Source organism: Acinonyx jubatus, chromosome C1 (genome assembly GCF_027475565.1).
Source record: "Acinonyx jubatus isolate Ajub_Pintada_27869175 chromosome C1, VMU_Ajub_asm_v1.0, whole genome shotgun sequence".
NCBI classification, from domain to species: Eukaryota; Metazoa; Chordata; class Mammalia; order Carnivora; family Felidae; genus Acinonyx; species Acinonyx jubatus.
In genome coordinates, this window is record NC_069381.1 from 75,668,012 (window position 1) to 75,737,500 (window position 69,489).

The window sequence follows — 69,489 nt, forward strand, 5'->3', positions numbered from 1 at the left end:
CAGTCACACCTATTTATACAAACATACCTGTGCTTGTACTTGGAAAGAAAATTTTGTGTGCACTTCTGAAAACTTAATAATAGCTACATCTAAAGACAGAAATCGTGGGTCTGGGATGGGAGGAAGATTTGTTTTTTATTGCATCCATGTGATTGATTTTTTTTTACCATGTACATGTATTTTTCCATTTAAAAAGCAAACAAAATATTGAAAGGACATTTTAAAAGTTATTTTAAAGTCATGAACCTTTATCTGAACCCTTAGCTACTATTAGAAATAAAATATTCTAATCTAGATTCTCTCTTGACAGTGGGACTTACAAAATTAAAACCCAACAAGTCTAAAACTAAGCTCCTGATGTGGCCACCTCACCCACAACTGCTGCCACAATGAAACACAATTCTGTTCCTACATTTCCTAATCTGACCATTCTTCATCCAGCCTCTCATATCAGAAACCTGGAAGTTGTACAAGACTTTACCTTTCCCCTCGACCCCTATATCCAATCTCCAAATGCAATCAATTCTACCCCCTCGACTGCTCATGAGTCTACACCCAACCAGCCATCCCCTCTGCCTTAATGAACACAAGTTGTCATACTTCCCCCAGATTATTCTAGTGTCCTTTTTACTCACTCTGCAGCCAGTATCTCTTGAATCCATATTCCACGCAATTGCCAAGGTGATTTCTCCATAGCCCCAGTTTGATCAGCCTTCCCCCTGCTGAAAATTCATCAGTAGTTTTTTGTCTTCTTATGGCATAATTGCAATCTGGCCCATGCCTGCCTCGTCTACACCCACCCCCCAACTCTACCCCTTCCCCCTCAACACACAAGCCTGCCTCTTCAAATACTTGCACGCTCCTAATTTCACTATGCAGGCCCCATGTTCTTCCTTCTTCCTGAAGTATTTTTGCCCACTTCTGTACCCAATTGCCATTATTCCTCAGTGTTGTTTTGCTTGGTACCTCAACTGTGATTATGAACCCCTCTATATTTATATGAACCTCTTTTATTTTCCTATCTTCAAATCCAGGCACATAAAGAGCTCTCAGTCAATACCTGCTGAATCAATGAAGAAAGCTAAAAAAAAAAAACAAAAAAACAAAAAACAAAAAACAAAAACCCAGGTATCATTCTTTTATTTTTAACATGTTTGTTTATTTTTGAGACATTGAGAGAGGGACAGCGCACATGAGCAGGGGAGGGGCAGATAGGGCTGGGGACAGAGGATCCAAAGCGGGCTCTGTGCTGACAGCAGCGAGCCCACTGCAGGGCTCAAACTCACAAACCATGAGACTGTGACCTGAGCTGAAGGAGGACACTTAACTGACTGAGCCACCCCAGGCACCCCAACCAGGTATCATTCTAATGCAGGTGATGACAACTTCTCTAGCTTCCTATAAGGTCTTTTCTTGAAAACAGTGATACTTGTCAATGTATCTTCTGATTGTTGTCCACGCCACTTGTTCTTCTAACTCACATATTAAAGATAACTTTAGTGAATAATGTTTTTACACGATGCCTTAACAGTTAAAGCAGCCAAACGACCCACGGAGGGGCATTACCAATGAGATGTGATAAAATCAGTATAAATGGCTCAGGTAAGAAAGGAATGGCTTTCAACCAATTAAAGCTAATATAAATAAACTATAAAATATTAAAGAACAGTTCACAGTCTACCTGTGGTTGGTCCTTTAAACTTGTAGCAATGTGTATAAGGGAAACACTTCAATTCATTTCACCTGGGAAAGATTCTAAATCATAGTAAATAATGTTTGCTACAACAATGGAACCAGGAAAAGAAAACTCAAACTATATAAAGCCCTTACGTGGAATGTAAAACATTCAAAGCTCAACTCATTTTCCTGTTGCCTAAATGTCCTGTAGTTGCAGAAACATTCTCCATCACCTTGACAGTTTTCTTTTGTATACAAATTTTATTTACCTGAATTATTAATGCTGCTTTGTTTGTGCCCATATCTTAATTTTCCTCTCTTCATTCACCTGTCATGAGTGTTGTGATTCACATTTCAGGAGATGATGAGCAAAATATTTCTTTGGGAAACTGGGTAGTGTCACCGATGTTTTTGTACTGGTAAGAGATTATTCTGTTTTCCCAGTTTAAAAAAAAACAGCATTTCTCCTTTTTTTTATAAACTGTCAATCACTGAAATTACACATTTAACTGTATCGAATGGATAAAAGATAGACTTTAAAGTGCGGATTTTGTGTCAGAGGAGAAAAAATAGTACACACAGAATCCAGTGAACAAGCAATTCGCAATATAAAATATGTGTCTTCAGGAAAAATTCCTCAGGCCAAGCATAGCAAACAGCAATTAGTAATGTTCATGAGAGTATTATGTTCATCATACAGCTAAAATGTTCATGTTTTTGCTAGTATCACCTGATGTAATACACAACGTTGAGTCTCAAAACCTATTTTATTTAGCCAGAAGTTTTGCTGAAGCAAAAGTTGTAGACAGAAATACTCAAAGACTGAGATGACAGCAAGACAAAGTAGTCAACTGTCATTGAAAAGGAGGGGGGCGATTAACAGTCTTTCACATTTTCTGTTTAAAAATGTGCTTGTAGTTTATTATTTTACAATCAACTAAACTGTAATAACTGAAGAGGAAGAGAAAGTAAATCAGTCTTCAAGTTGCAAGAGTTCCCTGCAACTTTTTAGGAAGAAAAAGGTCTCACCAGCTCCCAATGAAATTACAAAGATTCAGTTGAGATTTTAGAAGACCATATGTACAAACACCCTATGATTTCAAACAGATAAGCTCATTGGGAGGAAAAAAGTTTTGTCTTTGATTTCTTTTAGAATGATAAAATGAAAGGGACAGTAATACATATTTTAAGCCCTGTGAATTCACAATGGGGCTTTAGAATAAAGAGGTAAAAACCTTTGAACTAACAAAGGTCCATCACCATGCACTTTTTTTTTCACACAAGCGACTTGTGAAGGAAATTATGCTAGATGGAGGGACCAGCTGGCTCTTGCCACTATACCTTTAGCAACATAACCCATTTCCAGACTGTATCAATCCAGCCAGAATGAACCATATCATTGACTTCTGTTGGACCTCTCCTTTTATCGCATAGAGCTGTTTTTTAGTCCAGTGCCCTGTGAAAGCATTCACTCACTGGCTTACATCTGAGTATCTCTTTGTACTGACCCAAAGCCTGAAGTCTACAGACTGCATTAAGTTGATTAAAGTAGTCCCAGAGACTACCTAGGCTTTTATACTTCCCTTAGATTAAAGAAAGGGAAAAAAAAAAAGCCTCTTCTTCTGAGGACATTTCAGTTTTGGTTGGGGAGGTAATTTGGATGAGGTGTTGGGTTTTCTGGAATTTTTTTCTAGTTTCCCTTATTTTTCCTGTAATTTCCAAAGAACTGCACAAAAACACAAAGGCCCTTATATCAGAAAAAGACAGGAGGCTTTTATTACAAATGATTTCTAGTTACTCCTTTGTTCCAAAGACAGCAGTTACAGCTATTGAAACAAGAAGCCATCACTATGTCTTAATGAAGCATTCCTCTTGGGCCCTGGGAAAAGAGCCCTATGTAAGTATTAGTAAGTTCCCTAAATGTAACTGAATGGAAATGGCTCCTTGGTCAAATTCAAAATCTAAAGGAAAAACTGGAGGCCAAAAAGTCAAATAGTCTGCATGTGAACTAATCACAAGCCCACAAAAGAATCAAGAAAATGAAATGGGACACAGCACTATCTGATGTGTATTCTCTAGCATACTGGAAAAGGTAAAGCATAGTGGTTAAGAACATGGGGACAAGAGTTGAACCCCTGGGCTAATTTGAATAGCTTCACCAATTATGTGACCTTGCATAAGTTAATGTCAAAAGCTCAGTTTTCTAAACTGTATAATTGAGGATAATAACAGTATCTACCTTGTTGGGCTATAAAAGAAAAAAGAAAAGACTTTAAGAGAAAAGTTATCCTGAGTATTTAGTGCAATTCTTGGTACATAGTAACACTTTAACAATTTCTATTCCATATGAAATATTTTCTAAAGTTCAATGAGGCAAATTTAGAAGTAACACATAGTATGTTTAAGACACTAGGCTTAGCTCCAAATGATCTGGATTTTAGTGCTGGCTGTGCCATTTATTTGCTATGTAACTACAAGCCAATTTTGAAGCCTCAATATCTTCATCTGTAAAATGAGGGAATTACACTAGATTATAGATTCATGTATCCAATGCCTTCTCAGCACCATCACTCTATATGTTCAAAATTGAATTACTGCTATTTCCCTGAACTCTGTTCCACTGGGCCAAAAAATAACTTTTATTTCTCTTTCCTAGCCCTACATCTGAATAAACTTTTCCATTTCAGTAAACAGCACTGCCGTTTACCTAGTCCTTCAAGAAAAAAACCTTAAAGTCATCCTTGACACCTCTTTTTTTTCCCTATCCCATACCAAACCCAATAGCAAGTCCTATTGGCACCTACCCACAATACATATCCAGAATTTGACTACATCATCTCACATCCACAGCCGTCTTTCTACTCCAGATCACCATCATCTCTGCCATGGATTACTGCAATAGCCTTCTCCCTGTTGGATTGTACCTTTTACAATTATGAAATATTCTTCTTATCACCAATAGTGCTTTTTACCTTAAAGGTCTACTTTGTCTGATATCAGGAAAGCTGAAACAGCTTTCTTTGGTCAGTGTTTTTAAGCTTATCTGTTTCTAGCCTTTTAACCTTTCTATGTCCTCAAATATTTGCATTCTTTATTCTCTGTAAGCAGCATATAGTTAAGTTTTATATTTTCATCCAGTCTTACAATTTGTCTCTTACATGGAGGCATTACAACTTATACCACAGCAATACAAGAGATTATAAGAGCTACTATGTACAACTTAATGCCAAAAAATTAGACAACCCAAAAGAAATGGAAAAAATTCTAGAAACACACAACTTAGCAAGACTGAATGAAGAATAACTAGAAAATCTGAATAAACCAATTACTAGTAAGGAGACTGAATCAGCAATCAAAAACTCCCAACACAGAAAAACCAGAACAAAAAGGCTTCACCAGTGATTTTTACCAAACATTTGAAAAGTTAACACCAAGCCTTCTTAAATTCTTCCAAAAAATCAAAGAGGAGAGAAACTCATGAACTCATTTTATAAGGCAAGATTCATCCTTATACCAAAATCAGAAAGGATAAAACTAGAAAAGAAAACTACAGGCCAATATCCTTAATAAATACAGATGCAAAAATTCTCAAAAACAAATTCTCAATAAAATGCTAGCAAACTGAATTCAGTAGCACATTAAAAGGATCATTCACCATGACCAAGTACGATTTACACCTGAGATGCAAGGATGGCTCAACATATGGAAATCAGTCAATGTGATACATCCCATTAATAGAATGAAAAAGAATCATATGATCATCTCAATAGACACAGAAAAAACACCTGACAAAATTCAACATCCATTCATGATTTAAAAAAAAAAAAAAAAAAAAAAAAAACTCTTAACAAATTAGACATAGCAGGAACACATCCCAACATAATAAGGATATGTAACAAGCCCATAGCTAACATCATACTAAATAGTGAAAAGATGAAAGCTTTTCCTCTACGATCAAGAACAAGACAAGGGTACCCCCTCTGACCACTCCTATTCAACACAGTACTGGAAATCCTACATAGATTTGCAGACAACATGATTTTATACATAGAAAATCCTAAAGACTCAACCAAAAAACTGTTGGATACAATCAGTAAAGTCAGTAAAATTGTAGGATACAGAATAAACATACAAAATCAGTACCATTTCTATACACTAACAAAATTTCTGAAAAAGATAAATCGATCTCATTTACAATAGCATCAAAAAAATAAAATACTTAGGAATAAATGTAACTAAGGATGTGAAAGAGCTCTATTCTAAAAATTATAAGACATTGGTAAAAGAAATTGAAGAAGACACAAGTAAATGGAAAAGTATCCGTGTTCATAAATTGGAAGTATTAGTATTATTAAAATGTCACTACTATCAAAAGCCATCCATAGAGTCAATGTAATCCCTATCAAGATTCCAAAGGCATTTTTTTTAACAGAAGTAGAAAAAACACTCCTAAAATTTGGAACCACAAAATAAACCACAACAAATTGGTACAGCCAGTATGGAAAACAATATGGAGAATCTTCAAAAAATTAGGAATAGAACTACCATAAAATCCAGCAATTCCACTTCTGAGAAACAGAAGGTATCATAATTCCTGATTTCAAGCTATACTATAAAGCTGTAGTACTCAAAACAGTATAGTACTGGCATAAAAACAAATAGGCCAATAGAGCAGAATCAAAAGCCCATAAATAAACCTAAGCATGTATGGCAAACTTATATTTGCTACCAGAAACACGAATACTCAATGGAGAAAAGACAGTCTCTACAATAAATTGTCACAATGGGATAATTAGATATTCATGTATAAAAGAATAAAAATGGATCCATTTATTACACACAAAAATTAACTCAAAATAGATTAAATAATTAAATGTAAGATCTGAAACCATGAAATTCCTAAAAGAAAACATAGGAATAAAGATCCTTGACATGAGTCATGGCAGTGATCTTTTTGGATATGACACCTATCTGATGAAAGGTTAACATCTAAAACATAAATAAGTTGTACAACTCAATAGAAAAAAAAAACCACAAAAACAAAAACAGAAACAGAAACAAATAACCCAATTAAAAAATGGACAAAGGACCTGAATAGACAGTTCTGCAAAGAAGATACAAGAAAAGCCATTAGGTACATGAAAAGATGATCAACATCACTAGTCCTACAAATTAAGATACACATTAAATACAAATTAAAACCACAATGAGATATCACCTCACACCTGTTAGAATGGCCATCATGAAAAAAATAAGAGATAACAAATGAATGGCATGAATATGGAGAAAAGGTGGATTACTATTGGTGGGATTACAAATTGGTACAGCCAGTATGGAAAACAATATGGAGAATCCTCAAAAAATTAGGAACAGAACCACCGTACAAGCCAGCAATTCCACTTCTGAGAATATATCCAAAGGAAACATTAACTCAAAAAGATACCTGCACCCCTATATTTATAGCAGCATTATTTGCAATAGCCAAGACATGAAAACAATTAAAGTGTCCATCAGTGAATGAATATGGAATATTATTCAACCATAAAAAATAGGAAAACCTACCATTTGTGACAACATGGATGAAACTTGAAGGCATTTTGCTAAGTGAAATAAATCAGACAAAGACAAATTCTGCATGATCCAATATGTAGAATCTAAAAACAAACAAACAAAACAAACACAAACCAAGCTCATAGAAAAAGTTATCAGACTTGTGGTTACCAGAGGCAGGGGGTGGGAAGAAGGGGAATTGGAGGAAGATAGCCAAAAGGTACAAACTTCCAGTTATGAGATAAATAAGCACTAGGGATGTAACGCACAACATGATGACTATAGCTAACAGTGATGTATGATATGCAGGAAAGTTGTTAAAAGAGTAAATACTAAGAATTCTTACCACAAGAAGAAAAAATTTCCCCTTTATTCTTTTCCTCTTTCTTTTCTTTTTATTCTATTAATTTGAGAAGATGAATGTCAGCTGAACCTACTGTGGTAAGCATTTCACAATATACGTATTGTATATTGTACCATCATATTGTACATCTTCAGTTTATACAGTGATGTGTGTCAATTATTTCTCAATAAAACTGGGGGTAGGGTAAAGATGCTATTCCATTGCCTTCTGATTTCCATGGTCTAAGTCAAGAAGTCAGCTGTAAGTCTTGTTGATGTTCCTTTGAAAGTAATCTTTCTCTGGCTTAATTTTTTTTTTAAACATTTATCAATGTTTTTGTGTCTTAAATGTTTATTTGTTTATTTTTGAGAGAGAGAGAGTAAACAGGAGAGGGGAAGAGGGAGAGAGAGAATCTCAAGCACACTCTGTGCTGTCAGTGCAGAGTTGATGTGGGGCTTGAACTCACGAACCATAAGATCATAACCTGAACCAAAATCAAGAGTCAGATGCTTAACCAACTGAACCACCCAGGCACCCCTTTCTCTGGCCTAATTTAAGACTTTCTCTCATTTTTAATTTTTTTTATGTTTTATTTTATATTTATGAGAGAGAGACAGAGGATGAGCAGGAGAGGAAAAGAGAGCGGAGACAGAATCTGAAGCAGGCTCCAGGCTCTGAGCTGTCAGCACAGAGCCCGATGTGGGGCTTGAATTCACAGGCAGTGAGATCATGACCTGAGCTAAAGTCAGACGCCCAACCGACTGAGCCACCCAGACACCCCACTACTCATTAGGTTTTAAGCAGTTTTATATATGAGATTCCAGATACTGTTTTCATTGTATTTATACTACTTAAATCTGTGGATTGATACTTATAATAGTTTTGGAAAACTGGTAGTCATTAACTCTTCACATTAACTCTCCAAATATCACTTATACTCTAATCTCTCCTCATTTCCTTCTGGGACTTCTGTTACGTGTCCTTTTCAGAATGTCCCTTTTGCACTTACCTGTTTTTGTATTATTTTTCTCTCTGTGCTTTTGTGTGGGTATTTTCTATTGGCTTGTTTTCCAATTCCAAAAAAACCATAGAGTCTCCAGAAAACCTTTTTTTATTTCAGCAATAGCAAGGGCAGCTATTGCGAGAATCAATCTTTTCAAGCCAACCCAAGATTGAGCTGGACTAGGGCTGTGATGAAGTTTTGGGAAAACCCAATCTAGTTCTCTCGATCCTGCTCCTAAGGCATGATTTCCCAGGACTTTTAATTATACCCTTGGGACGACTTTGATTTACCAAATCTGAAAGTCTGAGATAGATTCAGTTCTTCTCTTCAGAGGTTTACCCCTTAGCTCTTTAGCTTTCTACTCCACACAGCTTCAAATGGGGCAAATGTCTTCAAAGAAAGATGAGATAATGTGTCGGAGATTCCTTAAATCTCCCCTTTTGTTATTTTAGGCTCAAAAAAGCCCAAATTTCTGCTGGTTTCTCTGCCTCCCAGGAATGGTCTCTTGCCAAAAGCCAGGTCTGGATTTTAAAACTCTAGATGCACTCAGATTTAGTAAGTATCTCAGATTAAAAAGTACCTGTAGATCAATTCACCACTCTTTCTAGAGAATTCATCCCTTGCCTACTTTCCTTTTAATCCTCCTCCCCTGGAATGCTCTTTGTTTCCTGAGCATCACAAGACTATGAGATATTTCACTCTACTTTTTGGAAGCTTTCAAACTAGCTCCTTAATCTCCTGTAAAGCTTCAAAACTCAGCAAATGTCTTATAGGGAAAACTGGCCATGCATCTGACATCTCTCCAGTCTTGAATTTTGTCACTCTAGCTTCACACAACCACTAAAACCTTTATTTTCCCAGAAGTAGGTTCAGCCTGGGACAAATTCTGATCCTTAGGCCATGCCTACAATCATCACCTGCCCTCAGAGGGGGATAATCATCAGCTTCTCTCTCTGAAACTGTAGTCTAACTTGTCCTCCCATATCTCTTGGGCACTTTTTATATCATCAGTTTTAAAATTCACCCAGTTTTTCATAATTGTTTTCAACAGGAACACCGCCTTGCCACAATCTATAGCATCATGCTCAAAAGGAGAAATCTACACAAATCTCCTAAAAGTCTTTGCTGCTTCCATTCTGGCCACAGTGTAAGCTATTTGCCACACAGAAACCAGGATGATCCTTTTAAATCATAAATCAGATCATGTCACTCCCACTGCACTTATAATAAAATCCAAACTCCTTATCATGTCTTCAAGGACCTATATGTTCCTGTCCTGATACCTTCCTAACCTCATCTCTTAGCTTTCTTCTCCTTGTTCACTGCACTCTAGCAGAGTGAACAGAACATGACTACTGGATACATATTGTGGGTAACTGCTCCAGGCCTTCTAGTTATTCCTCAAGCACACTTACTGGAAATCCATTCCTGTCCCCATCCCACTCTATCCCATTACATACTCTGTATAAGACCAGGGACATTGTCTACCTTGTTCCATACTTTACTCCCAGCACCTAAAATAGTGTCTGGCCATATTATAGATATTAGATAAATATTTACTTAATAATTGAATGAATAAAATCAAAGCCAGTTCGGCTGAAATGTGGCTGGGGCTCTGAAGCCCTAACAATTACCTCATCTTTACTGATGATGATAACCTAGTTAATTTAGAATTGACCACATATTTTTCATAAAATTTTAATTAAACTCTTAGAGGAATACTGAAACATATACAAAGCAACATGGGGTTCCAAGTATCACAGTTTAGAAATGAAATGGATCACTAAGATTCCTTCCAGTTCTAATAGTCTAGCCAAAAATAACATATTAGGGGGAAAATGACAACTGAATGTCCTAAAAGATCTGTTTCACTGATACTGTTTTTTTTTTTCTGGCAAGAAAGATACATGCCCTTAAATGCCATAATAATCAAGAAAAATTATGTCCTTACTTTACAGCTCCAACTTATTTTCTAGTGAAACCTTTTTGATTCAGTGTCAGGTTTTAGAAACCCAACTGAAATTAGTTCTAGGCTTCTTTCTGAACAAAAAGGACACTTTTCTCCAGAATGCATTAGAATCTATAAAATTAGATATGCTTGTGGCAATTTCACACGTGTGGCTTAAGTTTTTGCAGGTTTGCAGTTTGGGTCCTTAAGAGCTTAGGCACAGAGTTATATAAGTTTCATCTGTGGGTAAGAAGGAAAAATAAAATAAAATAAAATGTTCCCATTGACCTATGCTCTACTTTCCCTGCAGATAAAAAGGGACTTCTGTTTATGGAACTTCACAAAAGTAATGACTACATGACGTCCAAAGAACTCTAGTCCCTGGAAAGAAGTGCATTTCATCAAATTAGGTCATTGGTAATCATTCACACAGACCTGGTATTTTCTTCTCACCTCCATGAAAAATATCAGTTTGTTCTTTGTGTGTGTGCGACTTCCCATTATTCCTCAGGACAAGATTTCCCTGAAGTACCAGTTTAGAAGACACAAGGGCTGTTAGGTACACCTTTGGTACCTATCCCTTTTCACTGCAATACATATCTTTCATGATTTTATTGACCAAAGTAGGGCATGATTTGGTTTATTTGCTTAAATAAAATAACATAGAAAGGATGAGTCATTATAAAGATAAAACTTAATCAAGCTAAAACTTAAAATGAGAAATAATTACCTCAGACTATGGAAAAATTATTTGGGGACAACCTAATTCCATAACCAGAAGGTAAATTATGGGTGAGATAATGAAAAAAATTTTGGTGTTTAGTCTTAGCTCATCTTATTAGCATCATCAAATATTATGGTAACACCAATCACAGCCCACAACTAATACTGTATATCTAAAAAAAAAAAATCAAGGTAATTTGAGATTTACACAAGTTCTACTGACTTTTTACAGTTAACCTTGATGCATTTTTAACTCTCAAGTACTCATGTAATATATAAGTAATCACCTATATATATATATATATATATATATATATATATATATATATAGCAAAACACCTGAGAATTTTTCATGACTAACATAGTTAGACTTCTCAGAGACAAAGATGATTTCTCTTCAAATTAGCCTTTAGGATTCAGATACTTAAAATGCTTCTTACTTCTGGGATCAAAATTGAAAACACTTTGACTCTAGATTTTTAGGAACATGGTAACCAAATTAATAAAAACTATTACTTCTCACTTCTAAGGGCTAGCCTATAAATCAGAAGTTTCAAATGGTGACCAGGAGAGACCAAATTCAACACACAGATAAGTTTTATTTGATCTACACAGTGATTTTTTTAATTTGAATTCATTATCAACATTTAAAAGTCAGGAAATTTCACTTTAAAAATCCAGGTATCAAGCTTTTCTTGAGAAAGACCATATAGGCTGGGCTCTGCACAGAGAATCAACCAAAGTAGTAACTGAGGCTGACATGCAACACATACGTATTTGTTGTGTATTTCTGTATCCACAAAATGAAGGAGTGCCTTTATCTAATTTGTAAAAAGGTGCTACACAGTCTGGAATGATACTGACTCCAGGCCTTCATTCCCACATGGCAGCAATTACCTGCTGCCTGACAAAGAATGTAAGTTTGAATTTACTCCAGTCCCCACCACTCCCTATTACCCACCTGCTTCACTATGTTTGGGGATCTGCCTGGTTTCTATATAGACATTTCAGTTTACAACTTTTGGTCATCGTAAAAAGGAAATGATATTTTTGATTTATTCATCTAAATAATGTAAGTTTAGATTCATGTTGCAGAGGTAGGGTGTTCAGCTCCTGATAACAATACAGATACTCAGTAATCAGGCTTTACAATGAGATAGATCTGGATATCTGTCTAACATTGGAAAGTTATAGGAACTTTCATGTATCAATTCCTTTATCTGGGAAATTAGTCTAATATTACCTATTTTGTGAGTTTGCAGAAGGCTAAATGAGATTACATGTAATATAATGCTTAGTGTATATTAAGTACTTTTTTAAAGTGTGATTTCATGTTAAATGCTGGAATGACACCCTCTCTCTGGCCCTGAAGAAAAGGGCCTTGCGAGTTATTTCTGGAATCTTAAATTTCATGAATATTTGTTCAAATTTATTAGACTATAAAGCATAAAGCATGAAGGCAGGGATCATGTCTACCTTTCATTATTTTCTCCCCAACACTGGCACATAGTAAGAACTTTAAACTTGCTAGTAGGGTAAATAGAAAATGAAATGACTTTCCAGGCTGCACTGGGAGTTGGGAAAAGAGCAAACTCCTTCTCACTCCCTAATCCATGGCATACTTTTCCAACATGAATCGGGAGATACAATTAAAATAGTATTCAATGTCAAATGAAAGGCAAATGAAATATGCAGGTGAACAGTGTAAACAAAATTAAACATTTGTCTTGGGTTGACGTAGATTTTCCTGGTCAATTAAACTGTATGATATCATGATACATTAAAGCAAAAACAGGAAGGGTCCAACCACCCCCACCATTTAAGATGCACAAGGAGGCTATTAATAAAAGCATTAACTCAGGTCATGTGATCCAGAAACCCAATGAAAGAGCTACCAACTGTCACTTTTCAAGTGGCCCCAGGAAGAATAGGGTAACAGATGACTAAAAGATATATTTAAAGATAAGAATTTTGGAGCCTAATGCACTCTTTATAAAAGAATGGGCCAAGGGCAGAGTTCAATGACTTTTGAACACTGTCTCCTCTTTAAAATAAAACAAAAACAACAAGTTGGTGTGCCCAGAAGACTAAGCTACTCAATTGTCCTCTGTGGACAGAAATACACTGAGACTTTGCCAGGGTTTCCTCAATGAAAAAAATAATAATAAAGTAGTTGACACCTTCTAGTTAGCCAGCTTGAATCTAAAATGTAAAGGCAAGTGAGATTTGTTTTTTTAACCCTTTCTTTGAAAGCATGCAAACTGGTATGATATACTTTAGTTATCCAGGACCCTCATTTTTATATTAGTGCAACTAGAAAAGGGATGCTACCTCCATGTGTGCAATGTAGCACAAAGGTATGATCACTGAGGCATACAACCAGAATGTGTCAGTTCAGAGGGGAAAAAATCTCCCATCTCTGACAAAATATTTTACACTAAAATATATAGCTATTCCATTGCAAGACTTACTAAGTGATATACCCAGGGGAGAACGTGCTTCATGTTGCAATAATAATAAGGTCTGGTTTGTACAAGGAATGGTTTGATCTACCTTCTTTTTAAAGGATAATGAAATTTTTTAGCTGTTCAAAAACTGGGTAATTTGTGATCATATATTCCCTAATATGGAAGGTTCTAGTGGCTTCACTTTAATCACCTAGGTCTTATGCCGTTGGAAAAAAATATATTAGATGTTGCTTTGATACATAAATGCTTTGTTTTTTAAAAAAGAAAAGAGATTTTTCTATTTCTACTAGTGAAAAGGCTATGAGCAGAGCTGCCATTCGTTGACTCCTGTTATTTGAGTAGGTGCCTGTAAAGGGCCAGGTGGTGTTTATGCAGATGACTGAGCAAGTTACAATGTGTTCTTCCTTTTGGATAAAACATTAGTGTATCAGATGTGACAAATCAGATGTTCATCTTCCGCACTTCTGCATTATTTTACATTGAGAATTAGATGATGTGCTGGCTTAGCTTTTTGCTTTTCTTTTTTTCTTGAGAATGAGTTCATAAATAAAGTTCTCTCTACACCCTGCATAATCACAGTCTCACAGAATAACTAACTGGCTAGGTAATATGATAATTACAGCCATATCTATCTTGCATTGTACAAGAGAAAAAGCACGTGTTCTGGGTAACAAAAAGCACACCACTCATATCCTCTAAGAGCTATTTAATATGTTACCCATCCTTATACTCTCACTGTCAAAGAAAAACATGATCTTCTCATTCTGACATCGTGGGGTGAGCCACCTGAGGAAATTAGCATCCTAGAAATGGATGCTAGCATCCATGTCCACCTAGGAAGTTAGCATCTTCTGAGCACCAACATGCAAGGCTCAAAACTGTTCTCCACTTGTACAAAGCAAATGCCTACTTCCAATCCAAAGGGATACCTTTGGTAGGTTACATAGAATTTTTAAATCAGACTTTAAAAGAGCCCCCAAATCATTTTTAAATGAACTGACAACACTCCCATCTGTAGAGACAGCATTGCCCCCACTTAGTATCACCATGCTTTCAAACCCCTCCAACTCCCCCTGGCTACTCTCCACACTACCATTTTGTCCAAGAAAAGACAGCCAGAGAATCCCCATGAAGACAGATTTCCAAAAAGAACAAATGAAAGCTTGCATTGTTTTGTGTACTCGAAATCTTTATTTTGAGAGCTCCTGTGAAGAATTAGAATAGCACTCAGTGTGGCTAGGGAGAAATTAATAGATTAAGGTAAGTGAATAGCTTAAGAACTCTTAAAGTTTTATTAATGCTCTTAATTCATGCATTCACTCACCAAATATTTATTGAGCTTCTATCATATGCAGTTCAAGATAAGGCCTTTTTAACCAGGGGACAATGACAGAGGAGTTATAAGCATATAAGAAAAACACATATATACTAAAGAAATTTCAGAGGGTAAGTGGCATCACAGAAGAATTTATAGAAAAGATGTTTTTTGCTGAACCCTGGAGGATGGATAGGCTCTAAGACATGAAGAGTAGCTGGAAAGAAAGAAGGATAGGAGGAAGCCCTCATAATTCCACACCTCTAATAACGTATGACTACCACGCCACCACTATTAATAATAATTTTATTATTTATGTGCAATAAGTACTATTAGCATTCTCATTTTACAAATAGAAAGGGAAGAGAGATTCACTAACTTGCCCAAAGTCACTACAAGAATGTGGAAAAACGGGGCGCCTGGGTGACTCAGTCAGTTAAGCGTCCAGCTTTGGCTCAAGTCATGATCTCATGGTCTGTGAGTTTGAGCCCTGCGTTGGGTTCTGGGCTGACAGCTCAGAGCCTAGAGCCTGCTTCTGATTCTGTGTCTCCTCTCTCTGCCCCTCCCCCGCTCATACTCTGTCTCTCTCTCTCAAAAATAAACATTAAAAAATTAAAAAAAAAAAAAAAGAATGTGGAAGAACTGAATTCTAAGCAAAACAGTCTGGACTCCAGAGCCCATGCTTATGACTATGCTCTATTACCACAGAATGAGCCACGCTGTGGACCTTCCTGAGGCTCACATGGCTGTTGGCAGAAGTCAATTCCTTGTATTGCAGGACTGAGGTCCACCTTTCTTGCTGGCTGTCAGCTGGGGGACAGACTTAGCTCCCAGAGACCCTGCAGTTCCTTGCCATGGGGCCCCCTCACAATATAATAGCTTACTTCTCTCCAGCCCAGGAGAATCTCTCTCCAGAGTGCTAAAACAGAGTCCATTATAATCAAGGAAGTGATTATCCCATCACCTCTGCCATATAATGCAACCGAATTAAGGAAGTGACTTTGTCATCATAAAAACAGACCCCATTCATGCTCAAGAGAAGGAGATTATTTATGCAAAGCATGTATACCAGGGAATCTTGAGGGCCATCTTAGAATTCTATCTGCTGCAGTGTGTTCCCAGAAGCACATCCTGGGACAAGGATTGATATGAAAGTTATTTATGAAGAAGCTTTCCAAGAAAAAACAGCAAAGGAATGGGGAAGTGGGCAAAAATGTTAAGGGAGCCGAACAGGATGCCATTACTCAGCAAAGTCTCATGAGGGATAACCTTAACTCAATTCCACCAGTGGGTTGCACCGTTTAGGTTACAACTAAGGGCTGTCCAGATCCAGAGTGAGGGACCTGGAGTATTATAACCCCGTCCCAACTGGCCATTGGTTTGGGGGCTATCTGCCAAGGATGTAAATTCCTAGACTTTTTGGGCATTTGCAGGCAAACTATACACTCACAGCCTAAAAGCAGCTTTCTGGCAAAACAATGCAGGTGCTGGCTGTCAGGAGTGAAAGCCTCTGGGAGTCAACATGAACAAAATGGCAAAGGGATCTGAAGAAATAGTAGGGGAATGTTAAAATCATCTGTTACATGAACTTTTGATAAACGACTTTTAAGTATCAAAACTACATCATTGTGTTGTAAAAGAAATTACACGAATGTAATAAATTGTTTAATGAAATTGTGTAGACTTCTGGTTTTGTCAAAATAATAAGCTAAGTTAATATGGATACCCCCCCCACATACATACAATATAATACAGAAATGCAGAATAAATCTGAAAAGCTGAAAATGATTCTTTAAACCTCTGTATGAAGCCTTGAACACACTCTCAACCTGAACATGCACAAAATCTACCAGAATCAGCACAGCAAAGGCTTTGAGGACTGAACCTCTGTAGACCACCAAGGAAGGTGCACAAACTGTGAAAACCAGAATAGCGCTGCAGAGTCTTTGAAAACTAAACTGACATCTAAGCCCACAGAAACCAAGTCAGGACTTGAAATATAAGTCTCATGGTGTTAACTGCTTGCTTTTTAAAAAAAAGAGAAGCAGCAGCAGCCGACCCCATTCTCCAGATTTTAACTGAGCCCCGAATCTCAAAACACAGTATTCAAAATGGCCAACATACAGTCCAAAATTATTCAACATGCAAAGAACTAGGAAAATCTAAACAACTGAAAGAAAGAGGCAATCAACACACACCAACACTAAGATGACCACAAATATTGGAATTATCAAACAAAAAAAAGCTATGGCAGTTATTATAGCCAGGCCACATGGAGAAAGGGCAAACAACTACCTAGAAACAAATGGAATTTAGGCATTTTCAGGAAAGAAATAGAAGCTACACAATAAGTACTAAGTGAAAATTCTAAAACTGAAAAATACCATAACAGATTTTTTTTAACTCAATAGACAGATCTCAGTAGTAGTACAGAGATAAGAGAGCCAGTAAACTTGAAGACAGATCAGTAGAAATTATCCAATCAGAATAACAAGGGGCGAAGGTTCAATAAGAAACAAAGCTTCATATTGGAACAATATCACAAGGTCTACTACTCATCCTCCTGGAGTCCCAGAAGGAGGGAAAAGAAAATGGTACCGACAAGTATATAAATAATGGCTGAAGATGCCCCAAATTTGGTGAAAGACATACATTTACAGATCCAAGAATCTCAGTAAACCAAAGAGGATGCATTTAAAGAAAACCATGCCAAGACATATAATTAAAATACTAAAAGCTTTACCCAATTCTGCTTTCCTCACCCTTCACAGGTATGTCTCCTGAAAACACCCCACCACAAACCTCCACATATAAATACCAGAGTCTCAGAGCCTGCTTTCTGGGGAATCCCACCTGTGATATAGCAAAATTAAGTCTACCTCTAGAGAGGCAGAGGAGAGGATGGAATTTGAGACATGAATAGGAGAAAGTTTACAAGCTTAACCTGGGTATCTAGTATATTATTTTACTTTTTGTATGTTTGAAATAGTTTACAATTTCGAAAAACATATGTATGTCTCCAGCAGACATTGTGATACATATCACAGTAATTTAAGCCAATTATTTCTGCCAGTCACATAGTAACTTCTAGAAAATCCACAGTATGCAATGTAGTTAATAATCTGGACCAAGGGTGGGGCAAAACCTTTAAATATTGAGATGTCAAGTGAAATTATCTACATGTACTTAGCTAATTTTTTCTGAAAGTCGCTTGTAAAAAATATTTTTAAAGTCTAGAGAGAAAAATAACTCTGCAATAAAAACAAATATTCTATTCTTACAAGACCAAAATGATAGACTTTTCTAACAGAATTTCCTTTCATTAGGTTTTTTTTTTAATATATGAAATTTATTGTCAAATTGGTTTCCATACAACACCCAGTGCTCATCCCAAAAGGTGCCCTCCTCAATACCCATCACCCACCCTCCCCTCCCTCCCCCTTTCATTAGGTTTTTAATAGCAATTTGAAAGAAAGACGGTATCAAAAAGAGGTTTAGGCTGCCACTGACATCTCGGGTCCTGGCAATGTACACCCCTTGGGCCACACCAGTAGGCCAGCCTGTCCAGCCTTTACCATGCTGGTCAAAAAAGGCACCAAGTGCATCAAATACCTGATTTTTGGATTTAACTTCATTTTTCTGGCTTGCCAGGATTGTATTCCTTGCCATTGGACTTAGCTCTGAATCGACTTTGAGGCCAAGAGCATCTTGGAGCTGGAAATAATCATTCCACTTCTACACTGGAGTATATATTCTGATTGCAGCTGGTGCCCTCAGGATGCTGGTGCGGTTTCTCGGCTGCTAGGCTGCTGTGCAGGAGCCCCAGTGCATGCTGGGATTATTCTTTGGCTTCCTCTTGGTGACATTTGCCATTGAAATAGCTGCAGCCAGCTGGGATATTCCCACAAAGATGAGGTGATTAAGTCCAGGAGTTTTACAAGGATACCTACACCAAGCTGAAAACCAAGGACAAGCCCCAGCGGGATGCTAAAAGCCATCCACTCTGCATTGGACTACTGTGGTTTGGCTGGAGGAGTGGAACAATTTATCTCCGACATCTGCCCCCAAAAGGATTTACTCTCCAACATCCCAATGAAGCACTGCTCTGAGGCCATCAAAGAGGTCTTTGACAACAAATCCCACATCATCAGTGCATGGGCTTTGGGATTGCTGTGGTGATAATATCTGGAAGTCTTCAGTATGACCCTGTGCTGTGCTATCCACAGGAGCCGAGAGAGAATCTACAGTCAGATTGTGCCCCTGAAAAGCAAAGTTTACCCCTGGAGGTGGGTGATTATTTCCTTGGGTGTTTTTTTTCCCCTGGGAGTCAGGGGGGGGATGCACTAACTTTAGTATTAATTCTGCATTTCTAAACCAAAAAAAAAATTATCCTACGTTTGTCTTTTTGATGCTTTGTTCAACACTGGTATTCACAGTAGCTTTGGTTTGTATTTTTTGGTTATTTGGTTTTGCTTATGTTAAGCAGAAATCCTGAAATGAAAGGTATCATATTTGCTATACTGTAGACAAAAGATATTGTACACAGAGAATTTTTTTACCTTAAATAGATTTTAAAATGTCTATCACATTTAATCAAGTTGTAACTTATGTTGAAGAAAATTTCATACATAATAAAAGATTATATGACAATTCAAAAGTTTATATTGCACTCTTCTTATATTATTTCATGTTATCAATAAAATGTCTTTAGTTATGAATCCTCACGTTCCATGGCCACAACATGAAAATGAGCCATAGTTTCACCCTTTCGCTACTTTACATATTAGTCCTTGGAACTGTTCAAATAATCAAAAAACTGGTAGGGAAAACTGCTATCTTGAAACTTTACAGAAGTGAAAAAGCTGTTGGCCCTATGAATCATCAGGCGATAAATTCACCTTCTGCCTCCTCACCCTACTCACACATTCCAAAACTAGCTGAGGACATTGGAAAGAGCCTGCTTAGTAAGAAATCTTTCTCTCTTTCTAATTGTGCACATGCATGCACACGAGCACACACACACATACACACATGTGGCTTCAAGTTCACAAGCCTGCCAGCAGAGTGGGTGTGGAGAAGGGAAAGGATCTCTAAAAGCCATATATATATGTTCCAAAAAAAAAAAACCAAAAATCAAAACTGCCCACAAGGACTGAACTTCCAGGAGTACAGATATATGAAGGACAGAGTAAGCAAAATTCTGTGTTTGCAGAATAGATTAAACATCAAAAAGAAAAGAAGAGACCAAAAAGATATTCTCCTTAGAGTAAAATCTTTTGTTTAGTTATTTTTAATGCTTTCCCACAGAGAATAGAAGATGAAACCAGGGAGCCCAATCTTATCTCAGAGAGCATTAAAGGGCATAAGAAAGAGGACTCAAGAGTTATTCAATGGACGAAAGATTGAAGAGCTTTGGTGGTATTTTTTTCCAGAGGACGACTTACACTACAGGAGCCTGAGGGAAAGAGTAAGAAGTCTTGGATAAAGGCTAAGACTGGTAAGAAAGTCTTGAGCTAAAAAAGAGGAATGGCCTTGTGGTAGTCAGCCAGAGGCAGTTTCAAGGGTTGCCATCTGCTTCTTGGTACTAGAGCTCTATCAGTGCTTGTTTCTAATCCTATGTCGGAAAAACAAGGCAATGTCACCAGATGAGATTCAGACTATCCAAGGAAACCAGACATCGTAGGTCTGTCAGCACTGGGTAAGTGACCACAATGTAAAGCATACTCTATCCAGATCTGCATGTCTTTATTAAGAAAACAAATTCCAAGTCTCTTGATTTCAAGTCTCCTATACAGGAGAAAAGACATCTGTGTGGGGTAGCAGATGATTTTTAAAAACCATAAGCTGATGTCTCCCATTAACTACTGCTGTGTAACATGTAAGAGTTAAGTACTTGAGGGAAGTAGAAGAAAGCAAGGATGGAAGAGATTCAGATGATGACCAGAATCAGAAAAAAGAACAATGGGAAACTATTTCCCAGAGGAGGGAAGTTTCACACATTTCTTATAAGTAATAGGTGTCATGGTTCCACAGAGAAGAGGAAGAGGAAGATAAAACAGACAAAAAATATTGTCACCTTCTAGAGTTCCAAGGCAGAAATGAGAAGAGTGTGCTTGAGGTTTTCCTGAAGCATTTACTAAGATGTATTCAAAACAAAACAAAACAAAATGCAATCAAAATGGAAAGCAGTTAGAGATTTAGCACAGATAGTTTTCCTTTGGCGAATGAATAAGAGACCTGAAAAGGGGCATGACTACAGCTTCACGGGGAATTGCAGAGAATGGGTTAAAACTGTCAAGAACTATGAAGAGTCTGAGATTTTAATCTACTTGCAAGCCTACAAGTGAGCCTGCAGAAGTCATGAGCTCCTGCATCAGAGACAAAGGTCCTACTTTTTCATGGCACAACCAGCCACCTGCACATCAGTTTTGTTTTGGTTACCCCTACTCCCCAAATGCCACAGGGGTGATACAGAAGGGCTGGTGGATCCCGCACATACAGTAGGTTTGCATCACAGCTGAGGAATACTGAACTGAGGAAACCCAAATCTTCTATAATGAGCAGCAAGCAAGTCTGTCTGATCTTTGCTCCAATAGAAGGTATCATTTTATTATACTGGACAGTAAGCAAACCTGCATACTTTAAAAGATCATCCAGAACAAAAAGGCAGTTGGTCTTTCTGCTCACAAGATATTAAAAAATGCAAGAGACCTACAGAGAGTGGTCTCTGTACAAGTAGAGGATGGGAAGACCCTCAAAATGCATGCATAGGAAGTCAAGATGTCAGAGATGAAGGACTATAACAGAGCAGGAAATATAATAAGTGAGGAGAAAAGAATACAGCTTCTTTGCAGAAGAATCAGCAAAAATGTATTATGATCTAAAGGTCTGAATCTTTGGAACGGGTGTTGAAAGGAAAGAAGTAGGAAAGAAAGGATCCAACAAAACTACTCTGTATTGGTTAACTATTGCTACATAGTAAATTACCTCAAAACATAATGACTCACAATAATAAACACCTATTATCTCACACAGTTTCATGGGTCAGGAATCTGGGGGCAGCTTAGCTGGCTGGTTCTGGTTCAGAGTCAGTCATGAGGTTGCAGTCTAGAGGTTGGCTAAGGCTACAGTCACCTGAAGGCTTCACTGGGGCTGGCCGATCTGTTTCCACACTGATGATTCATTCACATGCCTGGCAAGTTAGCACTGGCTGTGGTCAAGAAGCCTCAGTGCCTACCCCTCCCCAAGGAGCACATCATAACATGCAAGCCAGCTTCCCCAAGAGTGAGTGATCCAAGAGAAATCAAGAAAGAAGTCACAATGCTTTTTATGATTTAGTCTCAGAAGACACTAATATTCTGATATTCTAGTCATTAGAAGCAAGTCACTAAGTCCAACTCACACTCAAGAGGAAGAGAATTGAGCTCACATCTTAAAGAGTACAGTAACAAAGACTTTATGGATACATTTTAAAACCACCACACACTCCAAGTGTATGTACTTGACACAATGAAGGAGCATATTATTAGTAAGCAATATATGATGTCGCCACTAGTAAGACTGTAATTGAAGCAGACAGGTCCCAGAGTAGGGTGTGGGTAGGTGGGCTGCTTTTGGTGTGTTTAAGATAATATTCTAGAGAGGCAAAATTTCTAATTTGTTTCTTGGTTACAGTGTATATTTTCTCAGGGCGCCTAGGTGGCTCAGTCAGTTAAGCATCTGACCGGTTCAGGCCATGATCTTGTGGTTTGTGGGTTTAAGCCCCGCATTGGGCTCTGTGCTGACAGCTCAGAGTCTGGAGACTGCTTCAGATTCTGGGTCTCCCTCCCCTTCCCCCCATTCAAAAATAAGTATTAAAAATTAATGTATATTTTCTCTTTCTTATCTCTTTTCCCTATCACTAGTACATAGTTCTTTGTACATAGATAATTGCAGATTTTTTTTTGTTTTATTTTGATTCAGCTATAATGCAAGTTGATGTTCCCATAGCAATTTTTAAAAAGCAAGCACTGCTATCCAGGCAGAGGGGAAAAATTGATCCAGATGCTGAGGAGAAAATTGTGTTGATCTCTAACAGAAATTTATTATACTGAGGTTACAATCCATTCCTTTCAGAGTCACAGGGTTCTTGTGGTCAGGTTGAAGAGCCAAAACCCTCTAATCTATGGCAGAACTCAATTTCCTCCATGGATTTATCACTTCCTAATGTTTTGGCTTATTGCTTAATAGTGCCCTGATGATGAGATCTGTATGTATGCAGACAACTCTGTCAGTGCATCAGTGAGACTATAGTCAAGAACACCAGGTGGAATCCTATGACAATATCCCGGATATGAAATAATAAAGGCCTGAATGCAGGCAGTCATATTGAAAATAAAATAGAAGGGTAGGTTTCGAGAGAGTCCTGAGAGAGGATACTCAGAGCTTGGCAACCACTTTGAAGTAGGAGATGAGGGAAAGGAAAAGTAGAGGAAAACTCAGATATGTCTGGTTAGTCCTGGATGGCCCAGGGCTTTGGCAGTTTTAGCCGTGAAAGTGTTGTGTCCTGGGAAACCCCTCAGTCCCAGGCACAGGTACATTTGAATGCCCTGTGATAGGAATACCATTAACTTAAATACACAATACAGGAGAAGGAATGCTTTTGCCGTGGAAAATAAATTCTGTATGGTCACAGTGAATTTAAGACAAGTGCAGAGGACACAAGGAAAAAAAAACAGAAATGCCTTTTTAGAGCCCAGTGAGAGGCTGGAGCTGGACATGGACAACTGTCAGGCATTCCATTAGAACTGATGTCAGTTCTCAGGGGATGAGAATCTCCTAGGGAGGCTTCTATAGTAAAAGGAAAAGGAGGGTGAGAAGAGGACTCAGGTTTGGGGCAGGGAAAGTGAAGGATGTGCATGCTCGTGAAGAAAGAGAACTCATCAAAGAAACTGAGAGGAAAGTGGGGAAAATAAGAGATGGTGATGGTCACAGAAACCAAGGAAAGAGGGAATTTTTTTACAAGATCCAAATGAAGGGCAAAAATGTCAAATGGTGTAGAGAAGAATCCACTGGGTCCTGGAAATTGGGTCTATTTCCTGTGGTGATGGGAAGGGACGCAGACATTAGAGAGCAGTGCTAAGACTGTAAGGATCGCACCTGGGACCGGATAGCCCAGGGCGTCACATCCAACAAATACATGCCCATTGGAGCCCCTGAGAACTGAGAGAGCAAAACCATGCACCATCACTTCCCACTCACTCTCTATTCCCAGGACCTGAGAAAACACTCAACCTTTACTGACAGCTTTATTTTAAAAACAACTCATATTTCTTGAAAACCTAGTATGTATCAGGCACTTGATATGCCTTATCTCATTTAATCCTACAGCAACTCAATCAGGAACTTATGAATATACATTATTTTGCTCCTCTTCAAGTTCTCTCCATTAAAAAAATATATATATATATGTAATGGCAAAAACTGAATACTTTTCTACAATGCGCCCTGTTCCAAGAACATCCCCCTAGTCTTTGAGATTGTTCAGTATCTCTGAATCCTGAGTCTCCATTGTCTGCTTTGATTCCCAAGAATTAAATGAAATTGTTTTTCTTAAAAAAATTGTTCAAGGGCGCCTGGGTAGCTCAGTCAGTTAAGCATTCGACTCTTGATTTTGACTCAGGTCATGATCTCATGGTTCATGAGATCAAGACCCACGTCAGTCTCTGTGATTCTCTCTCTTCCTCCCTCTCTCTCAAAATAAACAAACATTTTTTAAAAATAAAAATAATTTTTAAGATACCTTTGAATTCTCTTATAATTTTCTGAGGCAAATAACCCCACCCACTTTATGCTAGCTACCAGGTTAAGAAAGGCTACACTTCCATGTTTTCTAGAAGCATACTTAAACTGAATATGGGCATTCAAATACCCATAGCTCTGCAATATCATACTCACAACCTCTGCAATTAAATGGTTTGCTAATTGTTTTTGTTGGTAACTTCCATTTACCTACTAAATTATCAACTTCTGGATGTCTGAAACCAAACATCATATTCTTCTCATTCCCTGCAATACCTTATAAATTATTGGGCACCACAGGCATTTATTAATATTTGATGGTTGAGTAGTAATACTCAAATGCAAAATAGTGACCAGAACACACATGCACCCTCTCTGTGATAGTCTTCCTGATGTTTCTGGGCTGGGACACCAATATTTAACCATGTTAGTTTGAGCTCTTCTCACCAAATCAGTTCATTAGTCATAGAATTAATTTATACACTGGGGTGCCTGGGTGGCTCAGTCTGTTGAGCATCCAACTTCAGCTCAGGTCATGATCTCGTGGTTCATGAGTTCGAGCACTGAGTCAGGCTCTGTGCTGACAGCTCAGAGCCTGGAGCCTGCTTCAGATTCTGTGTCTCCCTCTCTCTCTGCCCGTCCCCTGCTCACACTCTGTCTCTCTCCCAAAAATAAATAAACATTAAAAAAAATTTCTTAACAAGAATTAAGTTATATACTGGTGGAAAATGGAAGCACACATAAACAAAAATGTACCATACGTGGTAATGGTCATAAAAGATAAAATGAATAAATACCCATAATATGAACTGGTATCATCTCAAAAACTTTACTGTTAAAGATTAATATAAACTTTATTTATGTTTACAGTTATAAAAGCTTCTGTATACATTTTCCCTATGATACTGGTCATAGAAATAATACCATATTCCCAAGTCAAGAAAAACTAAAACTCTCAAAGCTAGAACATATATAAGCAACTAATGAAACAGACTCCATTTTTCCCTCTATTACTGAAATTGAAAAAACTCCAGAGTTATCAATTTTTCTGTAAGACATGCAGGTCTAGGCTTGTATAACTACAATTTCTGCTAACTGGCCACAGGCTAGTATTTTCACACCTTTTTTGTACTAAATGGTTAGAACTGATCACTCCACCGGAAGCTATCACTGAGACATCTTCATTTAAAAATCTTAATATATGCAGCAATAAGATTGAATTTTTACAATTTTTCCTGTTTTTTCGCATTTCAGTAAACTCTTACAAGTATGCTGTCCATTTTTCCCTTTTGTACAATTATGCACACATAAATACCTATTAAAATGACTGAATAAAATTTTATTCAATTTGTCACATAGAATCAGTACGTTTCTCGTCTGGACAATTCTTTGGATAATCAATCACCCGATTTTTTTTGTTAAGTGCTTCAGCTTGCTCACCTAACTTGGTAAAAAACCAGTTTGCTAAAAATAAAAGAGAAAGAAAAAAAGAAAAAACAAGTAAGGGAAGGGGGGGGAGGAGGGCGGGGGAGGGAGGGAGTAAAACACCAAGCTTTGCTAATAAATAGTTCTCAGAAATATCAGCTCCCAATTTACTACTTGTACACAATGGGCCAGTTGGAACTTGCATGGTGATCCAATTTGCCACAGCTCTTGTTTTTAGTCTTTGTGGAGAAGCTGTGTGAGCACAGTGGGGGCCGCTCCCCCGCATCCCCTGAGTCAATCAGTGGGCTTTTGTTTCCTGCTGGTCAAAAATATCAGGTGGCTTTGAGAGTCTAATTATCAATGAAAAATTAAATTCAATACAGAAATGTAGCCACAATACCCCTCTCCTCACCCTTCCTGCGCCCTCCCCACCCCAGGCATGTGATGGAGTATCACGTTATTCCTTAGGATTCCAAAAAGACAGCAAGGAAAAGAGGCTCCAGCCTGGGGAAGCAAGCAGAAGAGTAAGTGATTTATTTTAGCTTTCTCCTTTTTTGGTGGAGGACGGTTCTAATTACCATGGACATTCTGGAAATGAGAAGTGGGAGGGAGTTTCCTCTTAGAATTGCTAGGCCACATGTATCTCAACATTGCTTCATAAAATTTTCTGGCCACAGTTTCTAGCAGAAATTGAATAAACAGAAATTAAAGAATATATACGTTATTTCAGATAACTCTAATTTACTTGATAATCCAAGTATGCTCTTTCCTGATGCAGGGAAGGAGTTTACTGTTTATTAAAGAATATTCTTACCTCTTCTAAATTATCAACTTCTGAATTTCAGAATATTTTCTGAATTTCTGAATATCAACAACCTCTTCTGAATTTATTCCACTCAGTTTGGGAAACACAAAGTTGAAAAAAGCAAGCCTGTAACACTTTTAATTCAAGCTTCAAAGGTCAACATAGATACAGGTTCCTCACTTCATATTCTAAGTTAGCATAGAATTTGAGCCCACCAAATCCAAGTATGGTACAGCTTTAGTTTTGTGCACATATATTTTCTTTTAATCCTCTCATCTTAAAAAAAAAAAAAGTACTTTATTGATAGGTGATCAGTTAAGGTTATAGTTAAAATCCTACTCAAAATATACACTCTGACCAATCTTTCCTTTAAGATACTCCCCTGCCAAAATGAAACATTAAAGTTAAAGCCATTTGAAACAACCCTTTTCAAGGTGCTAAAATATTTCAATTGTAATGTCATCGTACATTATTTTCAAATCCCACAATAAGTATTATGGTTGATTCACAAATACCATTGAAGTGTGAAGTGTTGTTCCATATGAGGAACTATTAAGAGATGGTATCAATCTTGGGTTAAATATCTCTGGAGATTATTTAATAAGACAACACACCTTTCTCTATGAGCCCAAAAAGTATAAAACGCCTTGAATATATCATTAGGTAAGTTTGGACTAGAAATTGCCACAGTGCTCCAAACTTCTTAAGATACCAGTTATATAATTGTCTGAATCTGTTTTCAGGATCACAAAGGCCCAATAACCAAATTACAGTTAAATCTGTCCAAGGACATTGTGGGAACTTGATCGTAAATATAATCATTGAAGAAACAAGAGGGGAATACTATTAAATCCATTACTATAACACGTGGATGTATACATTTTAATTTTTCATATTTTAAACAAAACTTCCCATTTTTGCAAATATAAGTACTCAAAACAGAGAAGATAAATCCTTTTTGGTCTTTTAAGACTCTAACACTACTTGGAATAGGGAGACATTTTCTATATACTGAGGAATGTGTTATTGCTATTCATTTGAAACTTATTTTAAATGATCATATATAACTGAAGAATAGTCTATCTGTGAACATGGCATTATTAATAGAGCAGAACAGTTGTTTGGTGTTCTTTAGCTTTTATACATTTATCTGAGTTTTGCTATTTTATCTTAATACCTAAGACACAACATATATGCACATAGCAGTGTACCACATCAGAAACACAAACATGGACAAGGGTCATTCTTTACAAATGAACACAAGGTAAAATTCTAACCATTAAAAACAATCAACACTCAGATATAATATAAGCAGAAGATTATTTTTTCAATCTGCTTCAAACCTATAACAACCAAAGACATCTCAAAGATTGTTGAGGCACCTGGGTGACTCAGTCAGCTAAGCAGCTGACTTCGGCTCAGGTCATGATCTCATGGTTTGTGAGTTGGAGCCCTGCATCGGGCTCTCTGCTGTCAGCACAGAGCCTACTTCGGATCCTCTATCGCCCTCTCTGTGTCCCTCCCCTGCTTGCCCTCTCTTTCTCTCTTTTTCTCTAAAATCAGTAAACATTTCTTTTAATCTTAAAAAAAAAAAAAAGATTGTGTTTCTGTCTTGATACATTTTTGTTGAGCTTGGCTTAACTAAATGGGTACAAATAACCTTTTCTCATGTCATTCATTCTCTCAGACTCTACGGAATAAAATCAACTTTATCATTAAACTTTCTTGGCTGCATAGAATATTATCCTTTTCCTTTTAATGGATTCTTCATTGACTTCCTGGAGTTTTTTTCTTTAAGTAAAAATACGATTTTACTTAAAACTGAAAAGTATTATAATATTACATATCTATTAGTATAAATGGCATGCATTACATTAAGACAAAACTTAACCAACATAAATGAGGATCTCTCTTTTTTCTTTTTTTAATGTTTATTTATTTTTGAAGGAGAGAGAGACCGAGTGTGAGCGGGGGAGCAGGCAGAGAGAGAGAGAGAGATACAGAATCTGAAGCAGGCTCCAGGCTATGAGCTGTCAGCACAGAGCCCGATGCGGGGCTCGAACCCACAAACCGCGAGATCATGACCTGAGCCGAAGTCAGACGCTCAACCAACTGAGCCACACAGGCGCCCCAGTGAGGATCTCTTTAAGTGAGATATAAGGTAGGGGTAAGCACTTTATGCAAATTCATCTCAGGTTTTCTAGTCTTCCTGACACCCAGAATCTTCTAAAAAAAAGAAGCTGCATAGGCTATTTAAAGTTGCATCATGCGTCTTAAATGATAAATTATTAAAGGACTTAATGGACAATGCATTAGAAAGAAAACAGGGAAATTACAGAATAATTTAATGTTGCAAAGAAACAGAACAACTTGCAGGACATTAAACACTCTATTTTGACGTGGAATGCCTGAAGCTAAAGCAATTAAAGCCGCAAAATACTGCTGGCTGACATGATGTGTCTGTAAATTTGTCATTCATTGGCAAAGGTTTGTACCAATCACTAGGAATGTTCACAGTAAAATGATCCATGTACCATAAAATGCTTTCAGTGAAGTCCTCTAAAAATGTAGTCTTGTCTCATTTCAGGTATCTGATCCTTTATGCACTGTAAATTTTTGGTTTAATGAAAGAATATTCTATGGAAATGACCTTACAATTGAGGATTAGTTCCTGACATACTACTTACATCTATGTTTATTTCATAAAGGAGAGAGGTCGTTTTTGACACACCCCACAGCAGGAAAAGAAAATACAAGCTGGAACTTGACATTATATTGAATTTGGTTATGTTTTTCCCTCTATCTCCCAAAGAAGGCCTATATCAAACTCTAGAAACAGCGTCTAACAGGGCCATACTGAATTCTAGCCAGTGACCTGATTTATCCCAGCTTAGAAATAGTGGTATTCTCCCACAGGAGGTAGGAGACAAAACACACAGTAATCCCTGAAAGGTACTGTTGCTATGGAAGAGAAGGGGATGCCTGCTGAGACTGAAAGTCACAGACTATCTGGGCAGTTGAAAAAATGTAGGCCCATCCTCGACTGCCAAAGCCTGAAGACTCTCTTTGCCAAGACTCCCTGGTCATTTGGCATCGCAGAGAAACACTGGACAGAACCCCAGCAGAAGATATAAGGAGACCAGACACAGTTTCATATTCATCTATCAGTGCTCTCCAATTATCCTTTCAAATTAGATGAACCAGTAATAAACTAGGAGCTAAGACAGCGTTTTAATAAATACCAAAAATTACTTCATGATAAAATACAGTCAAAATAGTTGGTGAATGCCAACTCTTACATTTCTTAGACATTTCACCAATAAATTTTATTTAATTTTCCCAAAGTCTATGAATGGGAGACATCTTTCTCTTTCTCACTCCATATATACATATACATGCATGTATATAAAATTTTATATATTCATACCATATACTTATATTGCATACATACACATACATAAATGTATTGTATATATATATAATATTTTTTAGAAAGAAGCTAGCTCATAAGATTTCACAGCTCCAATTTCTCTTTCTAAAATCTTATATTCGAGCCTTTCTTTGCTGCTATAGAAAAGAAATAGGGGATTAATATGTTTTGGAGAAAAATACTCATAAACCACAGGCTCCATTTCATAAATAAGAAACTGTACAGGAGATTCTGATCTGCCAAACATTTAATATTTTACGCATTAACATTGTGTTGGAAATCTCAACCACACTTCAATATTATGCCTAAATTAAACAAGTTAGAAATTTAAATTTATATATGCAGATACTAAAAAGAAAAAAAAAATCCTGATTCTAGAGTTTAATCCTGACAGCCTCATACATAATTTGCAAGACAAGAATGTTAGTTTGCAGGAGCTCAATAAACCTTTATTGAGCATCTCTGACAGGCACTAAGGGAATTTTTTTAATGTGCATTGTATGTCCTCAAAAGGCTTAGTCTAAGGAGAAAGACAAGTAATCAAATATACAAAATAACAGCAGAAGTACTAAATGGAGGCTAAAATGAATTTTAAAAAGAAGAAAGAGTAGAAAGAGCAGGAGGAGAAAGGAAACAAAGAAAGCAGAGAAAAGACACTGACATAGAGAAGGCAAAGGGTAGAATGACTCCAGAAATTGGCTCAAGTCCCATCCCGTGTATTTGTGCAGGAATCTATCCGGCTCTGCCCCTTGCTGTCCACAACCAACACTTTCACAGTGGTTGAGGAGTATGTAAGTCTCACCGAGGTATGCACCATGTGCACACTAATAAGTATTAGGATCTACTTCTTTCCTAGAGTTATAACTTAGAAAAGGGATAGATAGTCTTGAAGTTTATATTCCAGCAAGACAATTTCTAAGTTGAAAAGGTGATAACACGTTTTGATGTTTCACAAACAGTAAGTATGAATCGTAGCGATGTTAGATAGCGTGAGTCGATTTGAGCACCCTAAGAAATAAAATAATTCTAAAATAATCTCCAACTTTGAACAGCAATAACCATAGGTTTTTCCTTAATTTGGAAACTTAAAAAATATTCTAATGTTGTTTTTCCTAAGCCTTAATACAGTAGGAGGGAGTTGAAATGTGGTCTTCTTTGTTGTAGACATGTTGTATCTATGATGTGCAGTATTAATCCCATTTGTACCATAAAAAGTATGATCCACTTGAGCATTGGTCTCTTGTGAATTATGAATCATTGTAGTACTCTGAGGATAGTTGTCATGTGTCTAAAGTTCCTATTTGTTTCTTCAATCTTTTCTTCAAATACCTTGGTACTGAAAGCATCTAGGAAATTTGAAGCCCCATATGAAATACATTAATGAATTCTTCCCACATATTCTTCAGTCTTTCCATAAGAACCAGAAGATCCCCAAATGAAATAATACTAGTTCCATTTTATACCTCAGAAGGAAAGGCTACTTATTCCAGTCTTATTCCTTCGGTAAGTAGCTAAAATACCCAATTAATAGGGTTTAACCGTCAGACAGAATTTGTTTTCAGAATAATGAAAATGTGTTGTCATTACATTTTTATTCCCTTGTGTGTGTTTTTTGAGATGTGATTCATTATAACTTATTTTAGCTGTTCTGTTTTCTAATTCTTCATATTTTCACATCTTTTCCAACAAAATAATAATACATAAGTAATACCTGACAAGATTTTACAGATTATTCTCTATTGCTATGCTTTTGTTCTCCAAGCATCTTAAAATATGGGTGCAGTAAAATCCAAAGAGAAACTATACGTGAGCTTTCTTACATGAAAAAGCATCCTTTTTCTCTCTTCTCCTGCCACACGCATTTCAGATTCCAGTTAACAGTGCATTAAGCAATACAGAATAGTAATTTTGAGCCCAAACACCATGCCAAATACTTCCAGTGCAAAATAGTTGCTAAACGTAGCTTCATTTTGAAAGTCACTGTTTTCATTAACAGTGTCTTCCAACAGCCTTGTTTCAATAGTACTACTATTAACCATGAAATTTAGCTGCTTCTGTTTACTCTTTGAATTATATGTATTAAATTGCCAACTCAATTTATTTTCCCGGTTGTCATTACCCTGTTAAGAGTATTGTTAATAAGCTAAAGGTCTCTCTATTCCTTTTCTTAGCTTATGTAGCTGCCTGAATTTACTTACCAATACAATTTAGAATATAGGATCCAATGGAAAGTGGAGTCAATTCCTGACATGGGCCTTCACTCCTATCCCTATTAAAGAGGCTCACTGTTAGAAAAGAGTTGGGAAAGGAGTATGCTGTGCATTTCTCTACTTGCTACACATGATCAGCAACAAGTAAGTCTAGTGAGTCAAATAACTACTTTGGAGCTATGAAAAAAATGGAAGTTGAATAAAAAGTAGGCCAGTGGTACACTTAGTTCAAGAATAAGCTGATGTCCTATAGCTGGTACAATTTTATCAGTGCTGTCTTCTTATTGACATCTACAAGCTGTTAGCCAAAAACCACCTGAAAATTAAAATTAGATTTTTTTAGGGGCGCCTGGGTTGTTCAGTCGGTTAAGTGTCCAACTTCGGCTCAGGTCATGATCTCGTGGTCCATGAGTTTGAGCCCTTCATCGGGATCTGTGCTGACAGCTCAGAGCCTGGAGCCTGTTTCAGATTCTGTGTCTCCCTCTCTCTCTGACCCTCCCCCCGTTCATGCTCTGTCTCTCTCTGTCTCAAAAATAAATGAACTTTAAAAAAATTTTTTAATAAAAAAAATTACATCTTTTTAAATTTTGCACTATATCACCAACAGTCAACAGTGTTAACAAATACTCATTGTGCCCCTATGGTTATGCTAGGTACTTGAAACACAATGAAAGATCAGATATGCTTCTTCCCTTCAAGAAATATATATCAACTTGCAAACATCTCTTGGATAGAATATTTTTAATTAATTGGTGACTTCACATTCAATTATATAAACTTTTTTTGGTTCCTACTTTAGCATAGGCCTTGACCTAAGGATTGGAGACAAAAAGACATAAATAACACATACTGAGGATAACATTAGATGTTAATTCACTAGTTATGATCAGGAAGTATGTACAGATTAATGTTCTTGATAACCATCCAGAATTTTGAAACCAGTGCTTAGAGAGAGATGTGATGGCACTTTTCTTTAATTAGAGACTTTGAGTGTTGTGTTTCATTATTCCCTTACCAATCCACAAGGAATATTTCATATCTTGCTAAGGAAAACTACCATTAAGAACTTTCTTTTTTTTTTTTTAAGTTTATTTATTTATTTTGAGAGAGACAGAGACAGTGCAAGTTGGGGAGGGGCAGAGAGGGAGGGAGAGAGAGAATTCCAAGCAGGATCCATGCTATCAGCACAGAACCCGATGTGGGGCTTGAACCCATAAAACTATGAGATCATGACCTGAGTTGAAACCAAGAGTCAGACGCTTAACTGACTAAGCCACCCAGGCACCCCTACCATTAAGAACTTTCAAAGGTAAAGACCAATATCTCTCATCCTAGAATGCAACTGGAAAGTAAACTTTAAGGGTAAAGCTATCAGCTGGAAAATTAGTTGAGATAAGTGTTTATGTACATACTGTGTATTTATAGTAGGATGAAACCTTTCCTTAACGAGGAAGTATGCAAAGTTTTACAACACTGGTGTTAAGTTGTAGGGGATTCCTAAAATGTTGCAACAGATACAACTCAGCCAATTTTTAAAAAACATGAAATTGATAAGGCAGTGAAACAGATTCTCACCCATGTCACATAATGGGTTCTCTTAAACAGATTCACTTTCATATAATTATAGAAGGGCCAATCTTAGTAGACCGCAAGCCAATCACAGTCCTTCTCTCTCTAGGGAATATAGAATAAAGCTGCCAAAAGCCAAAAGTTGAGTTTTCTATAGATGTGGCCAAGTTGCCATGTAAGCAGTGGGAGTGCATGTCTTTCCTAAAACTAACATCACAAATATATGTGGTTAAGATACCTCAAAAATCTGCTCTATGCATAATGCCCCACACCATATATACTCTTAGAACAATCTTGAGAAACTCTAACACTCACTCCACTGCTATCTTAGACTACAGTCACTCCAAGAGGCTCCTAGTGAAAGATAACATTTGTCCAAAAAAGAATTTTTTTGAAGTATGATATATGTTATATTTCCAGCTTTCATCCAAATAAAAGTGTCATTCTATCCTTTGAGTGATGAGGAACTATACAGTCACGAAATTCTTTCTGCCCATGGAGCAAGTTAAGCCAGAAAAAGGGCGGGCCGGGGGATGGGAAGAAGGTTAATAAATATGGACTGAGGGACAAGACTAAACATTGTTTTTCTAGGTCAATTGTTCTAAGTTTGTTTTTAAAGGCCTATCCGCATTGCTTTGAAGAACACCATCTGACTCTCAGTATATTCCAAACACAGAACAAGAATTTTGATTATATCAGGGTCTAACTATATAACAACAGAAAATATGCAAACCAATTGAATTAAGCTTTCTTTTAAAATGTTAAATTTTCAATTTAAGGGGATATATTAAAGACATATTTCTGTGTCTTTTCTAAACACTCCTTATTCATATCACCAATGCATTAAGAATTATTATGACTCTTATAGACCATATAGAAATCATTCTATAATGAATACAATCCCTCATCTCCAAAACCAATTTTTTTTTCAAGTAAGCTTTACCCCCAACATGGAACTTGAATTCATGATCCCAAGATCAAGAACCACATGCTCGACTGAGTGAGCCATTCAGCCAAGCACCACCCCACAATATTTCTTTAAATGCATATTTTTAACACAAGCATCTTGGACTGGAAAACTGACTACAGAGAAAGAGGGGTTTTTGTTTGTCTTGTTTTGTTTTAACATCATAGCATTTTGACTCGTAAAGCCTAAGGTATTATCTTTTTGTGATGCCGATATGGGGAAGTAAAGAAACATTTACATTATGGGCTCTGTGCTACAATGAAAGATATGTACTCTAGACTACAAAACAGAAGAACCATGATTTGATCTTCCCCATAACTAAGCATGTTAGAGAGAGTGCCTCAAAATGGGTTTTAATTATGTTTTGTTCCATAAAGTATTTTGAGTCAACAGAGTGATAAACTGATATTTCACATTACCCATGTAACTCCAAATAGAGTTTTCAAATCTGAACTCCATGTAGAAATCAACCGCAAAGCATTTCAACATTTTCAAACACTTAAAAGTGCCACAAAATTTTCGTGGACGTTGAAATCTTTTCTATCCATCACAGATTTGTATAGATATTTATACAGGAGAATAAGGCTAAGTGCAGATATGCAAATCAGTGCAAGTTGGCCTATATAGATAAAGAGATGCTTGTGTTTGCATATGGATATTCATGAAAATTAGGGGGGAAAACGTCAAAACTAAATAAATATTTAATATGTCAGCACCTGTCATATAGTTTTTTGTGTGTGTGCTTTACTACTATTGACTAGCAGTAGTCCTGCTACTCTAACCAACTTCATTAAAGAATAAAAGAAAAGTAATAAGTCATTTCACACTCTGTCTGACCATTATACAATAATAGCAAGATTTCATGCAAGGGTACAACATTATGCCCATCTGCAATCACAGTCTCTTTGCAAAAATCTCAATTCACACTTCACATGCAGCTAACCTTGTTACCATCCCTTCCTAAATCCATCAGTGTTGCAGCTGCACGTCTTCACAGCCCAACATCTTAAAATTCATCACTTTGGCACCTTAGCATCACTATAGGTCAAGATAAAGAATCCAACCAAGAATAATTAAAGGGCACCCAGATGTTTAGTTTACTTATCTCAAGCCTTTCCTTTAACATATGTGAATTGTCTATGTGTACTATTTCTTTCATATTTTTAAGATATGTGCAATGTGATTATTTTAAGGGTATGAGACCTGGTACAATACATTTCAGACTTTTTTTTTTTTTACAAGTATAGTTCTTTGTAGTTGAAATTTGAACAAGAGGCGTGATAATGAGTAGGTTGAGGGAAGGAAAGGTGTTATCTCATTAAGGTAATTACTAAGACATCCCCACCATTATATCGGTTTGAAAATGTGGCAATTAAAGCGCCCTACATGGGCTCCTGGAGACAAGAGAACAAGACAGTTCTCTTGGAACTTCTATGTTACGGTTAATGTGTGTCATGTAAATGAAAGGGTAGACTACTGCTATTTCCTTCTTTTCCTTAAGGCCCACCCCCACCCTCAAATTTCTTTGTGGGTTATGTTTCTTTTTTCTTTTTTCTTTAACCTGAATTTAGTTCTGATGAAAAGTGCCAGATTGACAGTCCTAGAAGGCAAAGCCTTCTATTTACCCACAGAATAGTTGGAGCACAGAAAACAGTAGGGCAAGATAGGCAGGCAACATGCTACCAACCTAAATCAGAAGAGACCTAACCTCTTCCTCCCTCTTCAGCCAGGCAAGTCTCCTTCCGTGATAAGAAGGATGCCAAATTCATACCCAAAGTCAGGGAATCTCAAAACACATATAAAAAAATGGTGAGTGGTGTTCTTAGCTTACTTTGCCACAACATATACAGGCTAACTCAAGTTGCTTTCAATTCACTAAGGCTGAATTTGCACTATTCACTGTAACCACTACCTTTGGTCAGGGGTAATCCATTTCCCCTTTTGAGATGATCATCTTGCTATTTCATTGCTTCCACTACCCTAAACAAGATAAATAATAAATGTGATACAGCAAATAACATATAGGACCTGATCTCCAAGATCTTGCTTTCATGCTCATTCAAGCATTATTTATCTCAAATTAAGGAAAGCAATTTGAACATCCAGCTATTGAAGAAGAGTTGACTGGATTATGACATACTTATGGAAGAGAATACATATATCAAGTATGATACTTACAAAAAGTTTAAAATAATACAGAGAAACACTTGTACTACGTGGGAAAAACATAAATGATATCCCAGATGAAATAGATCACAGCTATATAAAAATTCACGGCAAAAATCTACAAATAACAAATCAAATATTAGTAGTGGCTTTCTTTGAGTGATAAAAGATGGACTTTTTCTCTTCTCTTGACTCTTCAGTATTTTATAATTTTTTACAGTGAACATGCATTACTTTTTCAATAGGAAAGTTATTTTAATAATCTTTACAAAACATCCCAAGTTTCTTTTGCAGTAGGATTCGACCACATAAATTTAACTCCATTAAAATTGAAAGTCAAGAAGCATCTGAAAACGCTGTAATCTTGTAGTATCTCTTTCCTTAACCTTTATCTTCACAGAAAAAAAGTGGGAGAAGGGGTAGGGGTGGAAAGAAAAGAAACTAACCATAGAAAGAACTAAAGCTTAGTATAGGTATTAAACTAGATGACCTTTGAGATTCCTTCCAACCTTAGGTTTCCATCAAGATCAGTTCTGCTTAAAATCCAATTACCTATTAATGTGGATGTTGGAAAAGATCTTTTTGCCAAGTTTCTGAACAGAACCAAGTTAAAGTCATGCTCCCCCTACGGGACTAAATCATTCATAGGATTAAAAAAAAAAAAAAAAGCAACGCCCTGAAATGCCAGGGAGGTATGAAACACCACTGTTAATAAGAAACGTTTTGAATAGTTGGGTTTTTTTTTTTTAAGTCCTGTTCCAAAACAGTAATATGCAATAAATTTACAAGCTTAATTCAACTTTTCAGCATTGACATCCTTCAATAGCAATGCTTGGTCCATCACCTTCGCCCCTTAAAAACATCCCAGACATATAAAATGGCAAAGCAAAAATCAGAGGATAAAAGCTGAGTGAGAATGGCGGGCAGAATAGACTCTACGAACCTACGCCTTTTTAAAAGTCTCCAGGCAGGCCAGGGCTTTCCGCTCTGGAATTCACTCACCTGACGCTCCTCACCAGATTCCTGGCCAGCATGTCTATTACCAATTCCTGAAATGAAAGTAGTCGTTATTGCTTTACTAAACAGGGTGGGAAAGTCTTGGTGTTTATATAAATTCTAATCGAATCCTACCCTAATAAATATCTTCGTGGGAGGACTTTCCACAAGTGAAACTAACTGTACCTTCTTTGGGGATAATTGGGCCACAGGACGCATGGTAACATGTGCAGAGCTGCATAATGTCAACCCTTAGGCACCGTCAGGGGCGAAAGGTTTAAACCAAAAATGGTAACAAGAGAGAAGGTGACGAAAGAAATAACAAGCTTGGGCCGGGTCTCTGCAGCCAGGCCGACCTGGGAAAACACCCGGGGACTGAATGACTAGCAAAGAGTAAGCAGAGTCAAAGGAAACCCGGCAACCCAAGTGATTGGGAAGCTGCTTTCTTTCCTGCACTCTGAGTGGACACGGGTGGGAGGGGGAGGGCAGCATAAGACTGACACGTGATGGGAATGGGTGGAGCTATCTCCAGCTGCAAACAATTGGTTCTTGATAATAGGCTATAACATAAATCTAGAGAATAACGTGGAGGATTCCAAAATACGGATTGCCAGAAATTTCTAAAGCAATCCGGAAAAGAAGAAAGACAAAATTAAACATCCCATGCCTGCATTTATTCATTTGGGCTTAATGTGACTTTCTGGTTAAATCTATTGATGCATAGCAATGAAAGATTATGTGACAATTATACATTTATTTACATATGAGTATATTTCATGTAATCCCACAATGTGATCACTCAAGTCTCGTGAGGAAGTAGGAGTCTCTTTGAAATCCTCTTAATTGAAACGATTTGGTAAGCTTCCATTACTAGAACAGTTTGTGGGGAGGGGGTACTTGGGTGGCTCAGTCAGTTAAGCCTGGGACTTCGGCTCAGGTCATGATCACAGTCTGTGGGTTCAAGCCCCATGTTAGGCTCTGTGCTGACAGCTCAGAGCCTAGAGCCTGCTTCTAATTTTGTATCTCCCTCTTTCTCCGCTCCTCCCCTGCTCATGCTCTATCTCTCTTTCAAAAATAATAAACATTAAAAATAAAACAAAATAGAATAGTTTGTAGGAAATGGAACAGGTGAATAACAATGTGAGGTTTTGTTTGGTTTGGTTTGGTTTGGTTCTGTTTTCAGTGGACAACTCTCTTTGTTGATATCTAGGCTAGGATTTTCCTGCCCAATGACCTGCAGATGCCCAGCTTGGGGAAGTAGGAGGTGAAGCAAGAGGAAGTTGGGCAATCAGCTCCTTCAGTCTATTAGCAAACATCATTTGATCTTTCAGAAATTATGACATGCCAATTTTCTCAAATTAGAACTATTAGAAAATCAAAATCTTTGAATTAGATTATTAGAAAGTGATTTAGGGACACCTGGGAGACTCAGTTGGTTAAGCATCCGACTCTTGATTTCAGCTCAGCTCTTGATCTCCGTGCCATGAGTTCACGCTCCACGCTGGGTGTGGAGCCTACTTGAAAAAAAGAAAAGAAAAGAGTGATTTCATAGCAGTTCACACAACCAGAAACCTCTCCACAGAAAAAAAGACCTACTGTGATCTGTTCACCTGGAAGACTTCCACTTTCACATCAAGCTTGGCCTCCCTTCAGCAGGAAGTAGCTCTGACTTCCATAGCCTTTTCCTAACACTATCAGCAAATTGGCTTTTAAATTATGAAATAATTTTGATCTAAAATGGAACCAGAGGATCTAAAATGGGAAATCTCATTCAAGTGCCCACAGGAAAATAAACTTAAGGACTGAGAGACTGATTTCCCGTAAATGCCTGATCTACAGAAAGCTGGTAATGTTGGGATTATCTTTCAAGACAGGGAGCTGGTCAGGAGCTACCTCATATCAACCTCAGAGAAAAATTTACTTATGGTTTCCAGAGACATGAACAAAAAATAACCCAGGTTGGGTTGATCTTAAAGAATAACCTGAGTTGAGCTTTATTTGTATGACCGGACTGATTTTGTCTGCTCAGGGAATTTTCAAAGCTGGTTTCTGTTTGTTTTTTACTTTAACAGATTCTAACTGAACTCTCCCCCCTTTACATTTCCTGCCCATTTATACAGCCTGCCCCAGACCCTCAGCACGCTCACCTGTAGCTTGGTACAGTTTGCAAGTCCTGAATTCCAATTACTCTGCTACACCCAAATAAACTCATCTTTTTGACAATTTTGAGCTTGACTCAGTTTACCTCATTTTTCAGTTGACATTCCTTGACATCAGGAGTAGGATCCAAAGGAGTCAACCCTCAAAGAACAACCCTTGGAATCCAGCGAGGTACCCACAAGGAGTCCCTTACATTTATTGCCTCTGCGGGTCATTGTCTCCTTTCAATTTAGTGAACTCTTTTCTTGGATTCCAAGCTCCTTGCCTTTGGTTGAGCTCTCTGACTTTATTCGGGATCTGTTTAAAAGCTTTGTCCCTTTTGGTAAATACTCGTTCGTTGTGTTATTAGAAGCACACTAGAATTTCAGTATAGTTTCTTTGGAATTCTTAAGAGCAAAACAATTTTTTCAACATGATATTAGTGGGCATGGGTTGAGCAAATAAATTATACTAGAGTGGTTGCCACCTCGTTTCAAAGACTTTGGTCTCGGAAGCAACAGACTCCCCTGAAACGATAAGGTGGTCAGGGACAGGCCAGGTTGACATTAGTTTGCCTGCCAAATGCAACACAATTTCCATGCAACAAGGGGACACCTGGTCATGGGTCAGACAGCTAGCGCAAAGGCCATCTGCCAGGGGAGAAAAAAAGGGTATCCCGTGAAAAGCACATCATAAAACAAAACACAACTCCCAACCCTGAAGCTCCCAACCCTGAAAGCATACCCATCAGGCTATTTAAGAGTATTGTTTTCTGTTGCTCTCAAGGAAACCTCTGAGACACAGGATCCCAGTCATCTAAATGCACTAAGGGTGGCCCTCCTTCAGGGACCCTGGATGGTTTTATGTGAAAAAATTATGGCCTCTCCTCATGCGCATTTTTAACTAAATTGACCAATCTTACTAAAGGTAATTTAGAACTTCAGTGCCTATTATGGGGAACTTTCAATCTCCCCAAACTTGCTTTTTTCCAGACTAAATTAGAAGACTGCAGGAATAGAATTAAACAATCGGAATGGGATAGCTATTTTAATTGGTACCTGGAGGCTTCTGAATGTATTCAGGATTCGAAAATTGCCTCTTTACAAAATACTATTTCTAAGTAACTGAAGCAAATAAACTACTGGAAGACAATTTACGAAAAAATCTGAAGCCTCTTCCTTGGCAACACTGGCCCAGGCCCCAGGTTGTTCCACCTCTTCTAGATTCACCTCTGTCTTCTTCTAACCCTTTCCTTTATCTGAACTCCCCTTCTTCTCTATTGCTGAAACGTTACCAACCAAGCCTGTTAAAACTCTCCCTTTTAAAATTAGGTCTTCTGAGGATCCAGCTAAACCATTAATTTCTTATGTCCCATGCACCAAATCTGAACTTAGAGCTATATATAGTAAAATATTTTCCCAAGGTAACTGAGGATCCTCATAGACTTGCAGAAAAATTCAACATTGTAATTCAAACTTATCAACCTCACTTCTATCTTTGTCAATTAGTCCATGTGTTTGTTGGAGAAAGTCAAGCCCAGCATTGGATGAAAACTGCCAATGTGGAAAGTCCTGAACAATCTTTAGAATTCCAAGTAACTCAGCCACCACCTCTTTTATACAACTAAGCTCATGGCATAGCCAAATGGCTGCATCTTGCCATCCCAAGGGCTCTCCCTAAACCAGTAGACTGGGGCAAAATTCAGGCATGCATCCAAAAGCCTGCCAAATCTGTTCATGATTGCTACAGCAGACTCCACGTTTATTTTAAATTCTGGAGTCCCTAGAGGTGTTGACTCAGGGTGGCCTTTAATTCAATGTTTATAAATGGCTTAAACAGAGATCTATCCGTTAGTCAACAGAACCTGTGTAGACTGGGAAACAATGTATACCCCTGATCTTGTCAATCTGGCTCATCAGTTAGCCTGCATCCTAGAAGATGAATCGAAAACAAAGGCAAATCCAAACCAACAGCAAATAAAATTTTAAATTTCCAATTTCAAAAGATGGAATCTCACAAACTCTCCCTATGAAACTCTGTCATTATTCACACAAACAAACAAACAACAACAAAAACCCTGGCCTTTGGAGAAAGGATTGCTACAAATAAAAAAGCTCTAGACAACTACAGCCTTCCATGAGCCTGGGGCCAGACTCATCCCAATGATGGGACTCTGAAGAAACACAATGACTGTTCATTCTACCATTCAATAGGCTGGGGGAACTACTCTCCAGATTGGGAACCAACCCCTTACAATATTAATCAACACAGGAGCTATTCTACCAGTGGTCAACCCCTCTAAAATTAAACAGGTCTTCCCTCAGAGTAATACATTTACTCAAATCGTGGGGATCTCAAGTAAACCACAGTCTGTCCCTATTTCTAAACCTATACCTCTTTGTTTGGGACCTTTGCAAGATAAACATCCATTTCTCCTCAATGAATCTGCTCCTGACCACTTATTAGGATAAGATTTCTTTCTCTTGAAAATGAGAAATAACTTTTGAGTTCAAATCTCCTGAACCAAAATCCCTTGAGCCTAATTCCCAATAAATTCCAAACCCTTTTTCTTTCTCATGTACTTTACAAACCAGTAAAGATCAAATTTCAGACTCACTTCCATTATTAGATTTAGTGTCCCCTACTCTATGGGCAAAGTCCTCTACAGACATAGGTAGAATTCATAGTGCCCCCCTCCCCCTTAAGATCCAAACTGACCCCTCAAAACCTCTCCCCCAAATTAGCCAATACCCTATGAACAAGGAAGCTTCACATAAAAACCTATCATAGAAGGCTAAAAGGCACAGGGATTTATTATTCCTTGTGCCAGCCTTTTTAATATCCTTATTTTACCTGTAAGAAAACCTAATAGTCAAGAATAGAGATTTGTCCAAGATCTCTGAGCAATACATAATAACATTGTTATTCCCTGCCATTTTGTAATCCCTAATCCCCATACATTATTGGCATCCATCCCTACCAAAAGCAAAATTTTCACTGTAATCCACTTATGCTGTGCATTCTTTAGTATTCTAATCAATAGGGCTAGCCAATCAATATCTTTTTGGTTTTACTTGGGAAGGATAAGAGTATACCTGGACAGTACTGAATACTAAAAGTCCTCTATACTTCTCACAAATTTTAAAAGCTGACTTAGACAAAATAAAATTTTCTGGAGATTCCACCTTACTATAATATGTAGACTATTTACTTCTCTGCTCACCTTCTAAGGTCTCCTCACAGGAAGACAATATTTACCTGTTAAAACTCTTACCTCTAAGGGAAACAAAGTCTCAAAGAAAAAGTTGCAATTTGTTCAAACTCAAGCCAGATATTTAGGACATGTAATCTCAAAACAAGGGTTACATCTAGGCCATGGTAGACCTCATGGCAACTCGAGCTTCCCAAAACCTAAAACCAAATGTCAGTTACAGAGCCTTCTTGAGCTAGTTATTGTTGCAATCGGATTCCAAACTTCTTAATGGCCTAGCCCCTATGTGTCTTATTAAAAACTACTAAACCTGACCCTATTACCTAGGAAAACAAAGCTGAATTGGCTTTCAAAACCTTGAAAGAAATCTTAATAAATCTACCTGTCCTTGGATATCAAAACTATCAACTACCCTTTTTTTTCCTTTTTGTATTTGAAAAAGAGGTAAATACCCCCAGAGTACTTACCCAAAAAAATGGAGGCTACCACACCAAACTCTAGGTTACTACAGCCAACATTAGATCCCACAACCCCACACTCCATGCCTTAGAGCTGTCACTTCTGGGAAAGGCCACTGAAGAAATAGTTATAGGATCCTCCGTGACAGCCTTTTAGCTCATGCTATCAAAGCTCTCTAGAACTCAAGCCACACCCAACACTTTGCATTAAGCCATCTTTTATAAAATTTTCTTGCTAACCTCCCCTCATATCACTCTTGTTTGTTGTATCAATCTCAACCCTGCCGCTCCTCTTCCTTATTTCCTGAGTTAAGTCCCTATGACTATTTGACTTTGACAGATCACTAACCTCTCCTGATAACTTATAAGAAACCTCCTTGGCAAATGTTGATTTCTCATGGTTTACTGATAGCTCTTACCTGATAAATGAAAATGGTAAATAGTGTGCTAGATGTGCATTATCAACACCTTTTGAGGTCATTGAGGCCGCACACTTACCTTTGGCTGTTTCAGCCCGACAAGCTGAATTACATGCTCTTACTCAAGCATGTACTCTAGCTAAGGGTAAATCTACAAACATCTATACTAACGGTTAATATACTTTCAGACTAGCCCATTATTTTGGAATGTTATGGAAACAACAAAGTTTCCTTCCTTCCAGCAAAGACAAAATTAAAAATTGTCCTTGTGGGGCGCCTGGGTGGCTCAGTCGGTTGAACGTCCAACTTCAGCTCAGGTCATGATCTCACAGCTCCTGAGTTCGAGCCCCACGTCAGGCTCTGTGCTGACAGTTCAGAGCCTGGAGGCTGCTTCAAATTCTGTGCCTCCCTCTCTCTCTGCCCCCAACCCACTCACATTCTGTCTCTGTCTCTCTCAAAAATAAATGAACATTAAAAATTGTCCTTGTGTCCGAAATTTATTAGATACTATACTCCTGCCAGCAGTTCTGGCTATTATTAAAGGCCCTGGGCATTCTAAGTCTGACTCTCTGGAAGCCAAAGGAAACCACTCACAGATGTCTTTGCAAAAAATGCTGCTTACAGGATCCATAGAGCAAACCTCTATCACGGTCCAGAAAACTACCTCCTCTGGTGGCAACCTAAGAGATATACAACAATTAGCCCCTAAAAAAATAAAAAATAAAAATAAATTGAGATGTAAAGGCTATTGGTATCATGAAGAAAAGAAATTCTGGTTTCTGACAACCAGTCCTGCCAGAAAATCTAAAATTTCCATTATTAACTATCATACATGAATTAAATCATTGGTCAACTGATAAAATGATAATGTTCATGAATCAATAATGGTGGGAAACATCTGCAAGGCACAAAAAAAAGTTTTTATCTTTCTTGTTCCACCTGTCCTAAATTTAACCCAAGGAAACTCATCCATACTGCCCCTAGACATTTTAGTTTACCCAGTGGACCATTTGAGGCTTGACAAACAGATATCATACAACTGCCCCCATCTCATGGATATAAGGGCATTCCAGTAATGGTTTGCATGGTTTCACACTGGACTGAAGGTTTCCCATGTAGACAGGTGACTCTTCTGCAGCTAAAATCCTATTGGAAAAGATTATTTCCCCCTTGGTCTTCATAGTAATGGGGAAATTCATTTTACTGGCCAAATACTTCAACAAGCCTGTGCTGTCTGGTCAATTCTGCAACACTTTCATTGTGTTTGTTGTCCTCAACACTCAGGACTGGTCTAACATACAAATGGAATTATTGACTCAGCTAAATTAGTGGAAACCATCCAAATACCTTGGGCAAAAGCATTGCTGTTGATCCTTCTAAATCTTAGACCTGCTTTCTTTTGGATGCATAAACTTTCACATTTTAAAATAATTACAGGATAGCCAGTGCACTTAGTCCCTGCTTCTTTTAACCCAAAACTAACAAAAAGGTGTATACGTTAATTTTGCAAACACCCAATGAAGTCCATAGAAAATAATCATGCTCTGGTAGAACAGTCTTTCCATGGAGTGCTCTCGGGAGATGAAGACATCAAACATCATACCTTTAGTCTGGAGATTTTGTCTATTGGAAAAGACATCGCTAAAAAGACTCTCTTCAACCTTGCTGAAAATGTCCCTACCGGGTATTAATTAATCTCTGTGCAGCCAGACCTCAAGGAATAGATATCTGGGATTCATACACCACATCTAAAGAAATACCCCAAATCTGAATGAAGCTGTACACCAACTGGTGATCTGAAACTGAAAATTTGTAGGAACTGAAGCAGATGGCATCTGAAGTAGACAGCTTACTCAAGATATCCGTGTCAGGCCTATATAACTTTCTTGTTTGTTTGTTTTTAATTACTCTGTTTTGTTAAATCAGATCATTCAGGCTTTTAATTGTTCTTTCCTTAGTTTTTGTGCCAGGCCAAGTATTACTCATGATGAACCTGAACTGGTGGCCTGGCCACTATCTTTATCTTTGCTGTCTTTAGATAACAAAACCAATCTGGTAAAGGGGCACGCTCAGTCAGTTAAGCGTCCAACTTCAGCTCAGGTCATGATCTTGCAGGTTGTGAGTTTGAGCCCTGCATAGGGCTCTGTTCTGACAGCTCAGAGCCTGGAGCCTGCTTCTGATTCTTTGTCTCTCTCTGTCTCTGCCCCTCCCCCACTCATGCTCTGTCTCTTTCTCTCTGTCTCTCTGTGTCTCAAAAAATAAATAAGCATTTAAAAAAGTTTTAAATAATAAAATAATAAGAAAAGAAAAGAAGAAAAGAAAAGAAAAGGAAACCAATCTGGTAAAAAATGTAAGATTTTCCTTTGGTACCTTCTAGAAGACTGGTACCAAATACTATGGCTTTCCATTGTGTGCTACCCACTCATAAAGGGTTATCTCTCACTCAGGTCTGGACTCTTACACAGAATTTTTCTTTATGTTTCACAAACAGTGACAGAAATGGCAAAATTCTAGGATATCTCCCATTAAATATTTGTGACTATACTATTTTATATGATCCAAATCAACATGAACTCCCTCCCTATTTGGCATCCAGAAGACTATATCATCTCCATTAATATATCTCAACGGTGGGGCAATGAAAGCCATAATAATGCCAGAAAATGGGAAGCTAATGTGTTCTCATTCAGTGGTATTTCACTGGGAGTTAACCAAGAATCTGATGAATGGTGGAAACTTACTTTTTCCCTAGATATCTTCCAGATCTCCAGCAAAACCTTACTTATGCTAGATCAGTTCACTTGTGTCTTCAAATCTACTTTCTTCTACTTCTATAGATATTTAAGATGCTTACATAACCATTCCCATAGTGCTCATAAACCAGATTGTCAAGAACTTTATATAAATGATCATATTTCTGATCATGAGATTCCCTCTTTCATTCCAGGAATAAGAATCTGGGCAAAGAGAACCAATTAAGCCTTAGTCTTAGAATACACTGGGTATTTCTTTTTGTGCGGAAGAAACATATATTCTATACTTCTCCTTAATTGGAAAGGAGGTTGTAGGATCATTACCCTCACCCCTAATGTCAAAATTAGAAAAACTCTTCCCTCTACTACTTATATACCTACTCTGAGGTCTTTCTCCTGTCAAGCTAAAAGGACATGTTGGAACTGGGAATGTTATAATTTGCGGTGGCTGCCTACCTATAACCCTACAGTAGACAGAAAGGGTTTGGGGCATGCTTTCGCCAGAGCTCTTTTTCCTTAGACTGGGAGTAGCAGACCTTGAAAAAGCAATTCACAATCTTTTCTATAGTCATGTCTACCACTTTCAATGCTTCTGTTCAAGCTTTTGAATATCAACAAACCCAAACAGACAGCCTTGAAAGTAATCCTATGAAACCACAGGGCCCTAAACCTCCTCACTGCCCCACAGGGGGAAGCTGCACCTTACTTGGAGAAGAATGCTGTTTTTATGTCAATAAGTCAGGGAAAATAACGCAAGAACTAAAAATAACAAAAGACAATATCAAGCTGTTAGCAGAAGTTGGCCAAGCTCCCAGAACCTGGGACATTTTCAATCTATTTAACATAGGCAATTGGGGAAAATGGTTGAGAGGTGCATTTCAATCAATAGCTATCAGTGGGCTTTTGGTCCTCAGTTTAATCTTTTTTATCAAATTTCTACTATTTTGTATTAGTACAAATGCCTTCTTCCCAAATGTATATACTAATTTTTTTTTCCTTTCAAAGGCTTTTCCTGAAACTCAACTGACCACAGAAACTAAATGGTCCACTTTAGAGGGATATAACTGAAATTCTTAATTTTCAATCATCTTGTTGCTCAAATGAGCCCAGAGAAATTCCATATCATTTCCCTCCTCCCTGAGACAAGACTCCTGAGGATGGCCTTTCTCTGCTTCATGGTAAATGACACCTGGCGGTCCTCCTCGGCTTCACAGGACATACAATGCAATCCACCTTTGACAAAAATTAACAAGCAACACCTGAATGACATAACTGATCAATGGTGCTTTCTATTAAAGATCTTGATCAAAAGGGGGAAATGTAACAGAATTTCAAACTAAAATGGAACCAGAGGATATAAAATGTAAAATCTCACACGTGTGCCCTCAGGAAAACAATATTTAGGGACTGAGAGACTGATTTCCCATAATTTCCTGATTTATAAAAGCTGATAATGTTGGAATTTTCTTAAGTTGATAGAGAGTTGGTCAGGAGTTACTTCATATCAACCTTGGGGAAGTTGGGGTTATGGTTTCCAGAGACATGAACAAGAAATGACCCAGGTCTGGTTGATCTTACAAAATAAGCTGAATTGAGCTTTATTTGTATGACTGGACTGGTTTTGTCTGCTCAGGGAATTTTCAAAGCTGGTCTCCATTTGTTTTTTATTTTAACAGATTCTAACTGAACTCTCCTCTCTTTACATTCTCTACCCATAAATATAGCCTGCCCCAAACCCTCAATAAGCTTGCCTGTAGCTTGCTACAGTTATCATGTCCCAAACTGAAATTCCTCTGCTACTCCCAAACTAATCTGTTTGACGATTTTGAGCTTGCCTCTTTTTTTTTTTTTTTTTTTTTTTTTTAGGTCGACAGAATGTAGACTAGTTTTCCATCGTGGGTACTGTGCAGCATAGGAGTGGGGAATCAAGGTACCACCAATGCCTAATTTCTCTCTCCTAAGGCGGCATTATAAATACATATTACTCTATAGATAACTTTCCCTCCCATTTCAGGTAAAGATGCGCACCCTGTAACACTTCTTCCTACAGCCCCCAGGCTCTTTGGGGGGCTCCCCAGGGGTGCCGGAACCTACAAAATGTAAGTAAGCCGCGCCACTGCAAGTCTCTATCCGCTCTAAATTCCATTTAGCAATTCCATCCCTCTAACTGTAATGGGGAGGGGGCAGGTAATCAACAAAGAGGAGTTGGCTTCAAGAACTGAGGGAAAATCTGAAGGAGGCAGTCGTTTGCAGCCACGAGGCCCCTTGAGGGGAGGGGGAAAGGAAAGGGGATACAGAAATGAGCTCCCACCTGGGCAAAGATTTACATGATTACCGGAAAAGGAGAAGTCTTTATAATCTCTCCCGAGTCCACCGAGATGTGAGAGAAGGGCCCTGCTCTGTAGGCCCAGCCCAAGCACGGATCGTGAAAGCATCTGGACTCCTGCCCCTGCTCTATAGGGTCCCTGTCCTAATGCACGCATTCCTCCCTGAAACACGGTCGGTAACCGGGCGCGGGGACTTGTGGCCGCGGGGCTGTCCTGGGGCAGAGGAGCGCAGAATCTCGGCTGGGGGGCGCACGCTGGGAGATCCCGCGCGGAGCCCTAGCGCGGCCGCGGACCTTGGGAACCTCCGCTCAAACCGCGGGCTGCAATGTGTGTGTGAATCGTTAGAAGGCGGGAGGACCGCCACATCTAGGGCCTCTGCAGTAAAGAATCGAGTCTGGCGGCCAGATATAGGGGCGGGTGGGGGCGGGAATCCATCAGCTCCACAAAGTAACAAAGCCCTTTTATCGTAAATCAAGTTCAACCTCGCGCTGTGGAAGGTCCTCTTCTTTTGGTGGAGCTCCCGCGGAGGCAACCCGCTGTCCTGGACCGGATAGTAGCGGAAGCGAGGAGACTCTCACCCGGGAGGAGGACCGGGGTGAGAGCGCGGTGGAGATCCGGGCTTTCGCTCCACCCTCCCGGCTGGGCAGCCGCCTCGGGAACGCTTCTCTCGGGCTTCCGTCCGCCGAGGCGGCGGTTCGCGGAGCAGTCAGGGCAGCGCGAGCGAAGGAAGTAAAAAGTGCCATTTAGAGCTATTCCACTGGCGACCTCGCTGCGGCCGCGGCGCAAGGGCTTCGAAGCAACAGACCTGAGGCCCCACTCCTCCCCAGTCGGCTTCCACTAAGAACTTATTAAATAGGGACGGTTTAGAGTTGATCTGTCACTGAGCACTACTTACCCCGAGATCTTTGGGTTTTTGAATTACTTTATTGATCTGAAGATTTTCTTCTTTGGAATGTGACCCTGTTTGGACTTAGAGCTAATCAGGAAACGCTGCCAGGAGGGCTCTTTGTAATCACCTCGCGGACCTCCCCCGCTGGTGCCGTCGACCCTTCCCCGGCGCGCCCCTTGCGGTCGCCTAGGCTTTGCAGGGAACCCATCAGCCCCCGGCTCTCCGCTCCACCGCGCGCCCTGGGAGCTGTCTGTGGTGCTAGGAGAGAGAACTCAGGAAAGGGAGGCCCGGGGAAAGAGACCAGGAGACAGAGAGGAAAGAAACTGAGAATGCAGTTTCTTGTTGGCCAAGACGGTCCGCCCCGTAACATTCGGACTGATAGAGACCTTCAAATTTCAGCCGGAAGGAGGGGAGGAACAAAGTCCCTTCTGGGTCACCGCACCGCCCTGAGGCAGCTGACCTGCTTTTCCAATGCAAGGGCCAGTGACACCTCCCTTTCTCTGAAAGCGCACACCCTCAACTCTACACACGAACCCCCCACTCGGCCCTGGGGGTGTTCAGCCTGCCAGAAGTAAGAAGGAAGGGGCACTGGGCCCTGGCCATGCTCCAGGGAAACAATCAAGTGGTAGAGAGGAAGGCTGGAACTAGCCAAGAAAGTAGGACAAGACAAAGACCTAGTGGGAAACTCAAGGAGCCCAGAAGCACTTTCCAGGGTCCATGAGGTAAACCCTGGGAAAGCCCCTACTTATCCCTCTGCCCGCACCTCTCTAGCCAACAGCCAAGGCAACAGCCAGCTTTCCCTCACTAAGGATTCCGAGCTACGGAGGAAACATCAATCCCCTTGGAGGCTCCACCCTGCCCTTGCCCATTCCCACCAGTGGAGAAAAGTCAATCTCTTTCCAAGCCTGTTGACTTCAAGCCGTGCCTGGCTCTTTAGAAAACTAAGCAGCTCTCTTCCAGTGTATTTTTGTAACCACATGGCTTAACAGGAACTAAAGTTTCCCTAGCCCTGGGGAGAGCTTTTCCAAATATTTTTAGAAAGTTAAAAAATGTAACAAAACAAACTACTCACAAGCTGCAGTTTAAAGCGGGGAGGTGGGATTCAGCAGACTCCTGGGGAAGGGCTGCCTTGGTAGGAGTCAGAAGGCAGGGAGAAAGGAGGAGGGAAGTCTTGGTTTGAGGGTAAGTGGGTTTTATTTGCAACAGAGGAAATCCGCTGTCTAATTTGCCATGTGTGGGCTTTCATTTTAAGGGGTGGAGCAAAAATAAACTGATACAAGGTGTAGGTATATTTGCTGGAGGCTAGAGACAGGCTGCAATCGTTACTTTACAACTCACTGAAAATTGCTGGCTTGGACTAAACTGGCTGGCTGCTGGCCGGGGAGTTAACTTTTTACTTCACCTGACTACAGATTTCTGCTAGGTTTGCTGTGGTCCCAGAGCGGATATTGGAGTGGGCAAATCTAAGGGGGTCATTGTGGGTGTGTAAACATCTCTCTGAAACAAGTTCTTTTTCCTGGGTTTCTGGAGGAAGCAAAGATTGCCACTGCAATTCCCTGATTTACCAGTCCCCACCTTAATCAAAGCGCAATCCAAATAAAATCCAACCGTGGAGTGCCCTTCAGACACCAAGTGAAGCTAAGGAAAAAGAAAAGGAACACAGCTCCCAGGGACAGCTGTCCTCTGGGCTTCCATAACTGACTCCAGATCTCCCATGAGAAAAGACCTTTGCCTGTTATCTTTGTTCCTGCTTTTCAGAAAACCTAGGGTTGCACTCCTCATTTCTTAGCCAATCCCCATCTTTGCTGGACAAGCACAGAGGAACAGAGGACCCCTTTTGAGGAAAAGGATGGGTTTGCATTTGACTTTTAAGCCATAGTTTGGGGACATTTAGATAGAAGGGCACCTGATTAAGTGCCCTTGGCAGTGCTGCAGCAGAAAGAAAAGAATGAAAAGAAGAAATCCAGCACTCAGTTTTCTTCCTGAAACAACACCCATCCCTAATATCCAGTTTGCCAACTTTTATGCGACAGGAAATAACTAAAACAAATTTAGAGGGGAACTGACACTTTTAGCTCCCCAGTTTAGGGGATTGAAGAAAACATGACTCTGATGAAAAGCAAATTTAGGAGGACTCTGGGGGATCCAGAGTAATGGCTAACAGCAGTGGAATATAAGGCTAATTAAGAAAACTTGGTCTGTATAGACATAGCGCTTCCCCCTGCATTGTCCACCTATGGAGTCCAAGTTCAGCCTTGAGAGCGAAGGGGCAACAGGCAGGCTCCTCCGCAGAGTGGCTGGTGAACTGCGGGCTGACTGCTGGTAGCAGATGGGTGCTGTGGCATTGCTTGTATTTGTAAGTTTGTTTATGTGTTTTTCCCAACTGGACCTGAGGTCATTCTTCATAGGGAATGTGTGATGTGTGAACTCCAGTGACTTCCAGGTCCCTCTTGTGCCCGAAGCTGACTGGCCCCGGGGCCAGTGCAGACAAAAGCTGTAGTACACCCCCCCCCACCCCCAGACGTGGAGAGTGCCCTTTTAGCCCAGGCAGACTATTTTTGAGGCATTTAAACTTGACTGTAAAACCCACCAGCAGCTAAGATGGAACAAGGAGAGTCTGCTAGAGTGCCCAGGCACTGGGCATTCCCCACTGGACACAGTGGTGCCCAGTTTCCAGCCCAACCCAGCTATCTTGAGTGTGCCCCCAGCTCAGCAGGAAGAAAATGAGAAGGGCCAGTCCAGACCCTTTTGTTAGAATCAAACAAGACCAAGACCACTTTTGAAGCAAATTGATGAGCTAGATAGAAATCTGCAAACCACTCCCTAATTAGCCAAAGACTGATCAAGGCGCCTGAGGCAATTTCCTCCTGGATTTCACCCCTTTCTTCCCTTCTTCCTTCCCACCCCTCCCCAATCCACACTCCCATAGCACTCCACTTTTTAAAAAATGTTTTTAACTCTACTAAGGTTCAACATCAGAGAAAGTTGGAGGATGGGTCTGGATGTGTTCTGGCTGTGTGTCCCTTTGACACGGGACCAGGGCAGGAGTGAAGCTAGAGATATGAGAATACCCACCTGGGGGATCTAACTCTGGCTCTCAGGAAATGCCCTTGGGGCTGCAGAAGGTGGGAGCAGCCCTAGAACTGAACCCCTGTTTTGTTGTTCCCTTAGTCTTGAGTGCTGAGCCTGGTGGGGAGCCAGTCTGGTGGGGTGCACCTGCAGCCCTCGCAGAGATGCTACAAGTATTTACACATCCGTTCACACACGCTCCCAGAGACCTCCATCCTCTGGGCAGGGCCCCTCATTTTGTGGTCCCAACCCATCCATGGGTGCGGATAAAAAGCTTGGCAAGCCTGTCGTGGTCAGACTTGGATTCCTGCTCCAAGGCATCCCGGCACAACAAACTCACTAGGACAAGAGGCTCGGCGCGCGGCGCGGAGGTGGGGGCTGGATGCCCGCTGGGGAACGAGAACGCAAGGATCAAAGCCGCAACGAGGGTTTGTTAGCCGGGCCTCTCGAGTCCCCCGGGCGTCCTAATTGCGCGCCCTGCAGCCGCCCGCTCGCAGGCTGTCCCGCCGCGTGGGCGCCGGGCTGCGGGCTGCAGAACAGCTGCGAGGCCCGAGGAGCGTCCACCCGCCCGCTGCCCAGCGCTGGGGACCATTGCCCCGGGAAGAGCCTAGGAGAAGGAGGAGGAGGGGCCGACAGACCGCGGCTGCCCGGCAGTCTGGGAGCGGGGGAAGTTGGCCGCCCCACTCAGCCAGCACCAGCGGCCTACAAGCGGAGACTTTTCCTCCTCCGCCTCCCGGGCTGCTCTGAAATCATCCTCTTAAAAAGAAAGGAATTCACACATCAAATAACGGCTCGGAAGAGACCAGCGTGAAAACTGGAGCTGCTTTTATATAACTCAACCCAAAGTCGTTACAGATTTTGTAAATTCCTAATATGATGGGAGGGATTTTTTCCCCCTAAACCAAGTCAGGCATTTCATCATAGTACGTTCTGCTTTAGTAAAATCAGCTCCCTTGAATTTCATCGCTTGTTAAAAAAAGATAAATTTTATTTTTGTAATTTTCAATCACAAAAAAATCTATATTTTTGTCTAAGCATTTATTTTACTGAATCAAAAAGACATTAAAAGAAAAATCATGTTTTACTAACGTATATAAGTGACTCTTTTTTGGACAACATATAATAAATATGATATATCACTTATCACTCAGTCTTTCAAATGTACATTTTTTTTTTTCATATTATGGAGCATGCCACTTTTCCAAAAGAAAAAAGGTCATGAGAAATCAGTGCAAAGTTCTCAGTTACCCTCCTCTTTTCTCTGGGGCAGACGGAATGTCCACAGCAACGCCCTGTGCCTCGGAATCTGAGGCTGGCTGTCCATCTACAATTCTCTCTGCCCCTACGGCTTCCTCTCCGTGCCCTTCCTTCTTCCCTCCTTTCCCCTCCCCCCTCCCTCCCTCCTGCTTGTCCGTAAAGTCATTTTTAAAAAGAACTTGAGGTTTTGTTTTTGTTGATGTTTTCACTTACTGGTCGCACTTTCTGTGGGGGCAGCATTTTCGCCAGTCACACTGCTGTGGGGAGCTTTCCAGCCCTGTTTCTGGGGGTGGGGAGATGGAGAGTGGAGGGCTGGCTCCTCTTTGGGGCCCCCCCTTCCCATTGGTGTGCGGCTTCTTCTCTCACTTCCCTGCTTCCCGGGGTCGCTATCGAGAGAGGCCTCGCGGCCTTGAGCGGGGAGAGGAGGGGCAGCTGTCCGGTCGGGGAGGGGACGGGGAAGGGACCGCAGCGCTGTCAGTCGCTCGTTCTTCACCGGGGGTGCGGGGTGCCTGGGATGGGGTTGGACAAGGGATTGAGGGCCGGCTGTCCCCCAGGCCCCAGGCCGTGGATGAGCACGCGGGGCACCAGGGGCCGCTGCAGCTGGGGGTGGGGCGCGGGAGGAGTCCGGTACATGCTGCTGTACATGGCTGCGGCGGCCGCGGCGGCCGTGGTGCTGTCCATGCTGCCCAGCAGGCTTGGGTGGTAGAAATAAGGCGACGGAAACATCCTCTGCAGGGCCGAGTAGTTTCCCGCCTCGGCCAGCAGCTCCAGGCCCACCGCGGTCTGCCGCTTCCACTTGGTCCTGAAAAAAAGCAGGCGTGCAGGCACCCCGCCGCTGTGGGCTCCGTCCAGGCACCAAGGCCCCTTCTCTCATCCTCTCCTGCCTTCTCTTTCTCGGGGGACAGGAAAACCGAGAGCTCTGAGAACCAGGAATGAACCGCACCTCCTAGCCCCCTCCCCCACGATCTTGCTCACAGAGTAACCCAAATTCAAGTCAACTTTGTAAATTACACCCTTAATATCTGAGACACTCATAAATGAAATTCTACAAGCTTTGCTGCCTTTACCTGACCCTCTGCTCTGCTGTTGCCCCCTTTATAATTAGGCTACTTCCTGAAACTTTCCTGAAGGCCAACTGGGACCACTCTTTCTATAGGCGGGTCTTCTCCTCCTCCTCTAATTTCTTTCCCCAAGTGGCCCCCCCCAACAATCCCAGAGTGTCCACTCTCTGCCCCTCCCCCCTTCCTCCAGGCCTAGTGAGTAGAAACCATAAACAAAGGGACACAGAGACTCCTGAGCCCCTCTCAGTCCCCCAGCGCTGTGGAGATACATCTCTCTCCCCATTCTGATAGGACCTTACAGCGGGTGGGGCGGGAGGCTTGGGGCAAGGGAGGCAGCAAGGTTTCAAAATGGAATTGGTTTGAGGGAGGACTCTCCCAAGGTGACAGTACCTTGGGGCCATTTCAGGAGGGGAAAAATGCATTTCAAGATATTCTCTCCTCTGGGAGAGAGTAACAATTAAAACCTGTGATCAGCTCTTCTCAGTCTCTTCCCTCCCCCACCATACCCCGCTAGGAAGAAGAGGCGATCAGGCCTTTGCTCAAATGCCCCACGAAAGAACTCAGGGCTGGTGGGCCATCCGTACCCGGCAGCTTCAGCCAAATTAATAAACATGTCGCCCATTTTAAATTGGCTACAAATGACACTAATGTTTTCCGACAGAATTAGGGTGGCTGAAACCGTATGTAATGAGACAGAAAATTATGGTAAAGATGACAACTGGATGGGCATTTCCAACCACACTTATGGACGATTAGAAGACAAATGAGAGAAGAGGAGAAGACCAAAAAAAAAAAAAAAATCGAGACAAGGGAGACAACTGCCAGGCTTGGAAACACAGCATAACTTCAGCCTCAGATTGCCTGGGCTCGCACTACACTTCAAGGGCCCGCAAGCCCTTTCCTGATTTCCTTTCAACAGAGGCAGTGATTCCTGGCAGGCTCTGAGGTGACAAATACAGGGGACAGACCCTCAGTCTGGATGCCTGGCCGGCTGCCTCATAAGCCGAGGCAAGGACATTTAAGCTGAGGCCAGTGGGGCAGTTCCTTCCGGACCGAAATAGCCAGGCTGTGTGGCCAGCTGTAGACATTCGGAACCAGCCTGGGGCAGGCCCAAAGGGTGCACAGCACAGGCTCTACAGGCCTGAGTGTCAGCTGCACAGATGTCTCAATTTGAGAAGGTGTGGCTTGATCGATTTGGGGGTGGGGGGGGGGTGGATTCCAGCCACTGGGGTTTGAGAGGGAAAGCAGCATATGTTAAGACACTCAGCAATGCAAAATGTTCCAAACTCCAGCTGCCTATCGGTCCCTCTCACCTTGGGGATGTGGCTAATCCCTGTTCCAGCCTGGAAGCCCACCCCCCCCAACCCCCAGGGCCCCCTCTGGGGCCTCTATCTGAGTTCCTGGGGTCTCCCAGGGCCAGGAGGGGAGAAGATTGGCACGATGGTCATGACCTAGATGGCCAGATGCCTTTGCTCCCTGCCACAGCCTCCCTTACCTGCGGTTCTGGTACCAGGTCTTGACTTGGGTGTCTGTGAGGTTGAGTGCAGCTGCCAGGTCCATGCGGTCCTGCACACTCAGGTACTTCTGCCGCTCAAAGCTACGCTCCAGTTGATTGAGTTGATGGTCAGAGAAAGCTGTCCTGGCTTTTCGAGGCTTTTTGGCTCTCACAGGGGGACTCTCCCGGCTACTTGTAATCTCCCGGTCTCCTTCCTCCTTTGTTCCTATGGTAGAAACCCATAGCCATAAGGTACTGTGGAATAGGAAAGGGGAAATGCCCTCCTGGCACACACTTCCACATCCCCAACTCAGCTGCTGGTCTCGGGGGACTATACTCTGCCACCCTCATCACACACATACTTGGACCCTAGCCAGTATGAAGAAAGAAGACCAAGGCCAAGGAGTTTGGAACTTTGTGCGGCGCTCCTAAAAGGGTTCTAAAAGGTTGTCTGATCTTCCCATCTTTGGAAGTTAAAAAGAAAAAACAATATTTTACAATATAGTAGGGTCCTTTCGTTATTGTTTCCTTCACTGGGGGGGGGGGGCGCTGTCCCATTCCTTAACCGTTTTCACTATGACCTCATTTTTGCCTGATTTGGAAGTTTTCAAAAGATCTTTCCACTCTGTTTTGTTTTGTTTTGAGGAAGGGACACCTTTTTCATTTCACTTTTTCTGTTTATTGAAAGTTACAGGCACTTGTTTTCCTTTTTCAGATGCACTTGGCAAATGTTGGAATCAAGTTCTCTGCAGTTGCTTGCATTGAGTCTTGTAAAGCTTCAGAGAGAATATGTCACCCAGACACCAAGCAGAGCTCAAAATCACTGAGCCCATCCAGGTGACAGCCCAGAGATTTCCGGATTCTATTTGTCAACTTTGGTTTTTTACTGAAATGCTGGGAAATCGATATGTCAGCCCCTCTCTGTTTGTACCCGTTTTTGCTGCGCTCCTTGATCTTCCCTGCAGGAAGAACAATAATCTCTCTAATTGACCCACTGGGGAGGTTGGTGCACAAAAAATCGCCAGACCAGACTGTACATCTGTTTTGGGCACTATTATGCTAATGTGATAATAGTAAACCGAGGAGCCAGTATCCTACCTTCCAGATAGTCAGCACACATCTTTCCCAGAGATGGCAAAGGTTAATAATAATAATAATAAACTTATTAGTAAGGGAAAAAAATAACTCTCCTGGCACATTAAAACTCTTTTGTCATGCAAAGACCAGAACACTTCCGTATAAAATTGTATGAGTAGAAAATGGAAAAAGGGAGTTGAAGGACTGTTTCAATTGCCATCTTCTGATTTTACAAAAATAAATAAATCCAAATTCCATCCAATTTTATTTTCATAAGCGCCATTTCCCAATTACTTGCAGGGAGACGAAAATCTTACTAAAATACAAAGATTCAGTTGGGGCCATGGAGTCAGAAGGGTATTTTAAAAACTGAAAAACTATAAATTTTTACCATATCGGCTTCCCTATATCAATCACAATCTAATTTTAAAAAGTTGCTTTGTTACTCAACTGGGAAAATTTTCCCTCATTAAATCTGATGATTCCTGTGACGGTGTTTAGAAAATTTGGTGTGCTGGGAGGGGGGAAAGAACGAAATAATTTACATTAAAGAATAAACTCTTTCTGCACACACCCCTAAACACCACGCTAGCTAAGCGCGTTCCTCTCTCCCACCTCCCCCCATTCCCACCCCCAAGGTCTCAGCTAGAAAAATCTCAAGTACTTCCCTTTTATCAATGAAAGTATGCCCGTCAGATCCCCTCCGCCTCCGCCCTATTCCTAATACATTGAAATTAAGTAAAACAAAGAAAGGAGTGGGACTGCGGGGAGATTGAGAAGTGGCAATGTAACAATAAACCGAACTTCGGACGAGTCCTCCCGTCGCGCGCCCAGGCCTCCCTCCCGCTAGCAGTTTTTGACCCGGGCGCGATCGCCCCAGAAGCTCCCGGAGTAACCCCGCATCGGAGACTCGCGGGGGTCCGAAGGGGAGACCGAGAACCAGAGGACCAGAAGCTACACGGCTCAGCCAGCCAGCCGAGGCGGCGCGACTCACCGTGGCATTTGATGTCGCTCTGGGAATCTTCCCGCTTGTCGAGTTTGGTTTTGCTGTCCTCCTGCTCCAGCTTTGGCCTGAAGCTCTCGTGCGACGCATTGCTCTCCTGCTTCGGGGTGTGGTGGGGAGAGGAGACGCTGGTGCTGTAGGGCGCACACGCCGCCAGAGGTTTGCTGTCGCCCAAGATGTCCTTGATTAAAAAAGAAGAGGTGGAAGTCCTAGGGGCCGAGGCGGCCGGGCCCAGCTGCTGGGCCGGTGGCTGCTGCGGCGGCGGCGGCGGCGGCTGCTGTTGGGGTGAAGGCTGCAAACTTTGCGTGGGGGCCGCGGCTGGCGGCGGCGGCTGCTGGCTGTGGTGGAGGTGGTGGTGATGCTGGGGCCCTTCTGCTACCAGATGCGGCTCCGGGGGCTCCATGGTGACGGAGATGGGAGAAGAAGGCGCCGTTCCTACGGTATCAATCTCCGAACAGGGGGACGGAGTGGCCTGACTCCTAAAATCCGCGGTCCTGGCCTCGCCGAGCGGGCGGAAATCTCCATTCATCATGCCGGGGCTGCCCGAACTGGCACTGGACAAAATCGTGTCTATTCCAAAACTCGACCCGCTGGCCCCTTCCATTGTTGTCATTTCTACATGAGGTCCGCGCCACTTCGCCGCTCAGCAGCCGCCGCGACCGAGCAAAGGAAGCTATCGATCGTAAAACAAAATAAACACTAAACAATGTTGTCGCCGCTTTGAAAAAACAAAAAAGTGGGGCGGAGGAGGGAAGGAAGGATAATAGGGAGGTGGCAATCGGTGAACACTTTGGACACTTTTTGTTTTCCTTATTCATAAAGTAAGGGTGAGGAGAAGGGGAGAAGGGGAGACAGAGGGGGAAAGTTACAAAAATTGTTGAGGAAGAACGGAGCCTGCGCTCCAGGGACCACCGCGCACGTGCGGGAGGCGGTGGCGGCGCAGGGGACCCAGACGAAGACGCAGGCGGCAGGAGGTGACCCCGACGCCGCCGCCGCTGCCGCCGCCGCCTGGGTCTGCCCACAGCCTGGCACCAGGCGGCAGCGGCGGCGGCGGACCTGGCAGGTGCAGCGCCCTCGAAGCCCCGGCGGTCGCGCGCGCCCTCGGAGCTCCCGGGCAGCTCCCCGAGGTGGCTGCCGCGGGCGACTCGGCCGCTCTGGAGCCGAGTTTCTGAACTTTCTCGGAAAGTTGTGGAGAAGACACCGCCGCAGTGGTCGCGGCCACGCAGGACGGAGAGGAAGAGAAGGAAAAGAAGGAGCAGGCGCAGGCGGAGGCGGCGGCGGAGACGCGGCGCCGAGCGACTCCGGCCGCTGCCGGGCGCGTTCGCTTGTAATCCGGCTGCGAGCGGGCGGCGCCGACCCCCTCACGTGACGTCACGGCCACTGCCGCCGCTCTCCGCGCTGCGCGGGGCCCGCGCCCCCGCCACCGAGGCCGCGCGCCGGGCCCCGCGCTCCCATTGGCCGCGCCCGCGCGAGCAAGCGACGCCGACGTACTGGGAGCCAATGGACGCGCGACTCTCGAGCCCGTCAGCGAGCGCGGCTCGGGCCCCGCTGCTCTTTTGAGAACCTGCTCAACCCTTTGCCTGCAGCCCAAAGCCCAACACCTAGTCCTGCGGTGGTGCCGGTGTCCACAATCACGTGCGCGGGCAAAGGCAGAGAGGAGAGGAGAGCCGGGGTAGACTAGAGAGGGGAGCCAAGGGGGTAAAATTAGAAACAAAAAAAAAAAATCCACCAAGAGAGTAGCAACGATGTGTCCGTTTTCTAACGAAGTCCGGGGAGGGAGGAGAGAAAGGACCGTGAGGGAAAAGGAATCTGGCTGGCTTACCTTTCGGCTCCAGCGCGTCCGCCCTCGCAGCATCCCCAGACACGCGCTTAAATAGTCCGAGGGCACTGAGAGCAGAGGAAGGGGATCCCTGAAGGAATCCACGGGAAAGTGTGTAACTCCAGCAGCCGGACCTCTGGGTGGGCCGGTGGACTCGGACCTCCGATTTGGCCCCCAAAGAGACCAGGAGCCCGGGCTGTGGCCCTGCTGGGCGGCCGGCCTCCGAGGGGGGTTGAACGCATCCACCCGGCACTCTCGGGAGGCGTGGGGTGGGGAAGGGGCCTGCTGCTCAAAACCGCGGACCCAAGTGTGGTCACCAGTCAGGGCCCGTGCTGCAAAAAAATGCCTGGCCAGACACTTTCTCCTGAGCGGGGTAAATAATGCCCCGAGGCGTTCTCTAGCGGCGAGGGCGGCGATGGTTCACCGCAGTGTCAGTCTGGCGCGGGGCTCAGGAACCCAGGTGGCGGGTCCGCAGCGCGCACTCCGCCTCGCCACCAGCCAGTTCTCTCCTCTCTCACTCTCTCTCCCTCCCTCCTTCCGCCCCCCCACCTATCCGTCCGCTCATTTGGAAAGGAAACAGTCACTGCGGATCCACTTGGGACCTGGAGCGTGGCTTGACTGTGACGCCTCGTCGGAGGGTATCAACTTACATTATTTTCTCTAGGACGTCTCCAACCTGTCTCTTGTTGAATGTCAGAGTAATGGGAAGTGCCAGTGACAAGACGGCGTATTACTCCTGATTAAGTGCCGTGTCAACCTAATTAGCAGAGTAATTATAAGGTGCTAATGAATGATTCAAAGTTCTTTGAGTTACATTTTACTCCAAATTACCATTTTAAGAACCCTATGAATCTGAGTGGCTGGCATCGCTTCCGTGACTAGGTGCAGAATGATGGTAGGAAATGGCCTTTAAAGTCTCCAAGGGCCGGACCGAAATCTGGGGTTTAGTTGCAGTTCTGAAAGTCTTTTTCTGGGGGACAGATTTTTTCTGTTGAGGACGGGGGTGGGGCGGCGTGGTGTCGGGGAGGCAAATGACCTCCTGGGACGAGATGCTGCCTTTCTGTCGGAACGGCATCGTGTGAGCCCTCAGTCAGGAAGGGAGTAGGTTGGAGACTCACCCTCCCTGCGTTTTCCTAGGGAATTCGCTGTGTTTGACCCAGAAAAAGTCCGCGCTATTTCAAGGCTGTGTTGAGCTGTTTCTTATCTTTATGCCGTTTTTTCTTTTTCTTTCTTTCTTTCGTCCTTTTTTCCCCCCCACGGGTCGGTCTCTGAGGAGAACAGCAGGGAGAGAAAAGACCAAGGCGAGGAGATGTACAATCCTGGCAGCTCTCGCTTTTCTCCTAAGGCGAGGGGAGTTTGGCAGAGGAGTCGGGGTTGGTGAGCCGAGGCGGGGACGCGGGGCGAGCTGCGGGCCAAGGCCGTAGCGGGCCGGAAGCGGCGCGGAGAGCCCCTGGAGAGCGCGCGGCGGGCCCGCGGGGTGGGGGTGAGCTCCTCAGCGCTGGGAGGCCGCAGAGGGCCTGGGTGATGCCCGGAGAGGGGTTGAATCCGTCGCCTTCAACGAGGCAACTGCTCACTGACCAGACGCTCCTGGGAGCCTGCCAGCCGCGCGTCGGCCTGCCAGCGGGACGGGTATTTCGGAACCACCGGCCCCGGACTTCCGCGGGCATCTAATCTTAGGGAAGCCCCTGGCGTCACATACATGCGGCCAGGAAGCCGAACACTCTAGTGGCCTCGGCATCCCGCACCCCTGGCTTGTGTGGGAAGCGCGTTGGGGCTGCCCAGACTACAGGTGTATGCTACACGTTATTCTCCCCTCAAATACCAACCAGGGATGTTCTCATTCTGACATCACCTACCACTTCCCAAATGAAGTGCGTTCGCCCCCAAACCCGGGGTTCCACCCGCACTTCCCTCTCTGACTCTTCTGGGGGGGAAGTGGGGAGGAGGAAAAAACAAATTTTGATCCAGAACTAACCGGCACTGCACAAATCAGGTATTCTCGACCTTGATAAATTATTCATTTAAGCCTGTTTTTGTTTTGCTCTGACGCCTAAAATGACTCAAGAGCTCAAAAGGCTTCTTGCACAGATTGTGTTGGGCAGTTTAACAGGATTTTTAGCTTGGAATAATTCACAACATTAGCAGGGAAGAGAGAGAGGTGGCCGTATGAAAATAAAAACGAAATCGAAAAAGAAAGGAAGAGAGGAAGGTGGAAGTTTTAGAAAAAAAATAGCGTTCCTTTTGTGAAAACTCTAAAAAGCAAAGAAACCGGAAGCCCAGTAGGCCCCACCTTGTGCGTGTCTCAGATCATGTTTTCTTAAGAAAAGGTTAAGACCATAGAAGATTTCTTTGGGTGAGATGTTAGGAGATCAGCTTTCAGGAACAACAACTGTGAGGGGAAAATATGACCTTGACTTTTATCAAGGCTCCTATCTTTGGGTCCCTACTAGAGAGGAAATGCTAGTGGTGGCCTGAATATCTATCTAAAAGAGACCCAAAGACCACATTGCAAACTTAATGAAAGCCAAATTCTTCAGAGCTGGACTTTTGTTTCTTAACTTTTCTTAGTTCTTTTTTCTCCACACACACTCCTCTTTTGCCATTATTTTTTTTTCCTGAGAGCGTATACAATCTAAACACCCAGGAAATCATGTACCGTCTAGCAGAGTAAACATAATTAACTTTTCATTAAAAATAAAAATTCAGAAATAGAACAGGTGTAGACTAATAACATTTTCAATTCCCAAGTATAGGAAAGGAAATGCATTAACTGGATTTAATCTCAGATTTTCCCACTGAATTTAAGACACAAATAAACATAGTCCCTAAAGCAACATAAGTTTGAAAATGTTCTTCCACTTCCAGGCCTTCATGTCCTTAAAGAAAAAGACACGAGAAAGAAAGAAAATTATTTAATTTTTGGAAGATTTTGGAATTCTTGCACAGAAAACAGTTATTTGCCAAACGTGGATAATAGAGAACAAAGTTTTCCTTCTGCTTTAAAGGATATGTCAGTCCTGATTACCACTAAAGATGCTCCCTCCCTGCCAAAATCATGATTCAAACATTCACGTATTTAACAAGTTTTGTTCTTTAATATATATATACTTTCTTCATTCATTTTGACAAGAGAGATTTGGGATTGTGTTTAAACTGGAGCATCGGTTTTTAAAGGAACTGAACTTTGAAGAAATGCATCTCTAGATTACGTTGAACTTGGAACTGGTGTTTCTTCTTATCATGTTTAATTCGAACGTTTCTAAAGGTCCACATGATGACAATGCCAATTTACAGGAAAGAAGTGCAGAGGCGCTTCCCTCCACAGGGCGGCGCCAAGAGGCCCCAGCCGAGAAAGCCCGCTATTGTTTCATTCTATAAAAGATGCCAGATGCACATATAAGCTCTCCCTCTAGTAAGGCTGACTCCCTGACCACATCCTGACCTCTCAACGTTTGAAAGCTAGAGGAGAATGGGAAGTTTTCTTTATTTTTCTTTTCAGTATATAAAGATATTTCCAACTGCTTAAGGACTTGATGCATATTTGCTTAGAAACATAATGTAATAAAGAGAAAGACTTGAAAATACTGAAATTGAGTCCCTTAAATAGACAGAAACCAGAAGAGTGGTGACGGGAGCCAAGAGAGACAAGTAAAGTAGATGAAAAAGAATAAGGTAACTGAAAACTGTTTTAACAGAATAATAAGTTAAAATGATAGCCTTTGCAAATACTAATCGTCCTAGAGGAATAAAAGTTTTGAGAGATAGTGCTGGTATCATAATAAAATCTGTGAGAGCTATAAGTTCATCACAGCTTTAAAGATTAGCAGAGACCTAGTGAAGCTGGCAGTCCTTTGGGGGTTAGATATGTGTTGTGCCAGAACAATCAGGAGGCAGGCCAGTGGAGATAGTAGAGAAAGAATGCTGGAAGAGAGAGTTTTAATCTCATTTTGCCACTTTCCAATGCTCTTGAGCAAGGCACTTAACCTTTCTGATGACCACTTTTCTTGTCCATTAAAGGGAAGAATAGTCCTTGCCTAGAATAGAGTGATTGTGATGACCAAATAAGACCTTCTATGTAAAATCTCCTTGCAAATTGTGAAGCAAGAGATTGACAAGTGGACAACGCGAAGGTGGCAGTTATTTCCAGCTACAGGTACCATACAGCAACCATATTTAATTCCCCTTCTTCCTTCCCTCACTCATTTTGTTCACTCACTCAGTCAATAAACACTGTGTGTGCATTCTCTGCCAGGTGCTTGAGAATGAGACACTGGCCCACCTCAGAGGGCTGCTGAGAGCTTGAACATGATGGAAATTGTCATAAATGCCATGACGCCTGCTATCATGAGGATACAAAAGAGAGACTGCGGAGTCCTGCCTTGGAAGGAGTTGGGGGAACAGAGAGGTTTCCTGAAGGAAATGAAGTGTATCTTTGGTCATGGAAAAAAAGCAGGTACATCCCAAGTAGATATATAGAGGGATTTGTAGGGTAGCTAAGAGTATTAATGGTGCAATAATGTCCACAAATCATCCAAACCTTTACTCTCCTGACAATGGGGCTGGGCAGCAATTTGTGGGCATATGTTGGCTGTAGAGATCTCTGCTGCAGGAAGGTACGAAATTCTCTTAGAGCACCGTGGAGGGAAAAGAAACTGACTACGCATGCCTACAGACCTCTGCAGCAGAACTTTGCAGCACGTTTGATGTGATCTCAAGATGGTCAAATCTCCCCCACAAACTAAATGTAACCACTCTTCTCCACCTCTACTTCCACTTCCTTTCTTCTTTCTAGGGGTCCACATGTGTAGGGAGAAAGAAGTCTTCTTAGAGGCAGGGGTGGAGATACAGAAGATGACAAAGTGGAGGCAGTTGGAGGAGGAGGGGGGAGGAGGATTTTACTTCACCCGTCCTAAACTAAATCATTGTCCATTGAAGACCAGCTCCTGGGAAATGAAAGGGCCCCCGGGTGACACAGCCACGCCCCACTATAAAAATAATTCTGAGGCCGCTAAGTTTCAGTAAGGTAGTTGAAGCTTGTATCAACTCCTGAGGTTAAGAGGGAATGGCGGGGCGGAGGCAGAGGAGAAAAGAAAGCCTCAGAGCGCTGGGCGAAGATGCCAATCAGAAAAGGGGAAATTCATTTGCGATGTTAATTAACAAGCGGCTAATTAAAACGGCACTTTGAGTGCTAATCAATCGCCTTATTAAGTTAGAGCCATCACTGGAACAAATTGAAAGCTCCCCGCCCTGGCTCCTGCTTCTGGTGCGGGCGGGGCTGGATTCCCCAGACCTAGCGGGGTAGGCGACCGCTCAGGCAGCCGCTGAGGTCCACAGAATCTCCAACTGCCAGATTCAACCCCGCGGAACTGCCCGCTCCTGCCCTGGGACCTGATGAACTGGACCAGTGTCTAGGAGGCGATTTCTAGTCCAGACGCACCGGGCAGGGGAGAAGGGATTGCGTGCGAGAACAACGGGATCAGCTAATGGGGACTTTGCCTCCCCGGAAGGAGCTCCCAAAAAGGTGCAGAAATTCGAACTGTGGGCCGCAAGCAGGGAGAGGAAGCAATTCAGCCCGAGAGGGGGCGCTCTCTGGCCAGGACCACGCATCCCCATTTCCCGGGACCCAGCGATCGCTTTACTTTCAACGCTCTTAGGCCCTTGCCCACATCCATCTCAGCAACCAGGAAAGAACTGGCGGGTCTTCAGGCAGCAAGGACAGGGTAGCTAGCCACCTCGGCTCGGTCTCCTTGGACTCCTCAAGAACCGTGTGGGATGCGTAAAGGGGAGAGGGAGTGGGTGTGCTAATCATCTGGGACGCCGGCACACCACGTCCAGCCACTAACGTGCCTCCCAGCCAACCCATTCGCGTTTCCTCATGCCTTTGGTCTTCCAAATTCGCTAAGAGAATTAAGATTTTGAATCTCTATTTTGAGGCGCCTTCCCCACTTCCTAATTGTTAAATGCCTACTTGTCACCAAATTCCCAAGGGAGAAGTAGTTGGCAACAAGAGGGGTCTGTGAATTTAAATGCTAATTAAATGGGTCCTTCTCCTGCAACTCCACCTGCCTGGCGGCCCTAGTTAAAGCAGAATGCACCGGGCGCGCACACCTCAACATTCCTGGGGTGCAGAGCAGAAGCTCAGTTGAAGAGGGACTCCGGCGGACTCCTGTATGGTTTGCTTCTTACGGCCTGCTACAGGGGAAAAAAGAAAAAAAAAAAAAAAAGAAGAAGAAGAAGACGCCATTAGAAGGAGGTCTTTTGCGTGGCGGGTGATAAGTGGCGTGGCCCAGGGTGTGGTTAATGTGTCTGCGATGACACACGAATGTTCTGAGCTGGCCTGTGGGCTTGCCTTCCCAGGGATGCGTTGGACTGCGCCTGCTAGTGGGTCTGAGCATGCTTGGGGTGTCCCGGGAGAACCGAAGGAACGGCTCCCACGTGCAAAGTTCGAAAGCATTAATATTTTCATCATATTATCATTATTCAATATAATAATATTTGCTCGGTTAGCGGCACTAATTAGGCCACATTAAAACTGTAGTGTCTCCCTAATGGTGCGTAATGTGCCCACACTCACATTTTTCTCTCTGAGGATGGGCGGCTCTTGGCTGGCAGAGAAGAGACAGACAAGCAGTGGGATAGATTAGGGTGTGCCGCCCCTTAGCGCGCGCGCGCGCACACACACACACACACCGCCAGGAATCTGCTGAGTGGGGTCCGCCGTCTCGGCAGGGTCGATGGGACCCTCTGCTGCGCATTCGGCCCAGCGCCGAGCACCCTGCAGCCTCCTCCCGCGCCTCGGTTCTTTGAACTCGGCGGATTGATTTTGCTACCTTTCCCCCTGGTGTGTGTGTGCCTTCAATTGGTTAGGTTTTCAAGGTTTGGGAGGGCCGACGTGAAAGAATTAAAATACTCTTAACCGGAGCCCCTTGGCCGAGAACTGGAGGTCCCGCCCCCTAGCTAGGTGCTTTTAGGACCCCCTTCCCGATGGGAATTCCTTTCCAAGACTCGAGGGGGAGAGTGTAAAAGAAGCTCCCGCAGAGCAGGTCCGGTCTGGGTCTTCTTCCTCTTCTCGGTGCCAGCGGTCGGCCCCGGCGTCCTGCAGCCCTCCGCGAGGTGCATGTTAAGCTCCGGGAGACTGCCCCTCCCGCGGGCGCCGCGGCGAGATCACTCTGAATATGTAATATATTTGTAACGCGCGATGAGGTGTGATGTGTGTTCGGGAACGGTTGGGGGGGGGGGGGGAGGTTGAAGCCGGATTGGGAAGAGGGGGGCACAGAACTCACACTGTACTGCGCAGTCTAACAATCTGAACATTTCTTTATTAAAAGCTGCTGCGTGACATTTACACTGAGCCTCCAGCCTCTGCCTCTAATCCGGGTGAAAACGTATTGAACCGCCGAATCGTGGCTTCTGCGTGCGGGGACGCTACGGTCCGCGGCCTGGCCGGGCCCCTGGGCTGCAACCCGAGAAGGCCCCTACCCCCTACCCCGTCCCACCGGAGAGGGTGGGGAGGGGCGGTTACCTCCAGCCCAGCCCGGGCGCCGGGGAGTACCCGGCCTCCGGACTCTCGCTTCACCCCCGCCAGCCGCCCGGCCCAGCGACGCTCTAAAAGACCCGGTCCAAGCCTCCAGTCCTTCCTTCCCCCAACAAAGAAGTAAACTTTCTACCTCTCCCCTGCCCCTCCCCCATAATCCGATCGTTTAGAGTTGCTGTTTTCCTTTTGTCAGATTCCTCCTCCCGGATCAGTCTGAGTACACGATCAGAACTGCTCAGAGAGCAGGAAGCACATTGATTTCAGCTTGTTCTGTCCACAGACAGGCCCTGACAAGGTTGTTAGAACAGTCGGAGAGGTCTATACAATCACTTAATTACCAAAACTGTCAGTCAGGCGGGACGCGGGTCCGCGTCCCGGGCTTCGCCGGGCATTCCAGCAGTGGGCCGCGCGCGTGATTGATCGGTGCTGATAGCATCGCAAAATAATTACCGCGAATTTTCTGATGTGTGATTTTTATCCCAAGTTCATGCTTCAGAGAGGTAATCGGAGGATGAGAAGGGTCAGTGCCATTTCGGATTACCTGGAGTCGGCGAAAAAGGGTAAAACAGAAGGGGGAGCGTCTCCGAGGAAAGAGGGGGGAAA

The 69,489-nt window shown here is 41.8% G+C and overlaps 1 protein-coding gene and 1 pseudogene across 1 annotated transcript; one reads left to right on the plus strand and one right to left on the minus strand.

Annotated features, from left to right (window-relative positions):
* The first annotated feature begins 18,603 nt into the window (after positions 1-18,603).
* LOC106968107 (CD9 antigen-like) lies at positions 18,604-50,429 on the plus strand (annotated as a pseudogene).
* A 4,246-nt stretch (positions 50,430-54,675) lies between these two features.
* Positions 54,676-60,466, minus strand: BARHL2 (BarH like homeobox 2). The gene is made up of 3 exons (XM_015064472.3): positions 59,525-60,466; positions 57,454-57,679; positions 54,676-55,699 (listed from the first exon to the last, which is right to left on the minus strand). The coding sequence occupies exons 1-3, from the start codon at positions 60,144-60,146 to the stop codon at positions 55,387-55,389; spliced, it is 1,161 nt and encodes a 386-aa protein (XP_014919958.2). The 5' UTR covers positions 60,147-60,466; the 3' UTR covers positions 54,676-55,386.
* Positions 60,467-69,489: the final 9,023 nt, after the last annotated feature.

Coding starts and splice junctions, on each gene's coding strand:
- BARHL2 (XM_015064472.3), bottom strand. CDS start 60,146: ATGACAACAATGGAAGGGGCCAGCGGGTCGAGTTTTGGAATAGACACG. Junction 57,680..59,524: donor GAGCGACATCAAATGCCACG/GTGAGTCGCGCC, acceptor TTTCTACCATAG/GAACAAAGGAGGAAGGAGAC. Junction 55,700..57,453: donor ACCTGGTACCAGAACCGCAG/GTAAGGGAGGCT, acceptor GCTTTTTTTCAG/GACCAAGTGGAAGCGGCAGA.